The sequence below is a fragment of the Diplotaxodon limnothrissa genome, linkage group LG3 (genome assembly GCF_057381915.1).
Source record: "Diplotaxodon limnothrissa isolate DT_005_m linkage group LG3, D_limnothrissa_male_GT1.1, whole genome shotgun sequence".
NCBI classification, from domain to species: Eukaryota; Metazoa; Chordata; class Actinopteri; order Cichliformes; family Cichlidae; genus Diplotaxodon; species Diplotaxodon limnothrissa.
Window position 1 is genome coordinate 21,406,446 of NC_140598.1, and position 72,089 is coordinate 21,478,534.

The window sequence follows — 72,089 nt, forward strand, 5'->3', positions numbered from 1 at the left end:
AGAGAGAGAGATATTTTTAGGTAACTTACCGGGTTACTGCACATGCTCACACCTTTTCAGCATAACAGGTGCAGTTTAATGTATTACTAACTAAAGAAGAGATGGCGCCAGTGTGCTCGGTAGGCCGTCCTCCTCCTACCTCATCTTACCCTCATCTCTGTTTTCGCACTTTTTATTTTGACATTTGTGTTCTTTTTATTCTTGTCTTGGTTTCGTTCCTCTCTGAGAACATTGCTTTAATCACATATGATCGGCTAACTTTGGTAAATCTCCGGCCACCTCTCTTCCACGAACCGGAGCTACACTTGGACTTGTGTAGCTCTTGTGCCACGTACCTGCCCGTCTACGAGAACTTTCTGCCTACCTCCACCTTCCCTGTTTGAGAGGCGCTCCAGGAAGTGTGGTAAGCAACTCCTCTCTCTTCCTGGACATGCAATTTCTATTCACCTCCCACCGCCGGCCATCCTTCAAACTGCTCAGCCATCGCTGAATCTGCCCTCTTAGACTTCAATTTTATCCGACTTTTCCAGTGGTGTACTCGCCGCTTCGGACCTGGATTGGGACCTCAGGGACTCGTGCTCAACGCAGGCACCTAAGCATGCTGAGACGTGCTTCGGAGTGGGACGAGGTGACTAAGAGCTGGATGGCATTAAACACAAGATCGCTGGTGAATAAAACCTTCATCATAAACAATCTTTTTCTCACCCTGCACCTGGATGTTTTATTCCTGATTGAAACTTGGATTTGTCCTGGTGACACCTAGTGGTGTCCTCTGAACTCCTTCCTGCTGACTGTGTTCTTTTCAGCTCACTGAGACTTTCGGGCAAGGGTGGAGGCATAGCCATGGTTTTAAAAAAAAACTTAAACTTCGGCGACTGCCTTCTCCTACTTTCTCTAGCTTTGAGGCTCAATTATTGGAACTGACTGGTCCCACTATGTTCTCTGCGCTGTGATTTATCGGCCACCCAAGTACAGATAGTCTTTTATTTCTGAATTTGCGGATTTTCTAGGTTATCTGTTTTTAAATTATGACGTGTTCTTATTTCTGGTGATTTTAATATACATATCTCCTCTAAGTGTCACGGTTCGGCATGGCAAACCGTGGCGGATGTGGGGAAGGAGGACCCAGGCGCGGTGCTCTATGTACAAGCAGTGTGTTTATTTACAGTAGGGGAGACCGGGGATAGTTGTACCGTGGGTCAGTTGTAACACTTCCAATTTCTCCAATCAGGGCTAAGTTTCAAATGATGTGACTCATCCTGTGCATGCCCAATTCAGTTCTGCTATCACATGTGAAAAATCAGCACATTTCGTCAAACACAGACAATTTAACATGAAAAAAAGTAATTTGTATGCCAAAAAGTAAGTTTTTCTACTTTATTTCAATTTCTAATAGCATTATCTGCTTTGCAGTTAAACTCATCAAACTTAAATTATGTTATTTGTATGTCTATGGGGATATATTCTGTGTAGGTCTTTAGTGCTAATGTTTTAGCCGTTGGCTGTAATGTTAGCTAGTTCATGGCTATAGGAGTCTGGGTCAGTTGTAACAGCAACAGTCTGGGTTAGTTGTAACAATAATGCAGATGTTACAACTTGCCACACTATTACTTTAACTTATATTAAACAAGTTGGGGCAACGACATCAGCAGAGAGAGGTTCACTGGTCGCTTTTGTATATGCGGTTAATGCTATTGGCAACACAATTCCTCCACTGTTTGTGTTCCCACACATACATTATGCAGACCACTGTGTCAGAGATGGACCAGTAGGAAGTACTGGTAGTGGAAATAAATCAGGATGGGTGCAAGAAACAGATTTCCTCATCTTTCTGAAGCACTTTGCAAACCACACCAAGGTAAGCCATGATAAAAAGTAATGGAATTGCGATGCTGGTGAACAACTACATTTTTCCAGCTTCATTGTTATGTTCAAAATTGGTGCAAGAGTTGTAGGTTATAATGGCCACTGAGCCAATGAGGCCAAACTCAAGGAAGACCAACCAAAATTAATGAAATATTCAGTTGCAGAAAATTCCATAATTTGTCTTTTTTGGGGGGTTGGAATATGTTCAAAAGCTAGATTTCTGCATTCTGTCACACACACACATAGCTGCATAAATGGATGTAAGTGCATTCATGTGTTGAATAAACAAAGATTACATGTTAATATTTTGTTAGTACCCTTATTTCATTGTGTTACATTTCACCCCAGGATATGTTACAACTAACCCAGTCTATGGGGTTAATTGTAACATTTCACTCTTTGTGTTTGAGGCCATACCATGCAATGGGTAATTGTGCTGCAGAGAAAATAGCTGCACTATTTAATAGCCGAGACATGTAAATACTTTGCATTACATTTTGAATCCACTACCTTAAAAGAGCTTCAATTTACAGACAGAAATGTCAAAAATGTTACAACTATCCCCGGTCTCCCCCTACATTGAACAGATGTGACTGGTTTCCAATCTACTCAATATTTTTAAGTGTAAAAGTGTTGCCTCAAAAATTTTAAGTAAATGTCAGTTTTAGTTTTTAGAGTGTAGCCAAAAACGGATACAAAATTAAAACAGTGATTCAATAAATCTAAATTATTTTTAAGTAACATCTTTTAAAATGAATGCTGGTATTGTGGTATGAATAGGTAAAGATTTTCTCTCTGTTCTTGTAGTTGATGTGTTAATACATGCATTGTTTAAAGACTGTAAATGTAATCTGATTACTGAATGACATCAGTCAGTCTCTGTGTGTTTATAGAATATATTTCAAATGTTTAAGACATTAATATTACTGACCTGAGAGCAGCAGGATGAGCAGTAAACAGATTTCTGCCATTCTTTGCTTCTGTATAACAGAAATAATCATCATATTTTTATTGTACCATAATTATTATCAAAGATGTTTGTTTAAGGTTTCTTATCTCCAGTCTAAGTTTCTTAGTATATAGTTTATATCCATCCATTCGCTTCCGCTTATTCTTTTCAGGGTCGCGGGGGGCGCTGGAGCCTATCCCAGCTGTCATAGGGCGAGAGGCGGGGTACACCCTGGACAGGTCGCCAGTCTGTCGCAGGGCTAACACACAGGGACAGACAACCATTTGCACTCACAGTCACTCGCACATTCACACCTAGTGGCAATTTGAATTATCCAATTAACCTATCCCCACAAGTTGTGGGGATATAGTTTATATACATATACAAAATACAATACATTTTGAATATTTAAAATCTATTATGTCTTTTGAAAATGGTTTAAATAACAATAATAATTTACAACCTCTAGAATAATGTTTAGAATATAAACATATACAAGAATATAAGTTTGGAATTGATGATGCATATCCTACCTGACAGCTTATCTTCTCCTCTGTTGACTGAAGCTGACTTTTAAGAAGGTCTTTGTTTCTTCTTTTCATATATTTTACTGTCAAATGAGGAAACCAGAAGGTAGTGACCTCTCTGTAGAAACACACTTTTATCTAAACTATTATTGTATGTTCTGAGCTCTGATCAAAGGCAAAACCAGTTTACTGATTATCACTTTACCTTCTCTAATTGGAGATCTTACAAAAATTGCTGAACATGAAAATGTTTCATTTTGCTTCAGACTCAATATTGTACACTGAAAAAAATAATCAGAGGGATAAACATAAAAAAATCATTGTAATCGGTTGCACGAAATTAAGTTATGTTTGGTTAACCTTAGTTTTTTATGTTATACCTGCACACATTTTTCTGGTAACACGAACATGACTTTGTTATGTTGTTGTTATGTTTTTCATTCCGGTCAAATATTTATAGAAACCACTTGTTTATCAGACATGAACTTTTTGTGTTAATTGTATTGGACTACTATGTGTTATATTGACAAGATTATTTTATGGTAAGCTTATTTTATTTTATAACAAATTTCTAATATATAATATATAATCTAATATATAATTGAGTGTTCAATAAATAAAACTAAATTAAGGCTGATCTTACTGTATGTACTCTACACTTTCTCTTCAATCAAAGAAATAAGCAAAACATTTTTGAACAATGACCTGTATTTTTGAAAATACTACACAGTTGTAACAATGGACTTTCAATTCAGGCTTCCAAAATATACATGAGTCATATTTGTACAATGCATCTCTTGAAAAACATTCCACAACATTCCTCAAAGTTATCTGCTGTAACCTGAATTCAACACTGTGGGGCCTTATGACATCGCGCTTATGTAAAAAATAGTTTTTTTAATGTAAGAGCCATGAGGTAATATGGCAGCAGGGGTGTAATTATTAAAATGACACAAAGAAGAGACTTAAAATAACATTATAACCCACAGGCACACAACCAAGAGACCTAAACTGACTAGTATTGGCTTGCTTCTATCAATAAACATCACAATCACTAATACTAGACGATGCAATCTGTTTGTAGTGGTGCACCTTGGGAAAAAAAATTGTAAACTGGTGAAATTGGTGCAAGGCACCATTTCCATTGAGAAAAATGGACATTCAAAGTTAGAATTTTTTTTAAAAGAGCCATGGCTTGAAAAGTGAAAACTGCAGTAATAAAGGCCCCAAGTTGAAAAGTGCCAGAAAAATAAGTTTCACTATGTCCTGCAACTTTACCAGTGCTGGCTTAAAGGAAAGGATGGTATATATTCGAAGAGGTAAACATGTTGTTCCCACATCATAACTGGAAAACTGTTCAATCGTACAGTCTGGTCCTGAAAACCTGGGCCTTCTTTGAAAGGCTGTTCCTTTTGAGCTCCATAACCAGTTTCTATAATACCTCGAAGGTATACTTTTCCAGTGGGTAGGTGAGGTTCAAAGTGTACATTAGTCCAAACAGCATTGCAGCTGCTAGGGTATAGTTATCCAAATCCTGCCAGACTCTCTGGCCTTCAAGGACTATCCCGATGTCCTCAAGGCTGCCATTGGCATCTCTTGACTTTATGATGTGAATTCCCATGGTTGTTTCCTTATTAGATCGTTGGATAATGGCTTCATCTGTGGCCTAGAAAATGCAGAATTCCAAAATTTAATTAAACAGAACACTGGTCAAAGAACATTATACCAAATCTTATTTTAATCCGTGTCACTATTCCAAAAAATGTTAACATTAACACATTAGGTGAACAAAAATGGATTCATTACAGCATGTGATTTGAGTCCTCAGAATGCTTAAAAAGGTAATGCATGAAGTGAAATCTCCATGCAAAGAAGCAGAATACTGTCAGAGCATAGAAAGGTGTTCAACTATGAACGCCACACATAGTTCTAATGCAGGTAAAAGAAAAAAAAAACGCACCCATGGTAAATTGTGAAAATCCCAGGTGATTTTCAACATACTCCTGGCATAGAGTGACAAGCAGCATTTTGTTAAAATTATTATTTTCCCTAAAGTGTATACACAAATTAATTTTTTTCTTACCTGGGCCGTGGGCTCCAGAATGTTCTGAAGTCTTCTTCCTATTTGGCCTCATCGCCTTTTGAAGACCTTTATTAGTTTGTCAGATAGCACATCTATCTGCGAGAGTAATCTGGACTGCAGTGGCATGGTGGTAATGCGCTTAAACTCTGCATTTATCTAAAAAGAGAAGTGGTCACATAAAAATGCTGTCAAAATCTCAAATCTCACAAGGTTACATCCACACAAAGTTGTTATTTTCTGTCATATTACTATTTATTAGCTATGGGTCCCATGTTGCTGAGCAGTTCCATAGTTGCCCTTACTTCCATACCACCCAAAGCCTGTTTGCAACCACAGCAGTTGCCTCCTTCTGGCCATTTTGCAGTTCTGCCAAATGACCCAGAAACTACATCTATTATTGTCATATACACATCAAGGTCTTTCATTAATACTTAGTTAAATTAGTTAATTTGACCTTTCCAGAAAATTTACCTTACAGAATGTGAGATAACATATGCAAATCTTCACTAGTAAATAAAATAATGTTATTAAAACCTTAACTGTAACACCTCTACGTAACAGCGCTAGAGAATATTTAACTGTTTAACTAAAACATTTTAGGTACAACCAGTTAACTAAATGGACACAAGTTTGTTAGTCTGTATTCACTGAGAAAAAACAAGCGAATGTGACTGGGCACACACTGAAAAAAAGCTAATGCACATAATATTGTCCCGCAGCTTAAGCTAGCATTATCGTTAGTTAACTTAAGGAATGACTTGTTTTTTCCATTATGTTGCTCAACAGCAATTCATGAGAAAAACTTCCCCATATAATGGATGTTCTCTTCGTTTCCTCTCAAACATGTGGTTTTCAGTTTACCTCGACAAAGTAAAGCTCAGCACCAAACGTAAACGAAGCAAAGACAAAAAATGGCGGACCGCCACAGTGAATTTTCCCTCGCAGAACACACCCGGGGGGTGGGTTTCAACAGAAAACATAACTATTTTCTGTTATTTTGATATGACTGGTTTTAAAAGACTGAACATCCTTCTAAAACAAGTGAAAGGCGTGAGACTTAATTATGTTTAGACCAAAAATATAAATGATTCATGTTGGATATATTTACTGTATTTTTACTAATTTAACAACCTCATCATTGCATTAGTCGCTTTATGCTATAGCATTACGCTTACATTAGCTTGAAGCTCAAGGTCGTCATTTTATTTAATTTCTTTTTCTGGGCTTACAAACAGGACACACACCATTTAGATAACCGTTACACTGAATCTTGGGTCTGTGTTGAGTCTTCCAGCTGCTGACTACAGAAGCTAGATTGACCTTTCAGCATGTTTATAGCGGCTGTGGCTATGTGCTGGTAATGTTACCGTGTGTGAGCAGTCACATTGGCAGCAGACATGTTTCAACAAACTAGTCATATCCCGGCCCTACATTAGCTTGTTTAATGGTTAAGACACTGCAGGTACCACCACTTACTACAGACACCTCTGTTAATTTAGACTGAAAGAATATACAAACAATATTAACTCACATTATATATGTTAATTACTAATTTGCTTATCGCATAATTTCGGTTACCATTAGCTAACTGGAGCTAGCTAACATTGGCCTCTCATGGTTTTCGATAAACAGCCCACATACCTGTAAAATAACAACACCCCAGTAAAAGTCCACATATATAAACGGTCTACACTCTTTCTCACTGGTGTGTTAGCTTTAAAATCTTATTTACCTTCAAGTGTAAAACTCCAGATGGTAGTAGATTTTCCAAAGCGAGAGACAAAAATGGCGGACAGAGCAGCCGATTTTTCCTTTCCAGGGGGCGGAGCTTGAGGATAAAACACGACTAACTTGTTTCTTTTCAACATGATTTGTTCTAAAAGAATGAATATTCTTAAAGAATATGTGAAAATTAAAAGACAAAAATATGTTTAGATGTGAAATTTAAATTAGTCATGCTGGATATATGAAGTAATTCTATGCAAATTCAACAACCACCCTATTGCATTTTTTTCAGTGTATATGTAAATGTTTGATATCGTCAAGTTGGCGTTTTTGTAATTTTCAAAAAAGTAACAAGTGGACTTGTTAGATTTGTTCTATAAAACCTTTGGGGTTTTCTCAGGTTACTGAGTTTATACAGTCATTAAAGGGTTGGACAGTGGCACCAAAGTATTAAACTTTTATTTAACATTTAACTGTGATATATTGACCAACAAGCATTTTATAATGCTCATGTTTCAAGAGTTTTTTGGCAATAAAACAAAACATTGTTCTTGAAGTGTTGTCCCTCCTAAAACGAAATATAATGGTATTTTTGGCCATGTGACCATACCAATGCATCTTTAAAACCAGGAATTCAGTAAATGACGTGCCTTGATGCTTAAAGAAACATAAACAAGGTTACACAAAGATTATTCTGCTTCACCAACATGCAAATCATTAGGAAAATCAAGCAGAAGTAGATAAAAACAAAAAAGCAAATAAGCTCAGATGCGGTTCTTGGAACAGACGTAGTTGTTAGTAGAAACAAGTGGAGAAGGATTATGGAGTCTCTGCTTTCCGTTTGCCTTCATTATTCAGGGCGCTGGACAGTTTATTTGAAAACCTCAGGGATGGGAATGCTTTACGACTCTAAAGTCTAACCTCTGAATTTGGTTGAGAGAAGAGAGAGAATCAGTGAGTGTGATGCAGCCCTACAGAAAGCTGACATTTGGGCCGTTTTTTACCTTGTGTTTTGTTTCAAGGTTCAAGGTTCAAGGTTCTTTATTTGTCACATGCATAGTTATACAAGTATAACACACAGTGAAATGTAGCCTGACACGCTCCTCGACATGTGCAAAAATTGGGGGGGGGGGGGGGGGGGGGGGGTGTTGTTTTCTGGGTTTTTTTGCCCTGCTTGGGATTACCGTAATGACCCTAATGATACTGAAGGCTTTCAAAATTAGAGCACAGTCACTTCGAAAGCAAAAACCTCTGCTTTTGTTTTTTCTTTTCGGCTCCAAAATCCAAATATACAAGACAGGACAAGAGAAATGTAAAAGTCTTTTTTTTTCAAAGTTAAAAATCAAATGAATAAAACTAGAATGTTTAATGCTGAGCAAACCGATTTGGATAATGACTTTAATAGATGCGTATACTGTTTTTACCACTGAAAACCAGCAAGAAAGAACCGAGGTAGACTTTGGTCAGACCTACTGTGGATCATCATTAATAATTTTCCTGTAATACATGTAGAGTTACGTGTGTGCCCAAAAAAACACTATAAATACATCAATGCATTTAACAAGAACCACATTCAATATGCAATATAAGGAGTTTATTATAGTTGCCTGTCCAGTACATTCGAGGTGGCTGTAGCTCAGGAAGTTGGCGGTTTAATCGCTGGCTGCTCCGTCACTGACGCATCTTTCATAGCGTGAATGTTAGAAAACTTAATTATCATTGTCCTGTATTTTTATCAAACTTATTTTTTACAATGTGGTTTATAAGTGATTTATGTCATTAGCTTATAACTGAGACTAAGTTGAAGTTAAAAGACAAAAAATACAAAGAATAATAAATAAATATGTTCCATCCATCCGTTTGCTTCCTCTTATCCTCTTCAGGGTAGCAGAGGTCGCTGGAGCCTATCCCAGCTGTCACAGGGCGAAAGGCGTGGTACACCCTGGACAGGTCGCCAGTCTGTTCCTAACACACAGAGACAACCATTCGTACTCACATTCACTCCTACATTCACGCCTATGGGCAATGTAGATTGATCAATTAACGTATAAGTGCAAGTCTTTGGACTGTGGGAGGAAGCCGGAGTACCAGGGGAGACGGGGAGAACATGCAAAGTGTTTTCGTAGACAGTCAGTCATAAAGCGCTGTACACAGTGACACATGATACACAGTAATATGAGATTGAATGCAACCTGTCCTGTACAGATGTGTTCATGTGTTCTGATTAAATGGCGGATTTCTCCACATGCAAGACAAAGACATTCCTGCTTCTGTAACAATAAATTGAACCACATATTTGTTTTGAATTTGAAAATTTAATCTAACCTTTCTGTCGCGTTCAGGTGAAATAATTACAACTTAAATACTGTGTTTTACATCTAATTGTCTCAAGGCCTTATGATATCCTCCACACTATGCACTTAAACATATAAAAGTGATGATCACCTCTTTTTGAGTGTTTTAATCAACTGTCACGGGGTTTGGGCAGGTAAGGGCAGCAGAGTATGGAGCTGATAATCCACAGAAGCACAGAAATCCAGGGAAGAACTGTGAGTCATTTTCCCAGGAGATAACAGGCTTTTTATGGTAAAAAATATTTTGTACTTGTAAATCAAATGCGTTGTTGTGAACTTTTTTATCCTTGCAAACCAAAATATCTGAAAGTTTTATGTTTGTGCATCTATAGATAAAAAGAAGTTACATTTTGTTTCTCAAGGCCTGATTAAATATACAAAGAAAAACCCTACGTGCAAGGGCGTAGATTTGGTTTTGGAATTGGTGGGGACAGATGATTCAATCACCGAACCCTGCCCTGTTTCTTATTTTTTTCCTTTTTGTCTTTGCTTCTTGATTAAAAGAAAGGAGAAATATACTTGCCTACATATGCTATTCTACGTGCTTTTTTAAAATTTCAATTCATAGTTTTATATGTGAATTATATAATGTTAAATTACTATTAAACAAATGACTAAGTATTTTAGACTTTAGTTTACTTCAGCCATATTCCATATAAAAAGTGAGACGTGTCAATTCAGATTCTTTGTCAAATATACAATAATGAATCAATTTACATCAGCAGCCTAACACTTGTCATGATAATAAATACTAGTATAGTATATAGCACCAAATCATCAGTCAGTCACCTGTGACCTCGCCTCTTCACCTCTGTGCTACAACATGGCAGAGCTGCCTCTGTCACCTGATGAATAACAGTGAGACATTCCACATACATGCAGTCACACATGTGCTTCAAATACAGTCATGAACCAACAAGTCATCATCCAATTTCACCTGTGATCTTGTATCACCATTACTCTCTGAGCTTTGTGTTGGTTCTTCTGTCACCTGACAAATAGGACATACATGACCATAAGAATAAAATGAGTAGCTGCTTCAGTGTTTCTGTCAATTTGTGCAGATCGTGACTCATCAGTAATGTTTGTAGGGTGAATGCATTTTTAAAACTATTTGTGCAAACTGCACTACAAGGTGGATATTTGCAAAATCATGATTATACATGACTATGACCTATGAATATGTCAGTGCCATTAGGATGAAATTTCGGTGTCACCAACATTTAACATTAGACATATAATTTTAACAGCTTCTGTAAACTAATATCCTGGCTTACTCGAGGCTGCCGTTTTCTCTGACAGTTTCAATCAAAATTAGAAATGCTGCTCTGAGACTGAGAGAACTAATAGTGCTGCCTGTTGTGCAGTTAGTTTCCAAAACACGTTATTCATGGTTACATATAGTTTTAGACTGATGTGGGCCAAAGCCTAGCATAGCCTGTAACGTTATTGTGACGGACACATTTTATGAGTGAACTTGGCTTTAAGTGACTTACAGGTTTCTTTGAAAAATACTTTCTTATATCCAGGTTCTTCCTTTTTGCTGCCGTCCTCCTCTCCTCCTGGCAGGTCCTCGCAGCGCAGGCTTGCCGCTGCTAAAACTAAACAGAGCTCCCTGAAAGGCACAGCCAATCAGTGTTGCCAACTCCTCAGTAAGGAAAATCGCTATTGGCTGTCCTAAAAGTCGCTATTAGTTGCTAAATGATGTCACCGCCTAATTTGCATAATTGGTCATGCTAATATAATTGTAACCTACGTTGTTGGAGAGAGAATAACATCGTGGAAGAGACATAAAGTGAGTAAAAAACGTCCTAAATGCATTTAGAATTTATTTAGAACTACAAATTAAATTTATTTTAGCAATTATTGTTTTTTGTAATGTCACAATTCCAACCCTGCTACTTTATCCGGGCTTGGAACGGAAAAAGTGACCCGAAATAGGCACTCTGGTGGAGTTACTGTGTGTGTGTGTGTGTGTGTGTGTGTTTATAAGTAGTTTTAAACCTGATCCACAAAACAGCATAACAGTAAAAGAAGAACTGACTGCGTTACAGTCAGTGCGGGAGCAGCGGCTTCGCCCATGCGCGATTCATTTGCAGTTCGGACGCACAGGTGTGAACATCTTCTGCCCTGATAGCAGCGGGGGAGGACTATTCTCCGTCCGTGAGCGCTTTGGAAAGGGCGAGGTGCCCCCGGCAGCACCCGCTGCTTGTTCAGAGTAAAAGCGATACCCGCTTTCACGTCAAAAAGTCGTCATAAATAAGTCTCCAATAACACCAGAAAAAGTTGCCAGATTTGTCGCTAGTCGCTTTTTAGAAAAAAAAAATCGCTAAGGGGGTCTGAAAACTCGCTAAATATAGCGACAAAGTCGCTAAGTTGGCAACACTGCAGCCAATCACATTGGCCATATTTATCACATGACGTGACTCCAGTTGAGAATTTAACTATTTCTGCACCGCTGGGTGAATGAGACGTTGACAGGTCTTTTTTTTTTCTTGTTTTTCTTTACTCGAAGAGATCAAATTATTGGTGGGGACAATTCAATAATTGCTGGATATTGGTGGGGACATGACCCTTCCGTCCATGCCAAATCTACGCCCTTGCCTACGTGTAAAACTCCGCACTCAAGTTGCCTGGCTGTGTGTGAGTTTCAACTTTTTTTTTTACCCAATTTTTTCTTCCTTTCAGCTGATTTGTCATGTCAATCCCAAATGTAAAACTCCAAAAACAAGATGCAGGCACATCTAGTACACGCAGAGCTGCCACACAAAGAAACGACAGAGCATAGAGCGTAGCCAGCACTACAAATTTTGGATCCTCAGCTCTTAGTTAGCGGTGAGCGCAGTGCATGCTACGTCCACTGTGAAAGGGCCTTTATCCTGCGTAGTGTGACTCACAGCAATGGTCCCGGGTCAGTCCTGACTTTGTGCTAATCTAACCCTAAAGTAATAATGGTATTTCTATCCACTGATATACCACAACTTCAACAGCTAGCAAAAGTTAGGGACCTAGCTTGTACTAGCCTTATCTTTATATAAAGATCCTCTAGCTTCAAACTGTATTACCCTTCCAGGACCCGAAGCTCAGTAATGCACCCCTCCAACAGCCACACCCATATGTTCTCTGATTGGATTGTTAAATTTGTGTTGACATGACATTGACCAATCAGCTGAAAGGAAGAAAAAATTGGGTGAAAATTTGTACTTGTATGTTGAAATCCACACACAGCCAGCAAACTTGAGCCCAGAGCTTTACGTGTAGTTTTTTGCTTTGTATCTGTATCCAGACCTTAACAAAAAAAACCGTTTGTAAATATTTTTTACAAACACAAATTTTCATCTATAGATGCACAAACATAAAATTTTCAGATGTTTTGGTTTGCAAGGTTAAAAAACACAGTACACAAATACGCATTTGATTTACAAGTACAAAATACTTATGACCACAATTTGAGCCCATGAGTATGTGATCAGGACGATGCCACCTTGAAATGAAACCGAAAAAAAATATTGAAACCGAAAAAAAAATATTGTAACTGAAATAAATGTACTGAAAAATATGGTATTGAAACTGAAAAAAAATTGATAGTGAAAAAAAATTAATTGAAACTGTAATTTTATTGTTTTTGCTTACAATTGTTTTTCAGTTTCACTCCATTTTTTTTGGTTTCAAACCATTTTTCCTTTTCACTCTGCTGGCACTGTTTTGGCGTCTGGGCCGTGCTGGGGGGGGGGGGGGGATTCTGACCCGCATGTATTTGCATACATTATAGAGGCCACTAGTGCTGACCAGGCTGCCATCTTTCTCTTCTTCTTCAGTAAATTGGACTACCAGACAGGAGGACCTGAGGCCCCACCGCATTATTTTTGGTAAGTTAAATATGTTTGTAAGCTAATCCGTAATTGGCAGGCTGGAGTAGCCAGAGATCAAACCACCAACATTCGGACTTGAAGATGACCCGCTCTACCTTCTGAGCTCCAACCCCTTAACAATTTTATACAAACAAGTTTTTTGTTGTTCATTTAATAAATGTCTTGATTGGATCTTTAAGAAGTTATGAGCTTATTACTTACTACTACTGCTACATTGAAAGTGCTTTATAAAACTGTAATAATAATAATAATAACAATAATTTATTATTATTGTTATTATTATTATTATTATTATAAATTAGGATTTGTTCATACTAAATGAAACTGTGTTTCTTTAATCTGCAAAATTAGTGGCTGGAAGTCTAGATAAATGAAATAAATCGACAAACAGCAGCATTTTGTGGCTCTTCACACATGTTCATTATATTCTGATGATCCTGGATGGAGACAAACTACAGATAAGTGTGTTCAGCCCAACTAGTTTATCTCATTACAGCAGTTTGATGTTTCCCTTTGAATCCCCCTGAAGATCCTGACAGTGAAGCACGTACATAATACTCCAGCCTTTCAACTCTGAGCTTATTTAGTTCTATTAATACACTGAAATCTCATTTGTGTCATGAAGAAAGTCTTTAATCAAACAGAATTCAAAGATCAGAAACATTTCATATATGGAGTTAAACATGAATCATTGTTTCAACAACATATTTATTGTTGTCATAAACAGACAAGAAGACAACAACAAACTGCTCCTCCCATTCAACACATGTCAGTCCATATCCCAGCAAACTAAATCATCTCCATTTACACATCAAATAGAAACATGAATCACTTGTAATGATTAGAAACTTGATAGAATTTCAAATCTAGTTTGGGGAGTCATTCAGTGAGAAACAGTGAAATGATTTTCCATGTGAAAAGGTGGACAGCAGAAACAGAAAGAAACAGTGAAACTAAAAGAGAAACAAAGAGCTTTGGAACAACGAGGCAGCAGGAGGACAGCTGCAGTTTAACAGCTTCAACTCACTGACAGGAAACAACATTAGAAACATCATCATCCTCAACTCATCTGCTGCACTGACACTGACACCTTCAATGGACACACCTTCACTTTATCACCAGTGTTAATGTATGGAAACATCCTGTGAGTGAAAGTGTGTGTGAAGGTGTGTATGTGTGTGTTAGTATCAGGATCAGAGAACGACAGCTTTCCTCTGTTCCAGTCCAGATTCACTCTGATCCTCTGGAGCTTCTTCTCTACTGAGAGATCGGATTCTGCTGATGGTGAGTGTGCTGAGTATTTTCCTTTATTGAACCATATTACCCATAATCCAGGCTCTATGTGTCCCTTCCTCTTCACAGACTCTGCTAACACACCCAGTCCCCACCATGTACTGTCTCCAACATCAACATCCCAGCTGTGAGTCCCTGAGTTAAAGCCCTCAGAGCCCAGGACAGAGATGTAACAATCAATCCTCTCTGGATTATCAGGAAGCTGCTGCCTCTCTCCTCCTCGTCTCACACTGGTCAGATCTTCAGACAGGATGAGGTCTGGGTTTGCAGTGTTTGGGTCCAGAATGAGAGGAGTGTAGGAGACCACGTCCTTCATGTTGTTCCAGATGTTGAAGGTCAGGTTGCCCAGGTGTTTGGCCTGGTCTATCAGAGCTCCTGAGGGCAGCTGTGGATCATCCAGCAGGGGGCAGCGCTGGACTCTTTCCACTGCAGCCTTGTAGTTGTGCAGGAATGAGACGTCTTCAGCTCTCAGCTCCTCCTCTGTGGCTCTGACTGTGTCTGAAAGAGCTGCTATCTCTCTGCTCAGAGCCTCCATCTTCTCCTTCATCATCCCACTCTTCTGCTCCTCTTCCTCCCTCAGTGCAGCCAGCCTGGCCTCCTCTTCCTCTGCTAGAAACTGGTGAAGCTTCTTAAACTGCTCCTTAATCTGCCTCTCTGTGTGTCGGGCCTGGACCTTAATGTGTTCTGCTGTTTGATCAAACTTCACTTGAACTTCTTCACAAACCTTTAACTTCTTCTTTAAGGGCTCCAGAGTTTCCTGAAGTTCCTTCTTGTGTTGTTGTGCAGCTTCATCGATGGGTCTGAATCTGTGATTGGTGTGTTTTTCTGAGTCTCTGCAGACGACACACACTGGCTGCTGATGGTCCAGACAGAAGAGTTTGAGTTTCTCAGAGTGCAGACTGCAGAGAGCCTCTGAAGCTCTCTGATCTCTCTCCTGTAAGAACGACTCACACAGGTTCTTTAAAGCTCGGTTTAAAGGTGGATCATTCACTGATATTTCCTTACAAACTGGACACTCACATATCTGTTTTTTTCTCCACCATCTCTTCAGACAGTCTTTACAGAAGCTGTGGCTACATGACAGAAGAACAGGATCTCTGAAGACCTCCTGACAGACCGGACAGCAGAGATCCTCCTCTGATCTGGAAGCCATTGAGTCTGTGAGTGAAGCTGAAAACAGCAGACAGGAAGTACAGTCAGTCCTGGCTCCCCTCCCTCCTCTACCACCTTCACTGAAACTTCCTTTGAGTCGTGTTTTTGCTCAAACTCACATTCAGTGTGTGGAGCGTCAGCAGCTTGAAGCAGCAGTGTTGGAGTTTTCCACTTTTCTCTCCTGTAGCTGGACTCACTCAGAGGAAGCTGCTAGTTTGGTCTGAGCTCAGTCTGATCGTCTGTGCATCTCTCTTTACGGGGGAAGAAAAACAGCCTGTTTCCTGGTTCGTAGCATTTCAGTGACATAAAAGCCGGAACTTCATTCACTTCATTCACTTCATTCAGAGTGTGGCAGAGTGCAGACGTTTATTGCAGATCAGAAACGAAACCTTTTTTCAAGCGTAGAAAATAAAATGTGACTCCAAGGGCGTAGATTTGGTTTTGGCATTGGTGGGGACGGATGATTCAACCACCGAACCCTGCCCTGTTTTTTCCCCCCCTTTTGTCTTTGCTCTTGATAACAAAAGGAGAAATATACTTGCCTACATATGCTATTCTAAATGCTTTTAAACCATTTAAAATTACAATTCATAGTTTTATTTGTGAAATATATAATGTTAAATGACTGACTAAGTATTTTAGGCTTTAGTTTACTTCAGCCATATTCCATATAAATCAGGTATCATACAAAAATAAAAATAGCTCCAAATACAGTCATCACAATAAAAGAATATGACTTTAAGGACTTAACATCATTACTTCAGTTATACTACACCAACATCTGTTATAGTTTGGCACTAAGGGAACACTGAATGACCTGGTGGGTTTTGTCCATAAAACTACTCGTCTAAGATTACCACAAAGTAAAAGATCTCTCAGCAAAAGTATGCAACAGTTGCCCCGATCAAATCAGTGAGCTGGGACTTTTTATTCTTAACATGAACTACTGTTACAGCAACAGACATCAAACAACTCAATGTCCACTATGTGAAGCAGCCAAACACATGCCTGCTCCTCTCATTAACTGAGATAAACTGCTGGCATATTGGTTTTACATCTATACTGTCCAGTCTCTCCTGGTGGACATACAGCAGCATTGTTTAATCTCATTTGAGTCATTGTTGACCTTAGCCATGTTTTTAGTCTTCTGAGAGCACTGAAGCTTCTTTCAGCCTCAGTACATGCGTTTTATCCTCAGATTACAATTATTATTCTGTGCTTGATGTGCCTCACCTTTGGCCCACTCCACACTTGTTTGTTAGTTTGTTTGCTTGTTTTAATCAATTATAAATCATGCTTTTTATTTGTTTTTGTTTCTAATGTCTCTGTAAAGTATCGTGTTGTTGAATTGTGCTATACAAATAAACTTATCTTGCCTCCTCCATACCTGCTTCATGCCCTGGAGGACGGGGCTGTGGCCCCCCCACACCCTCTAGCAGATCATTACATGAAGGAGCCTTTTAAAAACAAGCGCGTCCATGCTCACAGGTGTACACACGGGTGATCACACCCACAAACTACACCCTTTTTGGCTCCTACCTCAAAGCACACTGTGTTTTGTTGATCTTATGTGCTGCACAATAATGTTTAATATTTAGTATTTACTGTTATAGTCACATAGATCATCGGGATGTTGTTTATTCTATTACTCTCGTTTTCTCTGCTTGTGTCACGGCCAGGCGGATCAGCTGCTCAGCCCTCTGTTTCTCTCTCTCTTCCTCTTCTCTCTCGCCGGGGCGGAACTCACTGTGGGCCCACACCCTCGGGAAATGAGACACCTGGGTCTCATTAAGGGGAGCAGCATTTACGCCAGGAGGTGACTGCTGTTCGTCGCTGGATCGTTGTCTACCACGCGTTAGTGAAGTCAAGCTACAGCAAGTTTAGTTAAGAGTGTTTTCCTCTGTGCGTCGTCCTTAACCCTGTCTCCCTGTCTACAGAGCTTCCTGGATTTTTCCCCGTGTGTTTCCCGTGTGGCAGTGTCGGAGTGTGAGCCTGTGATCGTGTGAGTGGATATTCTGAAGAACGCGTGCTTTCCCCTGGACTTCCTTGGAGACCCCTTCTCCCCCCACTCAGCTGTATATAACACCCCCCCCCCCCACACACACACACATTCTTGTATATACACCTGGTGACTTGTAAATAAACCCTTCTTGTGAGCATCAGAACTGGAGTCCTGCGCTTGTTTTCTTTTTTCTTTCTCAACAGGTGATCCAGGTGATTGATATATGTCTTTCTATGTCTCTTCTCCGCTGTTTTTTCCCCCTCTTCCTTTCTCCCTTTTCTTTTCCTGATTCAAGTCTGTCCCGTATTCAGCAAGTGAAAATAAAAATAAATAAAATAAACAATAAAAGGTGAATCAAATAGACCATTACGGCAAGGCTGGGATGGTCAATTTGGTAAAGTAAATCCGTTGGGCATCTTTCTTCGCCTTTAGACAATAATTCTGATGGCAAAAGAGCCAAACGGGACAGGCAGCAAACAAAAAGTATCCCTGGGTAAGTTGCTCATTGGAGTATGAATGTCTGAATGTAGTTAGGAGGCACTAGGTAGAGCAGAGACGAAAATACGACTCTAACCACCGAAGTGTGTCATAATAAGCAACATGCAGTGACACATGATACACAGGAATATGAGTGTGAATACAGCCTGTCATGTACAGATGTGCTCATGTGGTCTGGTTTAACAGCAGATTTCTCTACAAGTTCCTGCCTCTTTCACACAAGCAGTGGGCAAATATATATTTTTGGAATATTTCATCTTTAAAGTATGATGTGAGCCATGTGCTGATATCACTGCTTCTGTCCAATCATCAGTGCCCTTCGATCTCTGATGAATAGTAGGATGTTCTAGCTTTAAAGAGGGCTTTTTATAGAGCAACATTCTCTTTTTCCAGGCTAAATGAAGATCTTCTGCATTACTGAGACATCTTCAGCTTATGAATTATCTGCTTTAAGGTTCGTGAGTTATACCAGGGAGTGAAATTCCTATGATTTAAGGCGTTCTCCTTCAGAGGAGCCACAGTATCCAGTGCTGTACACAATGAAGATGAAACTGTCATGGTTCAGGGTCAACTGACTCAGTATTTTGAGTATAGTATAGTGTTGGGTCTTCAGTGTGTCAGCCTGTCATTCCCCCTGTGTTAAAGTCTCCCTCTCCTTTGTTTTTCCCAGTTACGTCTTTGTGTCTGTCTCCATTTTCTGTCCTCTTTGCGTTTCATTCCATGTTTTCCCAGCCCGTCACGTGTGATGGGAAATTCGACTTAGCCCTCACATTTAGATTTATGTGGTTAGAATTTCACTGTATGTTTTTTGTGTAACCTTTTCATGCTTAGATAAGGTATGTGTATGTGTCAGTATGACCTCGTGAAATAAAAAACAGCTTAGCTAGGCCTAACAATGTTTCACTTTGTTATCTGCTAACCGCTTTGCTCAGAAGGATGAAGCTCAGAGCCAGCGCCAGGTGCTGCCCTGGGAAAAGATAGTGGGAGTCTGTTCAGCAACAGCGGGGGTTGGACAAAAGACTGTTGTAACTGAAAGATACACAGAGTTTGTGCGATGTTATGAAAGGTGTGCTGCGATGCCCCAGGTCAGAGTGCTAATAACTTAGACCTGTGTTGTTTTGATGTGTGTATCCCTTTTCCTGCGCACAGTAATAAATAGCTTGACCACAGCTCTCTCTGTGTTGCAGACTATTTATAAAAATTCCACAACATATGTCTCTCTCCGTTTCTCTCTCGTGTCCTCACTCCCTCTTGTGTCTGCCTTTTCTCAACCCCTGTGTCAAGCTCCTGTTGTCACAGTCCAGGTTTCACCATGTTCCTGTTTTATTTTGACAGTCTTGTGTTTCTTGTGCAGTGTGTTTAGTTTTACTTCCCCTGTGGCGTTTTGTTCATTTGTCTCAGCTGTGTTTCTACTTCCATCATCACACTCGTATCTGTTTATTGTGTAAACTGTCATTCATTCGTCATCAGGTATTACATACAGAATTTCCCAGAGGAACCCACCCGAGGGATTTATAAAGTCACTATCAGCAATCTGCAAACATACAGACACACAGAAAATATTCAAGAGAAATTTGTGAGGCCTCAGGCATCCAGTTTTACTCTGAGACAATGTTCAAGCCTTCATGTCTGAGCAGGAACATTGGGATTTGACCTTTTACTGTCATTGATAAAAAGTTATATATTAAACACAATTGTAGTACAAAGCATAACTGCAACATGCGTATAAAATACTTCCCAGCACCAGTTTAACTAAACATGTATAAGTTTCTCTGGAGTTTTCAGTCAGCTGTCTTCTCTCAACCTTCCTGTTTCCACTACAGCTGCTCTTTTTTAGATTGTAGAAATCACATTCAGGCCTTTTACATTTGAAAACCTCTGATTTTAACATAAACCTCAACCTTACAGAGCGAGAAAAAAGGAAACAAAAAACCTGAGCATCAAAAATATTTATGGTCATGGATCTGGAACAATGTTACATGATTTATTACTCAGTGTAAAAATCCACAAAGTACTTATTCACTTAATAATAGAAAAATAGTCCCTATTTTCATGAGTTCACTCCAGCCAAGCTAATGAAACAAACCAAATTGTCAGTGTGGGCAAGATGTAAATGTTCCATCCATTCGCTTCCGCTTATCCTTTTCAGGGTCGCGGGGGGCGCTGGAGCCTATCCCAGCTGTCATAGGGCGAGAGGCGGGGTACACCCTGGACAGGTCGCCAGTCTGTCGCAGGGCCAACACACAGGGACAGACAACCATTCGCACTCACATTCACTCGCACATTCAAACCTAGTGGCAATTTGGATTATCCAATTAACCTATCCCCACAAGTAAATGTTCTATAGTGAAATTATTGAATAAGAAAAGGAGCCGCACAAGGCAATAAAACCCTCTGCATATTTCCATAATTTTTTAAATATGTATCTCTTGTTTTATATTACTTTCTGTATACCTGCCTACATCGATGCATCGTTTTCAATCAAATAGCTGTTTTATTACTTGAAATAAAAGAAGCTGAACACGTAAAAACCCTTTAAATTATAACTAGAAGAAAGCTGAAAGCTACAAACACAAAAGTAGACAAACATGTTAACACAGGAGAAAATACAAGTCAAAAACTAAGATCTCACCAGTAACTATGGTAACACCAGCACAAGCTTTACCCATCACCTGCTCTGCTTACTACAGTTAGGTCTCTGTGACTCTGTCTGCTCCTACAAAGTGGCAGTCAAGTTAAAATGACAGATACGAGGACATCCAGCATGCTTTGAAACTGCACTCCATTGAAAGCGATGAACCAAATTTCTATCAGATAAGGTTTGGGACTGTTATGGTCTCATTCATGGCTGTTACAGTTATTAAACAGTAGAAGTAGAAACAGGACATAAACACTACAATGTTTTGCTGTCCCCCCTGACCTCCTCAAGCAGATCTCTGGCTCTCCTCACTTTCTTCTCCATCATTTGTGTAAGTCAGCAGAGGTTGCTGTCAGATGAAACAGAACTATGGATCAATAAACTGCACACAGACAAAGCCTGTGCAGTGACGTCCACAGAAGGACAGTGTCTAAAGTGTTGAAAGAGACGCTGCAAAACAAAACAAGAGACTAGAGCCTATCAGGAAAACTAGTGAGTGGACCTCTGATTAAAGAATTTCTACCAAACTACAACTGCAGCTGAACAAATGAGCTGTTGGTGGAACTTTACACTCTGAAATATTGAAAGATTTAAAGGATGAGACAGCTCAGCACAGCATGTTATTAACTTCACACATGAAGTGGTTCAGTCCAGTCAGACTTCAGTTTTGCAGTCACCGTCCACATCCTGCTTCTTCGACTGGTCGTCACGGTAACTCTGGACTTTCCTCCAACGAATCCTGAAGTCTGTCAGTCCTTCTGACAGCATGAGGCCTGACAGCTGGACAAAATGTGCAGATGATGAAAAACATGAAGCATAGTTTGAACTTGTGTCAAGTTTGTGTTGGTGACTGAACTGCTGACCTGCTGTGAAACCTGCTGCTGGATCTCTGTGCTGTGCATGTCTGCCTCTGACTGAAGCTTCATTTTCACCACTGTTTGCTTTGTCACTGCTAAAAATGATCCACATATAACAACACAAACATTAGTGTTTTACATGATGACAGGATCTTACAGTGTTTGCATTCTGGACCTCACCTGTGAAACAGAAAAAACGGACTCTGTAGTTACAGCCACCATCATACCATTTTCCAGATAATACATACATTGATACACAGTACTCATTGGGATTGAGGTTATTAGGCTCAGAAGACATCCAGTTAGTGAATGTGGAGGTTGTGTTGTCAGACCAGGAGGCCCAGGGATCCCTGTAGAGACCAATCCACACATACTGAACCCCTGATTCCATTCAAAGTGAGCGTGATGTTGGATTTCTCCTCTTTGCTTCTTATACTGGTCAGGTCTGTGTGGTATGTCCTGCAGTACAACTGAGCCGCTGACCAGGAGCGGCTCTCCTTCACTAAGATGTAACTTGAACTGCTGGCTGTGAAATATTGAAAAGAGATTTTTTCTTTTAAATAGGTAAATTATGACTCACATAAAACTGTAACAACTATGGCAACAAATCTTTTTCCTACCATTGTAACACAGGAAAGGGTAAGAATCTCCACAGGGTCTATCATCCATCTGTGTTTGTCCCTGAAGAGCCACACAGTATTCCTTTGCATTTGCACAGGTTGGTTGACCGTTAGCCCAGATCAAAAATTCATGTGTACTGCCAACATAAAAAAGTTTTCCCTCCATGGACCACTTCCAGCTGTAACGTTCATTATAGAGCCCTGTCCAAGCCCAGTCAATATTTTGTGCCATTGTCACAAGCAGTTGGTTGATGTTGCTGTTGTAGATGGTGACCAAGTCAGTGAAGTGTTCTCTGCAGTAACTCTGAGCTTCAGTCCAGGTCTTCAGCTGGTTCACAAAGTGGTATTCTCTGGAGTGGGGAGGAAGAGTGGAAAGTCCTCCTGAGAGAAATGAAAAGATTTTATTGTGGAAACTGGGCTGTTAGACAAACCACTGAAAAAGACTGAAAAGACAATATAAATAGTCATACTTAATGGAGGTTTATCAGAGGCAGAAAGTAAAAAGCAAAAATAATTTGTTATAGTACTTACCTAGATTATTGATATATTTTACTTTCTTATCTTGCATTTTTACATAGATTTCTGTCCTTTTAGTTTATATAATATTTAGTTTATCACGTTTCTCCGTTCAACACATTTGATTGAAGTTTGTTTTTCATATCACTGCATAAAAGAAGGTCCTGCTGGTGAATGAGCTATATTTTTATATTTTTAATTCTATTTCTTTTTCTCTTCTCTGTACTCAAAATTAAGAAACCATTACAACTTTTTTGGAACGTCACCTTATTTTGTTTATTAAAACTATATATATATATAAATAAAAAAAAACACCCAGCACGCGGTTTATCCTTCAAGCTCTGGGAGCTTGAGGGTCCTGTGCAGTATCTTAGCTGTTCCCAGGACTGCACTCTTCTGGACAGAGATCTTCGATGCTGTTCCCGGGATCTGCTGGAGCCACTCGCCTAGCTTGGGAGTCACCGCACCTAGTGCTCCTACATATTATATTATATTATAGCTGTAGATTACAGCTCAGCATTCAATACCATCGTTCCCTCGAAGCTGGACAGGAAACTGCAGGATCTAGGACTGAGCAGCTCCCTCTGCAGCTGGATCCTGTCTGACAGACGCCAGGTGGTCAGACTGAGCAGCATCACCTCATCCCCCATCACACTGAACACTGGTGCTCCACAGGGGTGTGTACTGAGCCCTCTCCTGTACGCACTCTACACCTACGACTGCACAGCCACTAACAACTCCAACATCATTGTGAAGTTTGCGGACGACACTACAGTGGTGGGTCTTATCACCAACGGTGATGAGACGGCTTACAGGGAGGAGGTCAGCGCCCTGACCCACTGGTGTCAAGACAACCATCTCACCCTCAACGTCGCAAAGACAAAGGAGTTGATAGTGGACTTCCGGAGGTGCAGAGAAGCACACACCCCCATCACCATCAACGGCGCTGCTGTGGAGAGAGTGAGCAGCTTCCGGTTCCTTGGAGTACATCTGGCTGAGGATCTTACGTGGTCAGTACACATAAACAAAACAGTGAAGAAGGCACAGCAGCGCCTCTTCTTTCTCAGGAGACTGAAAAGATTCGGCATGAGCCCCCGCATCCTCAGGACCTTCTATCACTGTGCCATTGAGAGCATCCTCACTGGATGCATCACCACCTGGTATGGCAACAGCACCGCCTATCACTGCAAAGCTCTCCAGCGAGTAGTGCGGTGCTCTGAACGGATAATTGGAGGTGAGCTTCCCTCCCTCCAAGACATCTACAGGAAGCGGTGCCTGAGGAAAGCGGGGAGGATCATCAAGGACTCCAGTCACCCCAGCCATAAACTGTTCAGACTACTTCCATCAGGAAGGAGGTTCTGCAGCATCCGGTCCCGTACCAGCAGACTGAGAGACAGCTTCTTCCACCAGGCCATCAGACTGCTGAACACGTCATAGACACCTCAGCTTCACTACTGGAACTTCAACATTATGCACTCCATACTGTACAGTAATGCCACTGTTTTGCACATGACTCAACTCTGTATATTTTATATATTTATTATTGTTTACTCTATTTAATTTGTAAAATATGTGTACACACACACACACACACACACACACACACACACACACACACACACACACACACACACACACACACACACACACACACGTAGGAAAATATTTAGTATACACATCCAGAAATGCATATACTATTATATATTGTACATATATTTATTAGTTTCAGATGTAGCCATTCTTATATTTTGCTTGTTTACATTATTGTATTTTGCACAACTCTGTTGCTTGTGAAGCTCACACACAAGAATTTCACTCGCATGTGCTGCACCAATGTACCTGCACATGTGATGTGACAATAAAAGTGATTTGATTTGATTTGATTTGATATATATATATATATATATATATATAGTTTTAATTGGTGATGTACAGAGATTTTGCAGAAGGAACTTTACAACATTACAACATATATGGGGACAGAGATCAAATAGCCATATACATTGTTGGTCAACATATCCAACAGAATTTCAATTTCTCAAAACTGTAGTAAAATGTAAGTAATAGTTCCCAGTTGTTGTAATCTTTGTTAATTGCACAAAACTCAAAGATCTAGACATTAATGCTCAAAAAACATCTCACACAACATATCAATATTAACGCAAACGATTGCCTCAGTTGCACTGAGTACTACTAAATTTAACAGCTTAATTACATTTAATCAGTCTCGAAACTTCGACTTATTAACTCAAAATTTTGAGAAAATAACTTAAAATTTGAAGTTAGCGCTGCCCAATCAGTAATCTATGTGAATGAAATAATTTCCTTGTTACCCGGAAACTGAAGCCCTCAGCTACAAATGCTACAGCTAAGCTACCAGTATTAGATCCAGTCATGAATGCACAGATTGCCGAGTATTTTCAGCATGGCTTCACAAATGATGAAATCTTTGTGTTATTAGCTGAATCACATGGTGTTACTATCAGCAAACGTACTCGCAAAAGAGCCAATTTGTTGCAATCCGGTTTTGAGTGCCCATTCCTCTGTGCCATATGCTTCTGGGTAACAGGAGAGTGACTTCATTCGTAAATTACTGATTGGCAGAGCTAACTCAAAATTTCAAAATCTCGAGTTATGTTTCTCGAAATTTCGAGAAAATAACTCCAAATTTCGAGTTATGGATACTTGTTTTTAAATTTATTTTTAGTGCCGGAAATGGGCTTCCATAAACAACACTGCACTGTTAATATTAAAAAAATATTAAAATATACCATTTTTTAAATTAATGTCAAATGCCAAAACGATATGTAGTGCTGCATATCTGAATAGTAGATTTGACTAAGAACACTATTAAAACTCTAATATGTACATATACTATACCACTGTTATGGGTTTCTTATTTTAATATTTGCAATACTTGCTTGGTTAACATTCATATTCAAAACAATAACAATGAGAAGTTTCTTGTAGTCCAATTTTTGCAACAACAAAAAAATTAAACTGAGTATTGTGCTCTGATACACTGATCCAGACTCGAGTTTTTAAGTTCGTGAACAGGATCCAGGCTACTTTACTCTGAATGAATACAGTGTCATTCAACCCCTTGGTCATAATTGTAGTAATATATGTAGTGTATAGATCCAAAGACCATTCATATTTATATTATCTCTTTACAAAAAACATCTCCGATTACCTTGCAGCAGTGGTTCTCAAACTGTGGTACACGTAGTACTGGTGGTACTTAGGCTCTCTCTAGTGGTACACGGGGAAATCTTTGATCAGTTTTTTAAGATTTAACAATATACCATTGTGGAGCTATGCAAAGATGACACGAGAGGTTCTTCTGGGAGCTGGAGTTTACCAGAAAATATTTCCCCAAGCTCGGGTGCTCTATGAAGAGTAGCCTTTCCTTACCGCAAGTGGTCACGGCTGCTACAGAGCACTGGTGGGCTCATTTCCCTGGACCTTAAAACTGCAAGGCGGCAGACAACGCTGTGCAACGGTGCCAAAATGCTGATGGTAAATAAAAAGAGCCCTTTACCGCAGTGCTGTGATCCCAGCCACTATCCATAAGTTGGAGGCCCCTGGGATAATCAGTGGGGTCACGGAGGGTTATCACATTGGTGCTCATTGTGAAAAGTTTAGTGGACAGTGGATCCAGCGAGGCCACCACACGATGTAATATGTGTCATCAGCTGAAATGCCACGAAGAGCAAACTGAGCTTTGATGTCCCCAAACCACGAAGGAGGGTCATGAAGCCAACAATCTTGGAGCTTAACCACCACAGCAAAAATTACAACGTACAGCTTTGCTATCACTTCCGACATAAATGAAGACAGAGAACTAAACAGCAGTGGTGTTTGTAGGGTTACTGAAGTTGGGCTAGTTGGTATATAATGTTGTGCTTTTTTTAGGGTCTTGTTCAGATTAAAGAGAACAAGATAAAAGGCATTAAAACATGTTAAAAACACAACAGCCTTAATAAACTTAGTAGTTTGGAACTGGAAGCAGGATTCAGAAGGTTTAATCACGTCATCACTTAAAGATCGGATATCCCACCTGCTGTGAATATTTTAATGCGGTACACTTTTTATGATTATCACTTGTCACATCTTCTTTATGGCAGTTAAAATAGATAACATTCATATAAGATATGAAATTGTCTCATGTAAACTGTATATGGTGTTAAATAGACATATACTACTGTACTTTAATGTCAGTCATAAGGGTGGTACTTCAAGAGCCATATATTTTATGAGGTGGTACTCATTGTGAAAAGTCTGAGAACCGCTGCCTTCAAGTACTGACAATTAAGGAAATAAAAAAGATAATGCAATACCTAAAAGTAACATTTAGCTAACAGTTATCTTGCTATGCTAACACAGTTAGCAGAAGGAACGGAGGGACATTGGCACTGTCCTCATTTACCAACAAGCAGAAGAGTAAAACCCAACTCTGCATCTTCAACCATAACTTTTTAGTCAGGACTAAGGAAAAAACATGCGGTAAGTAGCTCTGACCAACATATGTAGCCTTAATGTTGTTCACCTTCGCTATAGACACTCACAGTTCACAAGGACTACACGGTGAGCTAGTTCAACCTACTGACATAAGAGGTATGTGAAGTTTGGTGTAGCTTTGTATTATTAGTTCTGAACCCTACTTCGTCAATGTCCAGGATAAGCATTGTATCAATTATAGAGGGAAATCAGTCAGCTAACTTAGTGAAGGTGCTTTTTTTGTAATCAATTTAAAAAAAAAAATGCTTATGCAATGTTGAAAAGAGAAAAAAAAAGTACTTGTTAAACTTTTGCATAATGTTAGTGCAAGAACCTGCATGTCCTTATATTTAAAATCCTTACTTTCACACACCATACTGCCTTTACCTCTCTATTAAAATACACCTTCCCCTATCCTCCTCCTTTGTCCAAGCCCGGCAACTTGTAACGGTACGAAGCTTATCAACAGCACTGGTGTTGGCAAGTGTTAACTCAGGGCACTAGCAATCCAGTACGCAAATTTAATTCTTATCCACATATTTGATTTGGCAGTGATTTGATGTCAGGTGCCATCCCTGAAGCAAGTCTTCCCATTTTATCTGGGACCGGAACAAGGAATACACTGGCTTGTTGTTAATAACAGTAATAATAACAATGAGGAGGGAAAGAAGTGAAGGTCATCGTAGTTTAAGGAGCTTGGAAAGAAAAGTGTCTGGACTTCTTTAAGTTACTTGAAGACATTTCACCTCTCATCCGAAAAGCTTCTTACAGTTCTAAAGTCAAATGGGGGAGAGTCCCAGATTTAAGTCCTAAGGGAGTGTCCCCCAAGGGGGTCACAGAAAAGAAGATTAGACACCAACTGTCTGCCATCTATAATCCAGTTTTGAGATCCTTTCCCAGATGCCTTAACGCCCACTCTCATCCTTGGCCTTTTGACCTCAGGAAATTACAGCATAGGGTGGGGCTAGGTTTTGACAGCGGCTTCACCTTGGCTGATTGTGACCTACACCCATTTTCACACCTTGGCTCGTGCGATTAGGTAGAGGATCAATAGGGGGTTCTCGACCCCCTTGGGGGACCCTCCCCTATGACTTTAATTGGGGACTCTCCATCATTTGACCCTAGAACTGAAGAACCTTCTCGGATAAGATGTGAAACGTCTTCAAGCAACTCAAAGAAGTCCAGATGCTTTGCATTCCAAGCTCTTCAGACCATGTATCAGCATTAAACATTAAAAACTAGTAGTTCAATAGCTACCATAGAAATAGCTGCAAACAGTCATTCAAAAAATCTAAATTTAATGATTTTAAAAAACCAACATAATTGAAAATTAATGCAGGTATTGTGGTATTAGGAGGTAAAGAATTTCTCCCGGTGCTTGCGGTTGATGTGTTAATAAATACATTTTTTAAAAATGTGCATGTAATTTGATTACCCAAATGACATCAGTCTGTCTCAATGTGTTTATAGGATATATTTGAAATGTTTAAGATATTAATATTACTGACCTGAGAGCAGCAGGATGACCAGTAAACAGGTTTCTTCCATTCTCTGCTTATGTATAACAGATATAATCATGATTATTATTGTACCATATTTATTACCAAAGATGTTTATTTAAGATTTCTTATCTGCAGTCTAAGTTTCTTAGTATATTTAATTTAATTTCTTTATTTAGGACAGTGCATGTTAATGAACATAAATGTAAAAAATTACATGAATGTAAACATACCAGATTAGAGCCAAGGGCTAATTTCCATCTGTTGTCCATAAACATAAAAAATAGACATAATTCATAAAAAAAATCATAATTCATTCATAATAAAAACTCCATCACCAAACTCACACATACACACCATTCTGTTCCCAAATAAAACATTAAAACTATACTTATACATGATCACATCCTTGATTTGTCCATAACCAGTTTTTAACCTGTGCCTTAAACACAGTTTATATGCATGTCCAAAAACATTATATCCAATACTTTTTAAACATGTAAAATCTGTCGTGTCTTTAAAATGGTTTAAATGATCATTTCTAAGTTTTAGAATAATGTTTAGAATATAAAATACACAATAATATAATTTTATAATTAATGATGCATAACTTACCTGACAGCTTATCTTTGCATCTGTGGACTGAAGTTGGCTCTTAAGAAGGTCTGTATTTGGTCTTTTCATATATTTTACTGTCAAATGAGGAAACCAGAAGGGAGTGACCTCTCTGTAGAAACATACATTTACCTAAACTATTATTGTATGTTCTGAGGTCTGATCAAAGGCAAAACCAGTTTACTGATTATCACCTTACCTCTCTAATTGGAGATGAAAATGTTTCAGTTTAAAGCTTCAAACTGAATACTGTACATGTAAATGTTTGATATCTTCAAGTAGGCGTATCTGTAATTTTCAAAAAGGTAACAAGTGGACTTGCAGATATTTTCTATAAAACCTGTGGGGCAACAGGCTTTGTGAGTCAAAACAGTCATCAAATGTTTTTGCAGTGGCACCTCAGTGATTAAAGAAACACACGCAAGGTTACGCTAAAATGATTCTGCTTCACCAACATGCAAACCATTAGGAAAATCAAGCTGTTAAATATGAAAAAAAGCAAATAAGCTCAGACGTCATTCTCGGAACAGACATAGTTGTTAGGAGGAACAAGTGAGGAAGGATTATGTTAGTCTTCCTTGGTCTCTTGTGTTCTGGGGGCCTCTGGATGTCTGGAGTTTTGATCTCCTCCATACCTGCTTCATGCCCTGGAGGACGGGCCAGTGGCCCCCCCCCCCCCCCCCACACCCTCTAGCAGATCATTACATGAAGGAACCTTTTAAAAAAACAAGCGCGTCCATGCTCACAGGTGTGCACACGGGTGATCACACCCACAAACTACACCCCTTTTGGCTCCTACCTCAAAGCACACTGTGTGCTGTTGATCTTATGTGCTGCACAATAATGTTTAATATTTAGTGTTTACTGTCATATTCCCATATATCATTGTGATGTTGTTTATTCTATTACTCTTGTTCTCTTCTGCTTGTTTTCTTTTTTCTTTCTCAACAGGTGATCCAGGTGATCGATAGATGCATTTTCTTTTTTTTCTTTTCTGCCCATTCTGTTGGTTTTTGTTTTTTGCCCTTCTCCCCCGTCTCTCTTCTCAGCTGTTTCTCTTTCTTTCTCCCCTTCTTTCCCCCAGTCAAGTCTGTCCCGTATTCAGCAAGTGAAAATAAAATAAACAATAAAAGGTGAATCAAATGGACCATTACGGCAAGGCTGGGATGGTCAATTTGGTAAAGTAAATCCGTTGGGCATCTTTCTTTGCCTTTAGACAATAATTCTGATGCAAAAGAGCCAAACGGGACAGGCCAAAAGAAAAAAAAAGGATTATGGAGTCTGTGTCTCCATGATTCAGTTTGTTAGTGAACCTAAGGGATGGGAATGCTTAGGCCTCTAAATCCTAACCAGTCGCTGGCTTTAGACAGGAAACAACATCTGTAAAACCTGAAAAACTGAAAGCAGCAACTCTGTGCTTTTCAGTAAGATTTGGGTTATTTCAGAAATCCAAGGCATAGTGTCACAGGAGAAGATGAAAGTCAGACAGAGAGTCAAAACACAACAACATGTAGCTTTGTAGTTCACTACCAAAACTTATTATAGTGGTATTTTTGGCCATGTGACCATACCCGTTTCTTTAAAACCAGGAATTCTGTAAATGACGTGCCTCAATGCTTAAAGAAACATAAGCAAAGTTACACAAAGATGATTCTGCTTCACCAGCATGCAAACCATTAGGAAAATCAAGCTGTTGAATAGGGAAAAAAGCAAATAAGTTCAGGCATGGTTCTCCATGATTCAGGGCACTGTACAGGTTGTTAATAAATCTCAGGGATGGGAATGCTTAAGCCTCTAAATCCTAACCAGTCGCTGGCTTTAGACAGGAATCATCCAACTGTCTTTAAACGTCTGTAACACCTGAAAAAATTTCAATGGTTTCTGAAAGCAGCGACTCTGTGCTTTTCAATGAGATTAGGGTCATCTCAGAAATCCCAGGCACAGTGTGACAGCAGCTCCACAAAGCTGAAAGTTTAGAGGAAAGATAGTCAATGAGTCTGACGCAGCTTACATAAAGCTGGCATTTTATTGGACACTTGGTTGTTTTAGTAGGGTTTTTTGTTCTTTTGTTTTGTTGTTTTCTGTATTATTTGCCAAGATTTGGATGTGGCCATAATGGCCCTAATAATACTGAAGTCTTTGAAAATGAGAGCACGGTCACTTTCCAAGCAAAAACCTTGGCCTGTGAACACAGTTCCTAAATCCCAGCAGACAAGACAGGATAGGAGAAATTTAAAAGTTTTCTTTTGTTGTTTTCAAAGCTAAAAATAACCCGAATAAAACTACAATGTTTAATGTTGAGCAAACCAATGTGGAAAATGACTTTAATAGATGTGTACACTGTTTCTACCACTGAAAACCAGCAAGAAAGGACAGAGGTAGACTTTGGTCAGATCTACTGTGCATTATCATTAATAATTTTCCTATAATACATGTAGAGTTATGTGTGTGCTGTTAAGTACCAACACTTCACCAAGTTCTTTGGATTCCTCAGAGGCATCCAATGGAAGACAAAACACTGCTCAGTAGATCATTTCACACTTTTATTCTCTTTCACATTACTTCTAGAAGGGAGGTGCGTCCTGCATGACACGCTGTCGCGGATCTCAAAATGGCGATGTGCCCCTGACAGTTTTATTACCAGCTCTCTCATTCCAGTCTAAACAACAGTGTCTCAGTAACTTTCCACTAGAGATGGTCCCTCTTATCTACATTTTCCCAGGCAAACATGAGCGAGAGTCTGCAGCTTTCTACTCCCCAAGGACACATGGTCTCATGCCTTTATTTTTCAGGGCTGTGTCCACTTAATACTACACTATATGACTTTATAACACTTATTAATAAAAAAAAAGCATTATTAAGGCACTGCAAATTATTTAATCCCAACACCAGTCAGATCAGCCCAGATATGCAGCTTCTGGCCTGCAGTCTAGTCACAGCAGCAGATTCCTGTATTCAGAGACAAACTGGGAGTGAACTGGTCTGAGAGTGGACACCAGTATAAAAACTGTCTGATCCACTGCTCACACCGGAAACATGACAGGAAAAGGTCAATGTGTGCCCGAGAGTCTGTGAGATGACACTGATTAATCGAAAACAGTCAGAGAGGCATGAAGCTGCTCAGTCTCTGATGGATCCTTCTCTGTGAATGTTAGAAAGAACTTCAGAAAAACTGATTGTATAGATGTGTGGAATGAGGCATGTTGAGCTCAGGTAGAGCAGAAAAGATGCTGCATACAGACCATCTATTTGGAATTTAGTTTTTACAGTGTAAACAAGTGGAAGTTAAAAGACAAAAAATGCATAAAATAAATATGTTCATGTGCGAATAAAGATAAATGTGTTAGAAACATAAACATATAAATAAATATCCATGCAGTGACACATGATACACAGTAATATGAGTCTGAATGCAGCCTGTCCTGTACAGATATGTGTTCTGGTGTAACAACAGATTTCTCCACATGCAGGTCAATGCAATAGTGAACCATATATTTGTTTTGAATTTGAATATTTCATCTTAAAACTATAAAGGAGGTCCATTTTTGGTGTTTATGAGGACGCCACCCTGAACCTTAGTCGTAAGCAACTGGATATTATTGCTTTCACTTCATTGCTGGCACGGCGTCGAATTTTGCTGTCTTGGAAAGCTCCTCACCCTCCAGCCCGATCACGTTGGCTGGAAGATGTTATGTTCTTTTTAAAAATGGAGAAAATAAAATTTAGACTCAGAGGAAATGTTAATAAGTTCTCACAGATGTGGCAGCCTTTTATCACTTACTTTAACTCGTTGAAAACACTTACAATAGACTAAACTTTTGTACCACAGGGTTCCCTTCTGTTATGGTTTTGGGAGGGAGTTGATTTTTTTTTTTTTTATTATTATTATTATTATTTTTTTTATGTTTTCTGTGCGTGGGTTGTTGTTTTTGTTTTGTTTTTTGTTTTTCTTCCTTTTTTTCTGTTTCATTGTTATCATCCGAATTTCAATGGCCTAATTTGTTTTGATATATGTCTTTATATGGGTTGATACTTGCTGTATTGGGCCTGATATGTTAAATTACATGTGCAAAACTTTATAAATAAAGAGGGGGAAAAAAAACTATAAAGGAGGAAATGTAGTGACATCAGAGCACATCCTTGCACTATATCCTGGGTTATAATGACTTCATGAGTAATTGAGTGATACTTCACATGGACATCTACACTATTCTCCAACCTCTATATCTGTGACATTGTTGAAGGACTGTGGCTGTGATGCACTAGAGCTACGTGGATAATACAGATATAGCATCTCTGAAGCAGTTACAGGTGTATCGTTTATGACTTCTCATGTCCGTATGGAGTTTGTTTTATACTCTTTAATGTTGCTGCTCTCCATCAGCGACCTGTTCTTCCCTCCTACAGCCACTATCAGCACTTTATGTCCATCACTGGTAACTCACTGGTGTGGTCTCATCCTTTCTGTTTGGTCTCCTTTCTCTGTCACTCACAGTCACCTAACATCCCAGAAAGTTCCACGCACCATGAAATATTCCCAAATGCAATGTTAAGATTACTATAGGGACATTGTTGCCTCAGTTCATGTGTTGTTGGCTTCTTGCTCTCCTTCTTTATCGTTTCTTTCCCTGCTGTCCTGCACGTCCCACCGCTCACGCCTCCTTCACGGTCTCTGTCATCGCCATCGACCGTCTCAGTGTCACCATTACCCTGGATGCTGAACCCCTTATGGCTGGCCCTTAGCCTTTCACTGCTGTGGGACGCAGATCATGTTAAGCAGTGGTCCAAATGCTGAGACATGGAGACAAATCTAAATCTAGGTGTTTATTAAGGCTGATCGATAACCATAAAAAACAAACTGTAAATGGACAGTAAGACTTGAATTTTAGATTGAAATGTGTGGTCAAAGGTTTAAATCATGAGCTAAAAAGGTGGATAAGTTCAGAGTTTAAATGTTCAGTGGGTCTGAGGTCTGGTGACCGTGGAGAACAGTAAGCACAGTTAGTCTTCAGGTGGGTCTTCAAAGCTTTGAGGTGTGTGTGATCATCATCTGCAGCTTTGATCCACTGTGCTGTTGCTCTCTCTGCTTACATTCACATATAGGTGCTCAGGACAAACAAGGCAGGCAGTGCAGACATGACGTCAGATCTATCAAAGTGAAGGCCGTCTCTCTGATGATGTCACAGAGCAGAGTCGTTCTGTCCAATAAAGGATCTCAGATCAGCTGCTGCCATCTTGTGGCCACAGTTGGTTACTGTCTCTGAAAGTTGTCTCATGTTTCCTGTTGTCCTGTTAACAAAGGCTGGAGCTCATCATGCTGAGAGGGCAGCAGCATTTTGTGGCTCTTCACACATGTTCATTATATTCTGATGATCCTGGATGGAGACAAACTACAGATAAGTGTGTTCAGCCCAACTAGTTTATCTCATTACAGCAGTTTGATGTTTCCCTTTGAATCCCCCTGAAGATCCTGACAGTGAAGCACGTACATAATACTCCAGCCTTTCAACTCTGAGCTTATTTAGTTCTATTAATACACTGAAATCTCATTTGTGTCATGAAGAAAGTCTTTAAGTCTTGAATTAGGTTTTGGTTTTTTGGTTTAATTTAGCCACAGTCACGATGTCTCTGATAAGTACGGTGGCCCTGAGAGGCCAAACGGACTGCAACTTCAGAAAACACTTGCAAAAAGAAAAATGCTGCAAAAAGGAAAACGCTGCAAAAAGAAAGACGCTGCACTGCAACTTCAAGAAAAACGCTGCACTGCAAAAAGAAAAATGCTACAAAAAGAAAGACGCTGCACTGCAACTTCAAGAAAAACGCTGCACTGCAAAAAGAAAAATGCTACAAAAAGAAAGACGCTGCACTGCAACTTCAAGAAAAACGCTGCACTGCAAAAAGAAAAACGCTACAAAAAGAAAAACGCTGCAAAAAGAAAAGCGCTGCAAAAGCACACAAAGCACAACGGAAATAGGAAAAAAGACAACGGAAATGTTCCTGGGGAGACAATATCCCGACGGACCGGTTGCACGAACCAAAACATGCTAACCAGTGCGCTAGGATTGGGACACACTTCAAAGAAGTGGAGGAGAGGTAAATGTGTTGTAATCTCATGATTCTAATAATACTACAGATAAATAGGTGGTATTCAGAATACAGTTTTTTTGTTGAAATAAATAGATTACACATCATTATTTTCCTATTTCGTATGTTAGGCTATGCCCTCTCTATTTTTTGTTAATTCCACTCTGGTGGAAACCCAAACAAAACAAGCATTAAGAGGCTCTAATGCCTGTGTCTCAGTTTCGCGGCTCATGTCACCTCTACTTGCGGCAGTATAATGACATGACAAAATATTTTCAATAATTATTGTTCAAAAAATTATTTAATATGAAGGCAATAGGCAGAGTATTACAGGCATAGCGATAAAGGATGTGCCCTCGTGTAGTCCGTGCTGCAGGGAGAATGGACTGCCATACACGTGAAGTTTCTGTGAGCCAGGGAGTGAGGAAAAGGAAAGTGGAAAAGTATGAGTTCTCACCTAGCAGAAAAGGGAGATGGAAGCATGTAAATATAATAATAACCACTGCAGCCAAAAACAGTGCCTGACGAGTCCAGATGTAAGTACACTGTTTAGACTCGACTGTACACTGTGTTTGTGTTTTCCTCCGAAACAATAAGTTCGGTTGGAGCAGCCTTTCAATGCCTCTCTCTGTCTCTCGCTAGCAAAGTTGACCAAAACTGTAAAGCTAGTTCCAGGTGCGAGCCAGACACTGAACCCCACGTATTAGCCAAAGGTCCCTTTACAACAGTTCGGAGCTGTGGACTGTATATATATATATATATATATATATATATATATATATACAGGCAAGGCATACATGGAACGCCATAACCAAGTGGCCGGCATAGTGTACAGGAACATCTGTGCCGAGTATAACCTGGAAGTCCCGAGGTCAAAATGGGAGATGCCCCCAAGGGTGGTGGAGAATGACCGAGCTAAGATCCTGTGGGACTTCCAGATACAGACGGACAAAATGGTGGTGGCTAACCAACCGGACATAGTGGTGGTAGACAAACAGAAGAAGACGGCCGTAGTGATCGATGTAGCGGTTCCGAATGACAGCAATATCAGGAAGAAGGAACACGAGAAGCTGGAGAAATACCAAGGGCTCAGAGAAGAGCTCGAGAGGATGTGGAGGGTGAAGGTAACGGTGGTCCCCGTGGTAATCGGAGCACTAGGTGCGGTGACTCCCAAGCTAGGCGAGTGGCTCCAGCAGATCCCGGGAACAACATCGGAGATCTCTGTCCAGAAGAGCGCAGTCCTGGGAACAGCTAAGATACTGCGCAGGACCCTCAAGCTCCCAGGCCTCTGGTAGAGGACCCGAGCTTGAAGGATAAACCGCCCGCAGGGGCGTGCTGGGTGTTTTGTGTTTTTATATATATTTGACTGTTTTGTAAAATTAATTGCTAAAATCATACAACTCATGTTTTTCAGGTTATGATGTATTGTCCATTCTGTGGATTCCAGTTTGAGAACTTGACAAAATTTTGCTGTTCCTGTGGAAAAGACATAAGTTTTGTACCAGCTAAAGATGCTTCCACAGAACAAGAACACTCAAGAGGTATTTTTTTCTGAACTTCCTGCTATTGTAACTCGTTCTATACGGAAAAAAGTTAAAAGGGCAAGATTTGTTCAGGTGTTTGTAATTTACAGATAGTGTCATAAATGAAAAAAAAAGGAAAACTATAGACATCAGGTGTCATGTGACTAATAAATCTGCATTTCTGAAAGCATAGACATTTTTCTGCTGGATGTGACTGTGGGGAAGAGGTAGATTTTTTTGTGCATTATGTTCATATGTTTTGTGAATAATGACTTTTTCATGTTTGCTTTTGAATTATAAACAACGATAGACCAATAAAGAGTCTCTCTGTCTTTCACCCTTTTTTCCTGTTCAGCCAAGACAGTTGTTCAGCAGTTCTTCAAGTACCGTGAAGGTAAAGAGGCAGAAAGGAGGATGTTCTCAAAATCCAAAAAGAAATCAAAGAAAACAGTGAAGGTATAAATACAAAGTTTTTTAAATGTTAATCTGTTGTCTGACAATACTTTTCTAATATGTGACCACTTTTTTTTCCTAAAATGTAATCTAGATTTCTGTTGGGATCATGAACAAAAAGAGGACTGGCATGAGACCCATAAGAGGGAAATCACTACCATTACATGTTGACCCAAGCTGGTCATCTGAGAGGCTGTTGGGTGCTGCCATTAAAAAATTGAAAGCTTTCAACCAAGATATGAAAGATGTAGAATACATCCTGCTCTACCCTGATGGCTCTCAAATAAAAAATATTCCAGGAACTGACACACCCTTTACGATTGAACTCTACAAAGAGGCCGTTGGCAAGCCTTACCAAAGAATTACACTATTTGTCTGCACACTTGAGGACTTTTTGTCAGAATGTGAGTTAAATAGAATTGCCATTAATTCTTTTTTATACTCATATTGTTAAAGAATCTTGTGATTACTGTGTTGAAGATTTTAACCAAAGTATTTCATACGTTCCCACAGATGTTAGTGTTTCAGAAGTTGAGGAGGATGATGAAGTTGTCGTTAGGGTACCACCCGTTACGTCACCCCTCTCTGACACAGTGGTATGTAAATCTCAAGGATTCATTAGTTCGAGATGTTAGTGCTCTCAGTTCGGGCAAAATGCATTCAATGTCTGGATATAAGACTAATATCATTCTATCGTTGTGCATATATAGTGGTAAGGATCTGAGCAGCCATAATCAACGAGTTTGGTGTTTGATGATTTTATCTGACAGCTTTGGTCAAGTCCAGAAAGCAGTACACCAGAGCCTATACGTCGGTAAGTTGGCTACCTTCTAGCACATTGATCTGGCCTCTGTGGCAGGTATATAAACATCTAACGTTCTTAACACTTTAATGTAAGCATTTGATGGCCACAAAAGCATGTTATGTTTTATAACATTTTCTTTTTATCATTTGATCTATATTTTATAGGTCAACTTCAATATCCCAAACATCTGATGTGCAAGTACATAATACTCTTTTGTATAACAATGTTGCATATTTAATTGTTAAGTTTCATTTGCATGCCATTACATCTGCAGTTGTTATGGTATTGTGTTGTGTTTGTGTTTATGCTGAAGGTTCGGTGTGGTACAGAATCTCAAATGGCATCCACATCAGGAGAACATACTACAAGTTACAAGTTAGTCTTAAGTTATAAAATTACATGATTTCCCCTAGGGATCAATGAAGTATTATGATTCAGATTGTGATTCTAAAATTTAAAAAATATGAAATGATATATCTTGTAAATAATTATAAAGTAATAAGCTCAGTGAAACAGTTTTTTGTTGTTGTTGTTGTTGTTTTTTAATTATAGAGGTTCTCTATCTAATCCATAACTTGAGCAAATTCAGTCACGGTGAAGTACTTCAGACCCAACCCAGCCAAATGTAGAGCCAGAATTACTATTACATAAAATATATTTTAATCTTCTGTTTTTACTCTCCTTTGACAGTATCTATACCAATATCTATGCACCTGTCGTTATTGACAGCAGTTCTTCAGATGCTGAGGGAGAGGAGTTGCAAAAGGAAAACTGGTAACTTTCATATCTCGAATAAGTATAATAAACCCATAGATTGTGACTTGCAGTTAACCTATTTATCAAATATTTTTTTACTAAAAATAGTGCTGGGTACTGCTGCTATTTTTGATCCTAACCTTTTACAGGAGCAAACATAGCTTAACTTTTCCTGTGAAGTTATTCTGCTGATGATTGTATTCAGAAAAAAAAGATTCTTAAAATTATTTGGTTGCTGATGATTGTTCTTCAGATTACTATTTTGCTTTTTAAAATTAATTAACAGAAAAAGGCCAATTGATAAAGCAAGAAAAATTACTTAAAAGATATTAAACAAAAAAAAAATACATAAAGTGTAAATAGTGTAAATATTTTGTTGCTTTTCACTGACTCATTCTACAGTGATGAACCTGATGGATTGACGGCTGCAGATGTCATCTCAAATCTGGCTCTGAAGATCAACAAAACCTCCTGTAGCAGATTCAACATTAACCGAGCCAATGTCTGGGATGGTGCCTACCGAGGCTTCAGAAGGTCTTCATATAGTCCCAACTCTGGCATGATGGTGAAATTCTCTGATGATGTGGGGCTGGCTGAAGAGGCAATAGACACAGGTGGGCCTACTCGAGAATTTCTCACACTTTTGATGGAAGCCATAAGGACGAGAAGAATATTCGAAGGAAAAGACTATGCCAAATATCTCACATGAAGGTATTTATTTTTTTCACATTTTTTTCCATGGTCAAAATTACTTTATTATAATGAATTGTCTTTATCTTTAGCTGCAGATGAAAATGAATATTTCTACGTTGGAAGAATGATTGCAGTTTCCATTGTCCATGGTGGTCCAGGGCCATGTTGTATATCTCCAAACTTCTTTATGTACCTTGTTGGAAAAGACAAGACATTCGAGGCACCAATTGATGATATACCAGATGAAGAAATCAAGAAGGCTCTACTAGAGGTAAATTTATGATGTTATGATTATGACAAACACCAATAAATGCAAATTTTTAGTTTTAGTTATCCACTTAACATACGCTTGGTAACTAACTGATGCCTGAAATGATTACGGATTCTGTAATCCAAGACTGTGTTACATCGCACATTAATAGACAGCATGCGAAGGATGTCACTTGTGCATGTGTATGTGTGTGTAATATATATTTTTCTCTTTAGATAAAGAATGCAGCATCTCTAAGTGAGCTCCGAGTAATCTCAGAAAAACACTCAAGCATGCTCCAGACAGCAGGATGCTGTCGATTCATGAGGACACTGGAGGATAAGAAGAAGGTAGTAGCGGATTACATTCAGTGGTACTTCATCTACCGAAACCATCTTTCCATCCAAAGGTATAGAATTCAGACTATTATGTGCCCATTTTACAAAATCTTTTCAGAAGAATAAATTGTTACTTTTTTTTATTCCTGTGAAATTTAAAGGACGGAAAAAACATATTCTAAATGCAAGACCTTTTTCAGGAGGACTTTTTTTTTGTAGCAGGATGAGTGTCTTAGCTAGATAAGAATGTTGGTTACTTTCGTAACACAGTAGTTTCCGATGTGAAGTTTTGCTTTCTTGCACAAATAACATTAAACATTTTATTAAAAATTAGACTGTTTTCTAGTTTCAGAAAGGGTCTAGCAACACTGGATTTTCTAAACGCCCTGGAACAGCATCCTTCACTCTTCTTCTCATTCATGTGCTACACTGAGACCAGGCTGACAGCTGATCTTCTTGAGAACATCTTCCATGTGCAATTTGGTCCACCTGGCAGCTCTAGGCGTCAAGAGGAGACAAGAGTACTGAGCTACTGGCAAGACTATCTGCTTTCTGTAGAAGGTATTAAATTTGGTTGAAAATGTTGAAATGAGTACATTTATGTCAGCAAAGTGTAATGGCCCCTTTTTCCTGTTTATTATCATTAGAAATAACTTTTATTCTCTTTACATTTTCAGAGAGAAATGGAAGTCTGTCTCTTGAAGACATCCTTATGTTTGCAACTGGACTGAGAGAAATTCCTCCTGCAGCAATTCAGCCAAAGCCACAACTTCTTTTCCAGACCACTTCACGCTTCCCTGTAGCAGATGTCTGTGCAAATACTATCAAAATCCCAGTGTTACACAGTTATGAGGACTTCCAAGAAGCCATGGATTATGGCATCCAGAACTCTCCTGGGTTTGGGCTTCCCTAAGGTCCAAGTCCTTTTGCTTTTAAGCCACATTTATGGTTTTAGCAAACATTTGAAGTTTGTGATTTTAAAATCTGAAAATTTTTGTTTCTAATAATTTCTGTAAATCACATAAAGTTTAATGCATCGCAGAAAGTTCAATCAGGTTTTGGAATTTCAAAAGCATAGTATCATAGTGGGACAATTGAACAAGTTTGGCAATTTCTTAACACAGTGAAATATGTCTATGTAACAAAATAAAACATTTCTGAAGTATTCTAATGTACTGAGACACGCTAGTATAATAACACAGGGAAAAAAATCTGATAAATTCAGTTAAAAGGCTTTATTTAATCAAACACTTCTGTGTTTGATTACATTTTTTTGTAAGATATGCAAGTTGTTCTTGGAGTTAGAAAAAGAAAAACCCACATAAATACAGGTCTCGCTGAATGCTTTTGTAAACCTTTGTTTGTAAAACAGATCTCCAAATTAATCAATGTGTTTGTTACAACACCTAAATAAAAGGAACAAGTTATTTTGTACAGTATGGTCTTTTGATTTCTTCAGGTAGAAAGCGTACACACTGAAAAGTTGACGGTAGTGAAACTATTTATATAAAAACTATGGTACTATTTTTTTCAATACTCATTAAAGTTGGTTTGTGACAATTAGTGTCAGTGGTAATTGTACTCACATCTAGCAGATGATTTTACATTGACTTCTAAAGTCCAGTCATATTTTTGAGTGTTATATAATTTTCAACTGCAGTAGTCCAGTTGACTGGTCGAGGGAGCTCACTCTGTCTTTCCAAGTTTGTGAAATGAACCTGGAGATTGTCGTCCCCACATAGACTGTACTGAGCAGGTAGAATGTCATCAAACTGGTGCAGGATTTCTTGAGGCACTTGGAATCCACACTCTCTTCCACCATACCTTAGGTCAGTCAGAAAAATGAACAAATTCAGTCACTTCTCCAGGTACTATCTTTCAAGGTTACAGCAAAAGCGCAAAGTCAATCTTATAATTAAAAGTCAGTTCTGGAAATTGTGATTTTAAAGAATCTTAATTATGCATATTTACATTTGTCATTTTTAGCCAAGATGTGATCCAAAGTTAAAATATGATTGTCTAACATTTTTTTTTTTTTTTTTGGGGGGGGAAAAATATAAAAATAAAACGTAAGTGCATGAAGTCAGAGAACAGAACTAATGGCAAAACACAAGTGGCAGCTTTAATTTCTATTCAGCAAAAAGGTGAAAACAACAAAACACACTATTCAATTGCTAAAGTGTGTGTAATACCTGCTGTGAGTAACAGTTAGGGCAAATTGTTAAACCTAAATGACATACTGCTTACTTAACTCAAGTGGTTAGGTCAAGAAAGAAAAGAGTGCACATAAGGGATGGACTGTTCCTGAACCATTTTATAAATGAACAAAAGGTTTAATAACAGCAAGCTGGACAGGTATCCTGCACATACAATACACTATACTGAGGAAGAAAAATTTTAGTAAAACTATGAAATAAAATCCATGGACTAAATACATACCTATGAGGCAGGTGATACATGGCTTCTGGTTTACCAGATGGACAACAAGATTGGCGCACAGGTTGGATGGTGTGAGTGTTCCAGAGATCTCTGTACTCGTCAAGCTCTTTTTGCAAGACATTGAGGAAGACATATCGTAGAAGGCATTTATGTTCATGACTGCCGTTGAAAAGATGCCTCTCCCTCAGGTCACTGAAGAGTTCAATCCAGAACTGAGTTCTAATGGTGGAATGACAAAGCATATAAAATTTAATAACAAGTGATTCAATGTAATTGTCCTCTTTAAAAAAAAGTCGTAATCTTAAGAATATTGAAATGTGCGCAATTTCGTTCAAAGAAAAGCTTATTCACATGTTTTGAAGTGTTTCATCAATGCACTGCAGGAAAAAAAAAGCAACTTCACACAAATAACAAAATTTAACAAAATGATTAATCCTTCTGTTATTCCTGCATTTGGCGGTTGAACTCAAGAAAAGTTGTAATATACAGATCTGTCCATATAAATGTACTATTTTGTTTCTACATGAACACTGAAGCTGTTATCACTTGTTAGATACCACACAGAAATCCAAAAACTAGTGAAAAAATCAGTATTTTTTTTTTTGGCACACAAAGTCGAAGAAATGTCTGAAACGAATGACCTCCTCTAACAAATTTCTGTCATGTTGGATCAATGTTCTTATATTACTCATATTACAGTTCTCAAATTTGAAGAATCCCTTGTTCTTTTATTTATATGACTCCCTACAGGTAAACTATTTGATCTAGATGTTAGTTTGGTACTATGTAGGCACACAAATTTGAATAAATTTTACTCAATTTTAAATACATCAATCTTTACTGATGCCATTGCCTCTAGGATTTATAAAAATTTATTAAAATGTTGAATGTCAGTTTGTTTGTTGTTTTTTATAGTTCCTTTTTAGGACTTTTGTGGAATGTCTGAGTAGGATTTTCCTTTTGAGTGTGTTGTTTTAATACAAACAAATGTCACTGGTATACCAAACCATTTATTATATTTTTTGAAGCAGTTGTGCATCACATGAGAAAAATGTGTAGGTGACTATGTTTTCTTTGTTTGTTTGTGACTGTAATTTAATATTGTACAGCATTGTACAGCTACAAGCATTTCACCCCCATGTCATACTGTGTATGGTTGTGTGTGTGTGACAAATAAAATTTGAATTTGATTTGAATTTGAATATTTGAGTATAAAGCCCCACCCACAAAAAAAAAAGTATATCCCTGACCACGAAACACCTTCAGAACCATTCAATTTTAGTTTCAGAATATATTTTAAAAGCCATGTACCTTTGCTTTCTGAACGAAGACCACCAACTTTCAATCCGTTGATTTGTAGTTGAGGTACCATACATATGACTGTGGGCTCCTGCAAGTTCATCTCCATGGTCTGATCTTAAAGCACAATGAATGGCTGCCATTGTGCCATTTTCTGTGCCACAGTCTGTACGAAGGCATGCTGGAAGTTGACCAAACCGTGACAAGCACTCCATATAATATTTTGCAATGATACCTGGGTCATTATTTGAGCTGCCACAGCTGAGCCACATAACTTTCCTTGAAAATCCATCGACACATGCACTAATAGCAACACCAAAGGGCTTCAGCTTATCATAACCATCCACATGCCACACTTGATTTGGTCCTTCTGAAAAATATCCTCTTCGAACAAACATGCGTTTACAGCGACGCTTAACACCATATGGATCTAGTCTTGAGAGTATGTGCATTACATCATTTCTTTTAACTTTCAGATTATACTTTTGTCGCAGTGTCTGACACATGGATCTGTAACCCAGAAGCTGACCTGAGCCTCTCAGTTCTTGTGTAACAGTGGAAATGACAATGTCAGTGGCAGTAAAGTCAGTCCTTCTAGTCATTCCAGCATCTTTTAGCCTCCTCTTTAATGTTCTCAGACTCATACAAATATTATGCTTGTTTTCAAGAAAATCCAGGATCACTTCATATGTATGGCCCTCAGAGAAATACTTATTGATGATGTCTGTGACTGAGACTGGGCCTAAGGTTGAAGAGAAAACATGAAAAGATAATTACGACCGCAGGAATCCACAAATGCACTTAATAAGAGTTTTTTTTTAAAAATACCACATCTGAAACAAGTCTCAATAAACATGACTCAAGTATTTAATCTTCTTGATGTGTGCTTAAATAAAGGCCAGCAAAAGCTCAAAGAACATGGACCAGGATTCAGGACTTATCACTCTCATTAAGACCTCTATGCTGACAACTCAAAATGAGCAAAATTAGAGAAGTTAGAAGAATTTCGTCACTGTGTACATATGCCCTATTAAGTCATAAACTAGTTTTTAAAATTATGCTGTAGAACCGGTGGCAGGCTTAAACCAGAATACAGTTCTTAGTACCTAGCAGTTCATGCCTTTGCGTTTTTGGAATTCTGATTTATCTTTGCATACAAAGTCTTTATCAATACAAAAACCTTAGAATAAGCAAATGAATATAGTACTTTGGAATGGCACATGAATAATAATCTCCCCCCCCCCAAAAAAAAAAAGTTTAACACTCACTACTGAAGCTACTGTGGTGTATATAAGTCATTATGAAGCAATTAAAAGGTGAGCAATAAATACTAGAACTTAGGAAAGTGAAGTGCTTACCATTCTCTATAAAAGGTGCTAAAACTTGAATGTTAGTTCCACAGGACCCACAAAAAAATCCAATTTGCCCCACTAGCTGGATTCCACAATATGGACAATACATTGCCTGATAAAGACACAATGCCAAATTAAAACCTGAACACATTAACTGCAATATTCCTTAATGACTTTGACTTATTAGTATTTGTTCTCGAGTTTAAAAAAGCTTCATTTCTAAGGCTACATTAAACATTATCTTTGTTAGAATTATCTTTGAATGTATATTCCAGATATCTCTAGTATTATTAGAATCATGAGATTACAACACATTTACCTCTCCTCCACTTCTTTGAAGTGTGTCCCAGTCCTAGCGCACTGGTTAGCATGTTTTGGTTCGTGCAACTGGTCCGTCGGGTTATTGTCTCCCCAGGAACATTTCCGTTGTCTTTTTTCCTATTTCCGTTGTGCTTTGTGTGCTTTTGCAGCGCTTTTCTTTTTGCAGCGTTTTTCTTTTTGTAGCGTTTTTCTTTTTGCAGTGCAGCGTTTTTCTTGAAGTTGCAGTGCAGCGTCTTTCTTTTTGTAGCATTTTTCTTTTTGCAGTGCAGCGTTTTTCTTGAAGTTGCAGTGCAGCGTCTTTCTTTTTGCAGCGTTTTCCTTTTTGCAGCATTTTTCTTTTTGCAAGTGTTTTCTGAAGTTGCAGTCCGTTTGGCCTCTCAGGGCCACCGTAGGGGTACAAGTTTTATTTTACACTATGTTTAGTGAGAGTGCATCTCCTTTAAAATAAAAGCTGAATCATTTAACTCAGCATTAAATCTGCAAGTTTTTAATGGAGTTTGGTTGTCAGCAGCACATCTGTGAAACAAAAAAACCTCCTACATTTAGTCAAATATTGATTTAAAACATTGTTTACTGACAGAGTGTGAGGCAGGCATTGTGTTGAGCTTCCGAAGCGCAGATGACAAAGCACAACAAAACACCCAGGTCACATGACCACGACTAAAACAGATTTTGGTGTGCTTCACATCAGTTTTGGCAGGTGGTGTACCTGCTGCTTCTACACTCTGCCGCCGGCAGGATTCACATTTTCATGGAGCACAGTCATTTGTATTCACTGAATTAATGTTTTTGATACGACTACTTCAACTTATTACACGTGCATGTGTAAAAGAAAACAATCCCGTCTCTCTCATTATTATTTTTAGGATACAGGATACAGCATCCATTTTGTTTTGTTTTTTTAAATGTGTTGCTGCATTTTGTAGTTCATACTACAGTTTTAATAAACAAAACACTAAAACTATTCTGTTATACTTGTCATGGCCTGGTACTAGGGACCCAGGGCTCACGTATTTTTCTATATGTTTAATTTTTTCTGTGTGTAGTCTTTTGTTGTTTTCTCTCCTTTTTTGCCCCGTCTCTCAGCGTGTGCTCCCAGATGTTTTGGGTCACCTTAGGAATCGCGACCCGGAAGTGTTCCTGTGCTGGAGGCAGCCACAACTGTATGGAGTTATTTTTGTGCCACTATTCTGAGCGCACGTAAAAAAAAAAATTTGAGTGCATGTAAAAAAAATAATTGTCATGGTCCTGAGTCTGAGGACTCAGTGTTTTGTGTTTCTTTATGCTTTTGTTCATTCCGAGTGTGTATTCTGTTGTGATTTTGCCATTTGTTAGGTTTCTGTTCTTTGCCTGCCTGCTCCCACTTCTCTGTGTTCCCTCTGTCTGTCCATGGTGTTATTGTGTCTGCTCATGAGTCTGCCTGTCAAGTTCAGTGTCCTGTCTGGTTCTCTGTGTCTGTTAGTTTCCTGCTTTATTGTGAAGGTCTCTGTCTGATGTGAGTGTGTTCACTTTACATTTCCCCTGTCCCGTCAGCTCCAATTTCTCCCAGCTGTGTTGCCCTCCTGTCTCTCATCCCCTGATTACTGGTGTGTGTATTTAAGCCCCGTGTGTTCTCCTGCCTGTTGCCGGTTTGTCTGTGTTACTTCGTGTCAGTTCCACAGTGTCCTGTTCCTCATCTGCGGCGCTCTGCTTCTCACCCCCTTTGTTGTATGCTCCCAGGTCTGTTATTTTTAGTTCTCCCAGTTTAGGTGTCTTCAGTTATTTGTCATGCCCCACTGCTTGTCTACCACTACACCTTTTTTAATAAACCTCACCAGCATTTCATCCACTGCCTGCATCTTGGGTCCTTCTTCCAACTCCACACGGCTCGCCTCGGCAGCCGTGACAAAAATTGTATTTTGAGCGAAGAAAAGCTACATTTGAGTGAACAAAATTCATTGCTGAGTGCAAAAAATGTATTTCAGTGTTTGCTATAATCTAGTGATGGCCAAATGAAGCTTTCCGAAGCACTGAAGCTTGTATTGAAAAATGGTTCATTACTCGAAGCTTTTCAACACAGTCCTCTCCGGTGACATCTGGTGGTGAAAATTTTGAAGAGCAGCTTGAATCTGCAAAATAAAACGGACTGCTCAATCATCACTGCTCACTCAAGAGTGGAGTTCTCTCCGATATTGGGCCACCGTTCCGTTGCTTTGAACATGTAATTGGTTTTGTTTTCTCGATTGGGGGGCTGAAAAAATGTAATGCGTATCTGCGTAATACATTTTGATCAATAAACTTTCCCTATTTAAACATGCACTATGGTGTGGCCTTTCTTTGCTCATAACTCCTTGATGTTGGTAAATACAATAAGTGAGCAATATATACATTATACATATGAAAACGCACAGCACATTATGGAGTATGCCCCTGCTGTGGAGTCCTGCCTCCATCTACTTGTCATTTAATCACTGGACAGCTGGACAGGTTCATACAAAATATTAGATGAGGCCCATTGTCCTTTACATATTTTTGACCTAGGGGTGGGATTGATTGTGAACTGGAAAGGGAAAATGCTTAGGGGGCTGAGTACGGCTGCATCGTCACTGATTTGTAGAATCATTTTGATTCGATACAGGATCCGATTCAATTTGATTGGAATCTGGAAAGTTTTGCCTCAGTCAGAAATATTACAATTCTGGTCATGTATCAGTATATATCCATAATTTCGTATCTATTAAAAGAAAGCTGACACATGTGAGACTTAATTAGAGATGTAAACAGAGAGTTATGAAACCTGCAGCTGCAGAAGCCAGCGGAAAAAAAAGAGGCAAACACAGCGCGGACCCGACGACACATCAAAATCTGACTCTGACGCGTCGGGTCCGCGCTCTGTGTTCACGTTTGTATGCAGAATCCGTAAACCTGCTCCCAGTTACTGTTTTAGCTGCATGGTGTTTGACGACATGTTGTGAGGTTTAACCTGAGATGCTGGCGTTTCAGGCATTATAACGTTAATTTACAAATCGACACAGGATTGTAATGAATCAATATCACTTTATTCAATTTAGTATGGATTGTAATCAGAAAGGCGATAATCAAAACCCACCCCTAATCAAGAACTTGCAAAGTAAAAACATGATCTATGTCAGGTAGCCCTTTTGTTATTTACATTTAAAAAGAGGATTAGTGTTACTGTGTGCTGGCTGAGTCTGTTTCTTTTCTTAGAAATAGTTTCTCCTGCCCTGGAGAAAATCCACTTGCATGGAACAGAAGAGGCTGTGGAGTGCAGGAACTACACTGCAAGTTGGTAGATATGCAGGTATTCCTGGGTCCTGCAGACTATCACCTAAAAACAATAAACAAAATGATTTTCTAAACTGTGTAGCAATGTAATGTACGTATAGTGTCAAATACATTTTTGTAGTCTTCATCAGCTTTAATTCACATGGAAGTGTTCCTAAAGTCATATGCTGTAATGATATTTACATTATGAAAACATGATTTTGGACATTTCAGGTTTTTCACTTCGGCAGATAAAATGAATTGAGCAAAATCAACTCAAAATATTCCCACACGCCAGAACGTCCTCTCTTCCTTGCTGGCTCCATATCTGTCAGTGGAACGATCACCTCGTCGCTCTCTGTCACCATCAACACACTCCACGAATCCCGTGGATGATTCACTTCCTTATATCCGTTTGAATCAGGTACCGAAGCAGTTACGTGCGTAATGAAGCTTCGGACGTCACTGGTCACGTGACTTTTGCCAAACGAAGCAAGCCTCGACACAGTGCTTCTGAACCAGTGTGTTGTTTTTTTCGACACACGCTCCGGAGCGCCAGCTTCAAGCGGGCCATCACTACTATAATCCAAACACATACACAACAGAAGCCCCTCTCGCTCAGTTTTTGCATTTGCTCTTGCTCACAATGTGTTGCTCGCGCTCTCAACATTTCTGTTTGTGTGCGCTCAACACTTTCTGTTCACCGTTATATTTGTGCCACAAAACCAGTCGATCACAGACTTGGATGCAAAAAAATCTGATTGTTTTGGTCTCCAATCAGCTTGAAATGACAAAATGCAATATCTTATATAAACTTTTAAGATATTTTCATGCGGTGTAAACTTTAAATATCTGCTTGATCTATCAAGACATATTTGCAAAATCTCCAGACATCCTATTTAAGGGAGGTGACGGCCAAGCAGAAAGAAAGGTCATAATTCTCTCTGTGAGGGAGAAGGTTTTAAGGATTGGGCTGAAGGTATAGCCCCCTTGAGATATAAGAGTTGTGGAATGTTCTTTATCTGTCTGTGTCTTTAACATGTGAGGGCAGCGGCCAAATTTCAGAGATTATCCTAGTGTTTAGCTGTGATGTTTCTCTCCACATTGCAATGTGCTTATTAACCCACTTCAAAACGCTCCCTGGGGGTGTTGGAGGTTGTTGTTAAAATTTCAATAGCAGCACAGACGTCCGAGATCCATAAATCAGTTGTTAAGGTTAATTTAGGAATGCTTTACAAATATTAATTGATGAACTTACACACTTGCTTTACTTCTCTGGGATACCTTTCTTCGAGATGAAACACTGGTTATATAGCGAGGCTCCAGAAGACTTCAGTGTAAAGTAACTCTAGACCGCTGACAGGTGTTGCACACAACAGCCACTCTATCACGTGACGCACACTGCTTCGACGTGCTAAGGTCATGAGCCGGGTTACGCCATGTCACAAGTTTTGTGAGGTGCTCTTGTGATACTTAATGGATTGAATTACAGTTTTTATTTCGCCCCGATATCCGATCCAGTAATTTAGTTCAGGATCGGACCGATATGTATTGGTATTGGTCCATCTCTAATATTCAGTATGATATTAATTATTAATATTATTACTACTTTTTATGTGTAACTTTACACATAGTGATTTATACTAAGTTGTCAGCAAATCAGTTGCAAATCACGTTATTACATTAAATATGACTGAAATGTACAAGACTAAAATTAATAAAACCCAGATAACAATACTTTTTGTTTGAGCCTGATTATTGGATCACTTCCATTAACCACACTGATGGTGTAAACAGTAAGCAGTGGACTGATAGCTTCCACAGATAGAGGAAAACTGGTGGATGTGGTCCATACAGGTGTAGAAACACGAGGTCGTTATGGGTCTAAATTACAGTCTAAATCTAATGTTTTCATTCTCTTTTGAGAATGTGAGGACATTAATCACGGACACTGGGAGAAGACACGTCATAGAAGTCGGGGACGCATGAGGATTTTTTGTTGTTGTGTATGACTTACTTCACGTAAACAAATACACTGCTTTCATCGCACGAAGTCCAGCATTTGGGTCCTACTTCCCCACATCTGCACCTTTCGTCCACATGTAAACAGCGTTGTTGGTCAGTGTTAATGTTACCATTTCCAATTATGGTGCCCTTCATCTAATCTGGAAATGTTTGTTTTGGGGCGGTGTTGTTCTTCCTATTGTGTTTCAACAACTGACAGACATGCCCACATTACAAGAAGATGGTGTGAGTCTGATTTGACTTTCCAGTCGACACTGAGAGACCTTGACAATGAAGTCAGAGGTCAGCTGATGCTGCGAGCAGGAAATCAAGCAAGGAAGAAGGATCGCTCTACTTAATCTCAAGCACTTCTTCATTGACACAGAAAGGGAAACGCTGTATTTTCTGCGTCACTTCCTCACAGTAAAGATATTTGTACTCCTGCAAAGAAGATTCTGTAGGTAAATTGTTGATGGTACAATAAACAAATTTCACTTTGCAAAATGTTATGCAGGGAGGCTGTGGTTGCTGCTTGGACAACCATGACCTGGATGACTGAGAACCTACGCAGACACGTTCTGAAGGAAGGGCTCCAAACTTATTGAACTGATTTAACTCTGCTTATTGTCATCGAGCAAAGTTTGGTTTAATGTGTCTCAATGATTCAAGCTGCAGTTGGTCGTCATCTTCATTGAAAAATAAAAATGAATAAATGATAATAATATATAATAAATAATATCATGTGATGTTGACATGTGTTGTTGGTGTTTTGTGTAAATGTCTTTTTGAATGCAAATGCTTTGTTCCAAACAGACAGGGAGTCGCTATCGGGCTGTCCAAGCAAACCCACGTCTGTAACAGAGACTGAAGAAGATTGTAACAGTGCCCAACAGTCTGCAGTGGCCACCACAGTCCACTGTCTTCACATCACAATTTCAACATGTCTGTGACATCTCCTTGCACTTGTACACACTGACCTGCATTCATCAATAGATGACACTCAGGACCCTGGTTCCACAGCTGTTCTTGTTCACAGCAGCATCCAGTTAGAGAGGAAACTGTATAATGCTATGATGATGTTCCAGCATCATGTTGTTGCTCCTCCTCCACATGCTTACCTGCCACAGTTTAACTCCGCCTCTCAGACAGTCATGTCACCTGATCTGCACGTTTTGCTGTACGATGACGTCATCTTGACGTTGACGAGGAGAAAAACTAGTTTAGTCCTGCAGATGGCGATCTTGCACCGTGTTCAGAGAGCCGACACTTTGATGATGCTGCTCTACTCAACTTACTTTAGCCTGGGTTGGACTCTATATGAGCAGCTTCCACTCTGGTTTCACTGTTAAACACACTTGTTTGATTTCAATTGTAAAAGTTGAGAAATAAATATTTTATTGCAAAATAATTTGTTGGTAGGCTACATATTTTTTTGAGGGTCAAATATCTTGTTTGAATTGAGGAATGAACTGTTAAGGTGGAAAAAGTGAATCAGTTGAAATACATCAGACTCCGAGCGCTACGATACTAAAGATCAGAAGATCCAGTGTGACATCATCGTTACCTGGCAACAGAAGCCCTCATCTGACTTTATTGGAGGATATTTTACACCAGCAACACTGTTTAGTTTGATATGACGGACTAACAACATGCTGTGATATCCAGTTCATCTGTAATAGATACTGGATCTAATCAGTGAGCAGATATTTGATCACCTTATTTATAACTATACTAGAAACAAATGATTAATCATTTGCGCTGCTCATGATGTCATCATCACTCCCTCCTCCACCCTCAGCAGTCCCAGCATGCTGCTGTGGTGCACACAGGACCCCACCCTCACTCTACACCTGAGCCATAGACCACACCCTCCACCTCAATATACACCACAGTTTTCTCTGCTATGGAAATGAGATCAGAAGGAAATCATTATTATTATTATTTAATAAATGCTCACATTAATGTGGGCTTATTTGTTTTCATATTAGAAACATTAGTTGAGTGCTTTAGTGTAAAATGGTGAAAGTCCCTCTTTTTGCTCCTCCCCTCACCTGTGGATGTATTTCAGTCCTGCCTGGTTATCACTGCAGGAATCTTTACTTTCACATTTATTACAGGTAATAACTCTGATTTTTCTGTGTATTATGAACTAAATGTATCCTGATACACACAGAGATGGATGAGCAGAGGTCACATGATGAAAGAACAAACCTGGAGTCTTTGATTTATTTAGATATTTATTGATGAATGCAAACAAACCCCGACACTGAACCATCGTCCAGCAGAACAAACCTGATCACATGACCTGCTGACCCAAACAGTGAAAAGCTCCATGGCAACAACAACAAGCAGCCTCACATATGTTAACAGAGGCTGTTAGAAGCACAGAGTCTTTACAGTCTTTCTCCTGTTTGTACACAGATCTCTGCACATCTTCATCACAGTTACTCACAGACGTGCAGAGTGTGTGGATATCAAAGCTAAGTTTCCACCATGTTTGTAGTCTGTACTGGGACTCATGGAGCATCTCTCTATGAGCACTCAGTGCTTTAAACAGTGAGTCCCAGTTTAACCAGCAGCCTTCACACCACACATCACACAGACATGGAAACTTCAAACCCTCAGACTGAAGACACCATCAGAAATAAATAGATTGTGATGAAGATGAAGAACTGGAACAGTTTGCTGTGGTTTCTTCTGTTCCTGTCAGAAATAAGAGTCTGGCACTTTGCTCTCCTTCCACATGTTTAAGGAGGAAGTGAAGAAGAGTGAGTGAGGCGTCTTCCTCTGTGGGCCCAACATCAGGCAGCAGCCACGTATTTTTAAAAACCCAGCACACTGGTTAGAACTGCATTCAAAACTATTGAGCCAATATTTTCAGCTTCTATGGCTGAAACATTTTCACATGATGAGCTTCCAACAGTGAAACAGTGAGAGCATGTGGAGAGTTTGGAAACATCCCATTAAGAAAGAGAAATCAAACATTTGGATTCATTTTAATGAGCTCAGACTTGTTGAAAATGCAGAGGAGCTGGTTGTGAACTGAGCTTCAGAGAAACACAACATACTGAGATTCACTGTGAAGCTTTGAGTGGAAAAAAGACAGAAAACAACATGTGGATCCTGGAATAATGGGAGCTTCCATCTTTAAATGGTTGAAGAGGAAGAATGTGGTGGGGCGTGGTCTGCGGTGCCGTGCAGGGAGGGCGGACGCACCTGCACGGCATCCTTAATCACACCCGCCTAGTTAAAAACACGGGGACTCAGGGGTTAGGGTGTGTTGTGGTGAGATGTAAATAAAGATGGCTCCGAATGATACTCCGTGGTCCTGCCATGCCTTATTCTCGCCACAAAGAAGTTTACAAGGAACCATTTAGAAGAGTTTCAAACATCAACTGATTGAATCCATGAATCTGAAAACGTGTTTGTGAGTGAAAGAGACAGACATGTACAGACTGAACTATCTGTTCAACAGTCAGAGTGTTTCTCTAACAGGACACACTCTTTACACTCCACTCAGCACAGGGACACTGAGGAACCAGGAGTCCAGAACCAAAACCCAGGATAAAGAGTTTGAGTGAATGTGGTGTTGAAGGTGTGGAGGTGGATCAGAGTGTCAGAGGAGACTCTGTAGAAGGACAGAGTGCCAGCAGGACAGTCCACATACACTGCTACTCTGTTAGAGACAGAGGAGGAGGAGGAGATGGATGTTTCTCTATTGTTGTGCCAGACAGACTGAGGACCATCATCAGAGCAGCTCAGACTCCAGGACTGATCATTCCCTCCAAACAAACAGTCATCACTATTTCCTTTCCTTCTGATTCTTCTATAACTTATTGATATGTCAGCTCTTCCTCTCCACTCAACCTCCCAGTAACAGCGACCAGTCAGACCATTTCTACACAGGAGCTGAGGATGTATGTCAAATCTGTCTGGATGATCAGGATATGACTGAACCTCCTTCACACGTGTCACCTTCCTGTTGTTGTCAGACAGTTGGAGGTTTGAGTGTACTGTGTTTGTGTCGATTGTGAGTTGACAGGAATCTGATGGAGAGAACAAACACAATCCAGCTGCAGTTATTGATCCATCATCTGTTCATTGATTGACACTTTGATGATGACTCCTGACATGATGAAGATGGTTGAATGTGTGCTGCTTTGTTTTCATGAACCCCATTAAAAACACACTTACACTTCCTCAGACCTGGTCTCAACCATCAGACTCCAGCAGGCTCCACCCTGAAAGGAGGAGGGGGGTCAGAGCAGCACAGTCAGCATGCACACATGGACATTACATGGCTCTCATACGCACACTGTTAGACACTGTATAAAGGAACAGTCCAACATTTTCACAATGCTGGCCCTACAGCTGTGGCTCCGTCACCCCCGGCTCCCGTGCCGTCGCCTGGTCCAGCCTCAGACTCGGCCTCTGCTTCGCCTGGTCCAGCCTCAGACTCGACCTCTTCTTCGCCTGGTCCAGCCTCAGACTTGGCCTCTGCTTCGCCTGGTCCAGCCTCAGACTCGGCCTCTGCTTCGCCTGGTCCAGCCTCAGCCTCGGCTTCTGCTTCGCCTGGTCCAGCCTCAGCCTCGTCTCCTCCTGCAGCTGCTCCTCAGTCACCGCCGGCTCCCACGCCGCCTCCTGCAGCTGCTCCTCAGCCACCTTCTTCTCGTCGCTGGTGTGGTCGACCACCGGACCGGCTCAGTGGCCGCCGCCGTCTTTCTCACGGCCACCCTCCAGACCGGCTCAGTGGCCGCCGCCGCCTTCCTCGCGGCCGCCCACCGGGACTGCTCAGTGGCTGCCACCACCTTCCTCGCGGTCGCCCTCCAGACCGGCTCAGTGGCCGCCGCCGCTTTCCTCGCGGCCGCCCACCGGAACTGCTCAGTGGCCACCGCCACCTTCCTCGCGGCCGCCCACCGGAACTGCTCAGTGGCCACCGCCGCCTTCCTCGCAGCCGCCCACCGGAACTGTTTTTGTTTTGGACTCCGTCCCTCCGTCCTGGGCCCCTTCCGCCCGCCCTGTTCTGGTCTTTTTCTCTTTCGGCCGTCGGGTGCCGGCCTTTGGCAGGGGGATACTGTCAGTGTTTTCCGTTTTGTCATGTTCAGTTTAGTTCGCCACAGTGCTCTCACTTCCTGTTTTTTCCCCGTGTCAGCTTGTCTCTTGTGTCATTAGTCAGATTATGTTCAGCCCTGTACTCACCTGCTTCCAATCATTGCCATCATTCAACCTGTGTATTTAAGTTCCTCGGTTTCACCAGTTCTTGGTCGTGTCATTGATGTTCGTGTGATGTTATGTTGTCCTTTCCGTGTGTTCCCTCAGTTCAGTCAGCCATTCAGTTGTCCAGCCAGTCAGTGTCCATTCACCCTCTGTTCATCCACTCCTTATAATAAACCTTCACCTACCTGCGAGTCCTGCGTTTGGGTTCCTTCTTCCTCGCCTCCACACAACGCCTGACACAGTCATAGACAAAGTTATATGTGGAAGGTAATGTGGGCTGCAATTCTAGTCTCAACGTAGAATGTTTTTAGTTTCTTGCTAGAGCCAGTTCCTATGACACTGGAATTCAGCCTCAACTTATGATGTTAGTATCTCGTGCCAAAAACCAGACACCGACAAAATTTAATGTGAAAATGCGTGTAACTCAGCGAACAGACTAATTTAGAATTTCCAATATGCACATTTGGTATTTATAATACAATACGCTGTGCTTACCTTTTCATATTTGGACCGGCCCTCTGCTCGCCTCACGATCTCACCACAGGCCAAATCTGCCCTCCTCAGCACGCTAAAGATCCGGGTCACGGCACCAAATTGTTAAATCCTCCCAATTCTTTTAATCCTTGGGCTGAAGGAGGGTTACTCAAACGCGTATAGACTCTGATGGCCCCCATCTAGTCGTAAAAACCTAAACATCCACATACTTTCTAACTCTCAGTGAGCCTGAGCCATAGCGTATTCTATCTGAAGTGGGATCAGTCATAGCAGGAACCTCTGCCCAGTTAAGAACACAATTGCTTTTTATTAAAGCTTGGGAGAAGCCAGCAGTAGCAGTTCCAAACACATCGCCTGGCCTGTTGGCAACGGCACACGATTGGGAACTAAGAGCTGATCTGGCAAAACAGTTAAAGTTCCCCCAAAGCAGTAGTCAAGACAACACTGAGGCCAGACATCGTTCTTACTTCAGTTGTCTCCAAGCAGGTAACTCTTTTGGAGCTTACTATGCATTGGGAAGACCGTATGGAGGAAGTTATTGAGAGAAAGAGGGCAAAGTATTCTGAGCTAGAGAAGAATAGATCCCAACCCATCAAAATGGGATCTTGAGGATTCACAGGCCAGTGTGCCAAAAATGTTGTAATACATGTATTATTAGATTTACTATATTAGTTGTACATGGTTGCACTACACATCCTTGTTGCAGTTTGACTACAGAGAAGAGAAAAATAAATTTTAAAATATAACTCATTCACCAGCAGGACTTTCTTTTATGTGTTATCATTCCCTCCATTTAGACTCAAAGAACTTTGATGTTTGAAGCCACATAGTGATGTCAAACTTCCCCCAAATGTGTTGAACCAAATGTTATACAAACTAAAAGGAGAGAAATCTTTGTAAAAATATAACATGTAGAATTAAATTACCAGAAAATTCTACTTCAGTATATATATATATATATATATGTGTGTATATATATATATATATATATATATATATATATATATATATATATATATATATTTAGACTTTGTTACTTCTAACCTCTGGATAGACTCCATATAGTGTGACTATTTCAATAGTTAAAAATTTTTCAGTATTTTCAGTTATTCATCTAACGGCCCACCTTCAACAATAAAGACATTTTATTTTTCTCAAGAGGACTTTCCACTCTTCCTCCCCACTCCAGAGAATACCACTTTGTGAACCAGCTGAAGACCTGGACTGAAGCTCAGAGTTACTGCAGAGAACACTTCACTGACTTGGTCACCATCTACAACCATCAACCGACTTCTATTCTCAATATCACCAAGGATTAGTAACGGGGCTTGGATAGGGCTCTATAGTGATCGTTACAGCTGGAAGTGGTCCATGGAGGGAAAACTTTTTTATGTTGGCAGTACACATGAATTTTTGATCTGGGCTAATGGCCAACCAGACTGTGTAAATGCGAAGGAATACTGTGTGGCTCTTCAGGGACAAACACAGATGGATGATAGACCCTGTGGAGATTCTTACCCTTTCCTGTGCTACAATGGTGGGAAAAATATTTGTTACCATAGTTATCCCTACAATTTAATGAGAATTATGTGTGCCTCAAAATGAATCCTTTTTTTAACCTTTCACAGCCAGCAGTACAAATTACATCTTAGTAATGGAGAGCCGCTCCTGGTCAGCGGCTCAGTCGTACTGCAGGACATACCACACAGACCTGACCAGTATAAGAAGCAAAGAGGAGAAATCCAACATCACGCTCACTTTGAATGGATCAGGGGTTCAGTATGTGAGGATTGGTCTCTACAGGGATCCCTGGACCTTCTGGTCTGACAACACAACCTCCACATTCACTAACTGGATGTCTGGTCAGCCTGATAACCCAAATTCAGTTGAATACTGTGGAGCAATGAATTTAATGTCAGGGAAATGGGATGATGGCAACTGTGGCAGCAAAATCTATTTTTTCTGTTTCACAGGTGAGGTCCAGAATGCAAACACTGTAAGATCCTGTCATCATGTAAAACACTAATGTTTGTGTTGTTATATGTGATTCATTTTTAGCAGTGACAAAGCAAACAGTGGTGAAAATGAAGCTTCAGTCAGAGGCAGACATGCACAGCACAGAGATCCAGCAGCAGGTTTCACAGCAGGTCAGCAGTTCACTCACCAACACAAACTTGACACAAGTTCAAACTATGCTTCATGTTTTTCATCATCTGCACATTTTGTCCAGCTGTCAGGCCTCATGCTGTCAGAAGGACTGACAGACTTCAGGATTCGTTGGAGGAAAGTCCAGAGTTACCATGACAACCAGTCAAAGAAGCAGGATGTGGACGGTGGCTGCAAAACTGAAAACTGACTGGACTGAACCACTTCATGTGTGAAGTTAATAACATGCTGTGCTGAGCTGTCTCATCCTTTGAATCTTTCAATATTTCAGAGTGTAAAGTTCCACCAACAGCTCATTTGTTCAGCTGCAGTTGTAGTTTGGTAGAAATTCTTTTATCAGAGGTCCACTCACTAGTTTTCCTGATAGGCTCTAGTCCCTTGCTTTGTTTTGCAGCGTCTCTTTCAACACTTTAGACACTGTCCTTCTGTGGACGTCTCTGCACAGGCTTTGTCTGTGTGCAGTTTATTAGGATCCATAGTTCTGTTTCATTTGACAGCAACCTCTGCTGACTTACACAAATGATGGAGAAGAAAGTGAAGAGAGCCAGAGATCTGCTTGAGGAGGTCAGGAGGACAGCAAAACATTTTACTGTTTATGTCCTGTTTCTATTTCTACTGTTTGAAAACTATAACAGCCATGAATTCAGTTCAATTCAATTCAATTCAATTCAACTTTACTTATATAGCACCAAAATAAGTCACCTGAAGGTGCTTTATGTTGTAAGGTAGACCCTACAATAATAAATTCAGAGAAAAAAACCCAACAATCATATGACCCCTTATGAGCAAGCACTTTGGCGACAGTGGGAAGGAAAAACTCCCTTTTAACAGGAAGAAACCTCCGGTAGTACCAGGCTCGGGGAGGGGCGGGGCCATAGTAAGAACTGCAGGTGGTGGGTAAAGTTTGTGCTGGTGTTGCCATAGTTACTGTTGTGATCTTAGTTTTGACTTGTATTTTCGCCTGTGTTAACATTTTTGTCTACTTTTTGTTTTTGTAGCTTTCAGCTTTCTTCATGATATATTTGAAAGGGTTTTAATGTGTTCTGTGGTTTCATTCATGTTTTTGTGTTACAAATAATACACAGCTTTTTGGGTTGAAAACGATAAATCCATGTAGGCAGGTATAGAAAAAGTAATATAAAATGAGAGAGAAATATTAAAATAGTAAGTGAACAGAACGGTTTAACCATTATTTATTTCCTTTTCTAAATTAATTTCTTATTTAATAATATAATTTGACTTCAACAAATTTATATTTTGCCAATATTTACATCTTTGTTTGTTTCATTAGCTTAGCTGGAGTGAACACATGAAAATAATTTCATTTTATTTATTTGAACTTAATTTGTGGTGTAGGTAATTTGATTGTGCTTTTCTGTTAATAAATGAATGAGTCATTTGTGTGTTTTGACACTGAGTGATAAATCAGGCGAAATTGCTACAGATCCATGAAAGTAAAGCTAGTTTGACACTGAAGCTTTTTTGTTTCTTTAGTTTTGTATGCGTCTTTGTAAGTTTGATGTCCATGTCAAAATCACAGGCATTCAAATGTAAAGGGCCTTAAGTTATATGTTAGTTATGAGAATATTCATGAGTGTTGCGCTTATGCTTTATTATAGAGTTTTGTTAATAGATCACTTTTCACCAATGGTAGTAAAAGTTCCAATCTCAGCGTCCCTGCTCAGACATGATTTACTTATTTACACCCAGGAGAAAAACCTGGGTGTAATTAGCTAACTTGTACTACTTGTTAAGTTACTTTGATGTTACTCTGTAAAATGATCTAAAACACGCTGTCTCATAATAGAAACCTGAGGCTACAGCCCTACACACCAACAAATCCCTCTCCTAGTGAGGACGCATGTGATCTTTCTCTGTTAGGTATGAACACAAAGCAAAGAAGGTGTGGCTGGAGTGTATCCCAGCTACCATGGGGTGAGATGCATGGTACACACTGGAAAGGGCGCCATCCTGTCATTGATTTAACACAGGGGTGTCAAACTCCAGGCCTCAGGGGCCAGTGTCCGGCACGTTTTAGATAACACCCTGGGTGAACACACCTGAATCAAATGATTAGTTCATTACCAGGCTTCTGGAGAACGTCAAGACATGTTGAGGCGGTTATTTACCTTTAAATCAGCTGTGTTGTATCCAGTGTTGGGACTAACGCGTTATTAAGTAACGCGTTACAGTAACTACGTTATTATTGTGGTAACGAGCACGGTAACTAGTTATTATGCCAAAATCAGGAACACGTTACTCGTTACTGGGATTTAGATAGGGTCGTTACTCGTTACTTCGTGTGGTGGCTATCGTGGAGCTTCCACAGATTCAGTAACATTAGCAAGTGGTGGAAGCCAGCAGGTGGATGAAGGAAAGGGGAGGCAGGAGGAAAAGAGACCCGAGGCGGCCGCCGGTCCAAGTGTGAACTGAACTTCAGGTAAGAAGTTATGACCTGCAGTCTCTCTGGGTCAGATATAAACCAAGTTTAGGTGGAGTTTATTTTCGTTATGCTGACTTTTTCCGTACTGCGTGCTAGCTAGCATGACGGAGTTTCTATACAGCTGGGTGGTGCTATGAAGTTAATGATGTTGAACTTTATTTTGTTCATAAGTTATTAGAGTTGCCAACCGTCCCGTCTGGTATTCAGAGAAAATATTACGCGTTTCTTATTGAGGTGAAAAGGAACAGTTTGTCCCGTAATTCAGCTACAATGAAAAAGACACAAAGCTGGAGTTCCTCTGTGTCTTTGCTGCACAGCTGCCTCTTCTTCTTTCATTCTCCCCCCTCCCTCTCCCGTTTCTACTTCAATCATGAAACTGATCAATGATCAGCTGATCGGCTTTTCTCTCTTGTTTATTTATCGCCCACTTTGCGCCAGAAAGAGGAAACCAGCGGATGTTGCGCTAAACAACAGCAGCACGTTTAATCTTGATCAGCTGCTGTTAGAATTTATTAAATATTAATTTCTAGTATCAGCTGATGTTTGCTGGAGCCACAGCTGTAAACCTGCTGGTCATGATATGGTTTGGTTATCTGGTGAGAGGGAAACATGAAGATGAAACCAGGAGATGTCCTTACTGAATCATCAGAGCTGAACAGGTGATGGAGAAACAGGTTTACCTTTTAGGTGACATGAATGAGTTGAACTGTTTCTGAGAGACAAATAACACCAGGATCCTTTTTTAGGTAGCTGACAGCTGGTAACTGTGCAGGGGCGGGTCTAGCAAAGTGTTGCCAGGGGGGCCAGGTAGGGCATTAACAGGGAGAGGGGGGCACAAAGAAATACTTTTCTTTCTTATTCTCATTTAAAATGTCTCGCTTTTATTAAATAATTATCTGAATCTTACAACAAACGATTGATAGATTGATGCATATATACCATCAGAACAGTGTACATCACTGTCACAACAGCGTTTGTTTTCATTCAAAGGCTTTATGATTTTTCCTATAATGGTGGGCCGGTCTCTAGTCAAAATGCCCGGGCCAATTTTCTGTCCCAGTCCAGCTCTGTATGCAGCTCATCTGCGGTCTGGTGTTACCTACATCTTCCTATTCAGAAGGCAGAATTTCCGAGTTCTGAGTACAATCGAAAGCACCACGACTGCAGTTTTTGTGTTGGATGTAAAAGGCGCACATGACGCTGTGACGTAGGCTAGAATCATGGCGGCGGTCAACGACGGTCCAGGCGTGGGATTTCTCTCGTGGAAATGTGCACATTATCTTTTCTTTTCTATTGGTCGGTGGCACAGTGCACTTGTGGCAACTAAGCAAGCTAGAAGACTGGCAAAGTTATGGAAGAAACACATTAACAAGAGAATTCTGAGTAAAACCAAAGTTACTTTCCCTAGTAACTAGTTACTTTGAAAGTAACGAGTAACTTGAAGTAACTGAGTTACTTTTGAGAGAAGTAACTAGTAATGTAACTGAGTTACTATTTTAAAGTAACTTACCCAACACTGGTTGTATCAAGGACACATCTAAAACCTGCAGGACACCGGCCCTCGAGGCCTAGAGTTCGACACCGGTGGTTTAAAACATAAAGACGAACGACTATCCAGGTTTTAGGTTTAGAAAAGAACCGGTTCTGTTCCCTGTGAAATAACATAACTTAACTGGAATAAATTTAAAACGTTTGCGGAATCCCACAAAACACGCCTTTATTTCTTTTGCTTTAATGTCCCATACGGAGATCCGTAGGACATGAGCGCCCCACATGACCGCTTACAGCAAACCTCAGCAGAGTAGCGACAGCGGGAGAAGAGTTGCGCGTGCGCAGACATGGCTGCCGTCCTATGAAGCAAACCGAGCTCACACACAAAGTAAGTATCGCTCCTGTTCCTGTCGATCAAACACCAATAAAACAGCGTCGCCTCAGCAGCCATGTGTTCAGCTGAGTCTCTGAGAGAGTTCATACAGGAGAGGCTGGCTGCTGTCTGTCAACAAATCTTCTGCGAGGTTCAGAAAACCATCGTCCAGTATGAGGAGGAGATCCAGCGTCAGCGCAGACTGCTGGATATCAGCCGGAGACCCAACACACACTCACACGGCTCAGGTACGGACACGTGTGCTGAGCTCAGGTTCCTCTCTGTTGATGAAGACATGAAAGCTCGTCAGCGTCTCCGGGATTTCTCTGATGTTAGCTGGGAGCAGAAAGCTGTTACCTTGGTGATTAATTTTATTTCAGAGTCTAATTTGTGTAAAATATCAGACACTGGGCATCAGCTAAAGACTGCAGTCAGGTGTGTTTGGCTGTCTTTCACAGTCGTACTGAAACATTCAGTGCAGTTTGAGTTCATCTGTGAGATTATTGTGTAGCAGGAGTAAAACCCTGAAAAGAAATAAACGCCTTGATGCTGATAAAGCAGCGAGTTTAAGGCCAGCGTGTAGTTCAGGTTTTTAAGTCTTGAGCTGCCCCTGATTTCCTCATATTTTGGTAAACATAAATAAAATATGTGACCCGAGGGAGGTACCTATTTCAATAGGATGGAGCTGTAAGTATATAGTCAGTTCCCCCAACTGGGCAAAACACTATAAAAAGGAAAATCTTCATTGCTGTCTCCACCCAAGCTCACCACCACGGTGCATGCAAAAGTGGCAAGAAAAAGACGAGTTTCCGTGCAGCGCCTTCGCTGTCTGCAACGATATATTAAAAAAATAAAAGTAAACCACTCTCAGCTACAATCAGTACACACATTGGTGCCTACTGATACAATGAAGAAAAACAACAAACAAATAAACAAAACAACATCGACAGCCACAGCTGTCACAATAATCTTCAGCTCTTTGCTGTCGAGTTAAACCAGTCTAAAACAAATTAAAAGACCTCGGCCTGCAGCCAAAAATCCATCCAGGCAAAGCAAAGCTGCAGCATCTTGGCAATCTGTAAATGAAAACAGGACATCACTTACACTGAACAGTTTACCACAGCAGGAATACCCCTGTTCACAAGTTAGGGTCACACCCTAATAAGTATCGGCAAGTGGTGGCGGAGTCCACTACACATTTCTCTGTAGGAATAAAACAGTGTTTCCTTCTACAAGAGTAAAAATGACTTTAAGCCTCTGCCAAACTACAGAAACTCAAGTGGGACATGTTCTGTTGCCTAAAAGGGGAAAATTACCGACAAAGGTCAGGTCTCACCTGTCACATATAAAAAGAAGAATTTGAAGCAGCTGTTCCAGAGAGTTTAGACTTTCAGTCAATTTTTTTTCTTTATGCTTTTGTGGAGTCAGATTAAGAATAATTAAAGAGACTAAAACACCAAATAATTTTTAATGATTTCATTATTACCATATTGTAATTTATATTTTTGATGGCACAACAGGGTAAAATGCCTGTGAAACAAAATTGATAAATTCAGTCTACAGTGTTGTTAAAGTCTTTACCCCCCTTCCTGATTTCAGAGACTGCGTCTTCTTCTTTTGGCGTTTACTGGGCAGCTGGCATCCTCGTTGATGCATTGCTGCATCTTCTATTTCAGTCCATTATTACACTCTTAAATCTTACTTCTCATTCCTTCATCTTTCAAGATCTTGCAAAGCTTGAAACGAACTATTAAATTAGTCATAGACGATTTTGATAGTTGACGTAATCGTGACTAGTCTACTGGTGACAGCCCTATTAGAAAGCAAAAATGAGTGAATGTGGCATGTTATTTGTTTTTATTTTATTTTAAGGAGTTTTTTCATCATCTTTTTCTCTATTTTTCTCTTCAGAATTCCAACAGCTTCATGTTTGTGGGAAAGAGGAGCCTCTGACAGAACAGCAGGTCTTTAACCAGGAGATGATCTCCAGTGTGGACCAGGAGGATCCAGAGCCTCCACAGATGAAAGAGAGACAGGAGGAGGAACCCTGCAGCAGTCAGGATAGAGAGCAGCTGGGAGTGAAGCAGGAGGCTGACGGTGTCAGAACTGATGATGAGTGGCTCAAACTGCTGGCGACCATCTGGAAACCCGAGATAAAGCTGCACAGAATAGGTCTGTAAAACTGGGATGATTCACAGGAAGAAATAAAGGTCAGAACTTTAATAAGCAGCATGAATGAAAATTTGACACTGAACCTACATTGTCTAAGTCTAAGAAGACGATTAAGTCTGAAAACCAATCACGCTGCTTCAGTAACAGAGTTGATTGAGATATTAACTGTTCTTAAAAATCATTGAAAGCACAGAGATAAGATATTTCTTTGGAACAGAGATGGGAACAGGTGATTGTTGTGTAAGTCTCAAATCTTTATCCTCAACTCTGAAGTGAAGTCTGAAAGTCTGAAACTGTTGCAAATATATCCATCCATCCATCCATCCATCCATCCATCCATTCGCTTCCACTTATCCTTTTCAGGGTCGCGAGCCTATCCCAGCTGTCATAGGGCGAGAGGCAGGGTACACCCTGGACAGGTCGCCAGTCTGTCGCAGGGCTAACACACAGGGACAGACAACCATTCACACTCACATTCATTCACACATTCACACCTTAGTGGCAATTTGGATTATCCAATTAACCTATTGCAAATATATGTTAGATTTAAATAACAGACCATGTGTTCTTTTAAAGATCTGTATTATTATTAGAGATTAGAGACGTTCAAGCCAAACAGCACTTCGATTCTGCTGCAGGACAATGATCCAAAACACACCAGCAAGTCCACCTTAAGAAAAATAAGATGCTGTGGCGTGACCATAAAAAGCTGGTTTGCTGAAAACCCTCTAATGTGGCTGAGTTATAACAATTCTGCAAAGAAGGGTGTGCCACAGTTCCTTCACAGCTGTAACTGACTCATTGCCATTTAAATGCTTGACTGCAGTTGTTGCTGTTAAGTGTGGCCCAACCAGTTATTATGTTTAGGGGGCAATCACTTTTTCACACACTGTGAAGGTTTTTATTTTTCACCTTAAAAAGACAGTTCATACTAAAAACCCAGCACGTCTGGTTGAATTGCAAGAATTCTGCAAAGATCAGTGGGTCAGATTCTCACTATGTAGAGACCTGTTAATCAGTCAGATCAGAATATATTTTCTCAGGTGTTTTTTTGTTTTTATATAAAACAACAAAAAATGTTTTCATTTTTCTCTTCAGACCTTCAACGACTAAATGTCTGTGAGGAAGAGGTGGAGAAGGAGGAACCACTCACAAACCAGGAAAACTATAATGAGGAGAGGAGCTCCAGTGTGGACCAGGAGGACCCAGACCCTCCACAGATTAATGAGGAACAGGAGGATCTCTTTTTTTTTTTTTGCCTGTCCCATTTGGTTCTTTAGCCATCAGAATTGTTGTCTGAAGACCAACAAGGATACCCAATGGATTTACTTTGCCAAATGGATCATCGTGGCATTGCCATATTGGTCCATTTGATCGATCTTTGTTTTTATTATTTATTATATTTTATTTTCAGATGTAACAGACGGGACAGACATGAGTGAGGGATAGGAAAGGGAGAAAGAAAGAGGAAGGAAAGGAAAAACAGAAGGGGAGAGGGACAGTGAGAAAGGGGGGGAGAAAAAAAAAATCTCCTGGATCACCTGTTGAGAGAAGAATAGAAAACAAGCAAAAAAACAAAAAAACAAAGCAACATACTAAACACAACACCATCGCATTAATCTAGTTAAGTGTAAACAGCAGTAAATACTAAATATTCAATGTTGTTGTGCAGCACGCAGGACAGACAGCGCACAATGTGCTTCGAAGTAGCAGCCAAGAAAGGTGTAATTTAAGTCAGTGACAGGGGATTTCTACGAATCTCCCAAACAGTTCATTTTTTTTTCTCCGTCTTTTTTTTTTACTAAAAAAAAATTTCCAAGCGCACCATGTGCTTTGAGGCAGCAGCCAAGAAAGCTGTAGTCCGCGTCTGTGAATACCCATGTGTACACCTGTGTGCATACCTGTGTGGATCAGCATGCTTGCATTCCAAAGGTTTCTCCATGTAATGATCTGCTAGGGAGTGTGGGGAGCCACAGCCCTGTCCTCTATGGTATGAAGCAGGTATGGAGGAGATCAAAACTCCAGACATCCAGAGGCCCCCAGAACACAAGAGACCAAGGAAGACCCACAGAGGGGCAGCCGCGCCACTGTTCCAGTAAGAGCTGAGGAGAGTCCCAGATGAGGGCTCACTCAGCAGCCGCGGAGCAGAAGCCAGGGGGAGTTGCAGTGACATGCCCGTGAGCTCCGCCGGCAGCCAGCTGTGCCTGAGTGACCGAGCCCCAGGCCGAGAGGCCGGGGGCACCCCACCTCCGAAGTGGCCCGAGCGAGCCCCAATAAGCAGCCGCCAAGGAGTGAGCCGGTGTGTACCCGGACGCCCACCCCCAGACACAAAGAACCACCAACGCACAGACACCTGAGGAAGTCCGCCACCGGCAGGGGAAGTGGTGGTGGGTGGAGATAGGCCCTCCAAGGAACAGGAGGATCTCTGCAGCAGTCAGAAGGGAGAGCAGCTGGGAGTGAGGTGCTTTGCCTTTCTCAGCAGACAGTGCATGCGGATTTAACGTTGTGCTGTGTGGAATAGAGATGGGTTATGCTCCCAGACCCATTCACCAGGTCTATATCAAATCAGAGCTCGTTACGGGATTTTTCCCCGCCGCAGTATGTCCGACCTTACCCATAGAGGGGGTGGCCATGTTGCTAGGAAATGATGTTCCGGGCGGATTAGTGCGTCGTAGTCTGGAGGTGCTGGATGAATCATTGCAGCAATGTTTTAAGCATGTGGTAAGTGCTGAGGAAGCTAAGAATGACCAACAAGCCTATTTCATAGAACAAGGTGTGCTAATGCGTCAATGGTTTCCATTGGGTGCTAGGAGTGTGGACTGGAGTAAGGTTAAGCAGATTGTCATACCCACGCTGTATCAGTCAAAGATCCTGGCGCTTGCTCATGAAAGCCAGTGGTCGGGACATTTAGGCATCACAAAAACGTATCAGTTACTATTAAAACACTTCTTCTGGCCTGGCATGAAATGTGATGTGGCAGCTTTCTGCCGTAGTTGCCATGTGTGTCAACTTGCGGGTAAACCAAATCAGGTTATACCCCCTGCACCATTATGTCCCATCCCAGTAGTCGATCAACCATTTGATCACGTCATAGTAGACTGCGTAGGTCCACTACCAAGAACAAAGTCGGGAAACCAATATTTACTCACCATTATGTGTGCAGCTACACGTTTCCCTGAGGCTATTCCACTGCACAAAATTACGGCAAGGTCAGTTGTGAGAGCCCTTACTAAGTTTTTTTTCTACATTCGGCCTGCCTAAAGTCATCCAAACAGATCAAGGTTCTAACTTTCAGTCTAAATTATTCAAGCAAGTAGCTAAAAGCCTACAAATCAAACAGGTTGTGTCCTCTGCCTATCACCCAGAATACCAAGGAGCTTTAGAGCAGTGGCATCAAACCTTAAAAGCCATGCTCCGCAAGTATTGCTTAGAGGCCAAAGTGGATTGGGATGAAGGGATTCCCTTTGTGTTGTTTGCTGCTCGCAAAGCCGTCCAAGAGTCACTCGGGTTCAGTCCCTTTGAACTAGTGTTTGGCCACACGCCTCGCAGCCCACTTAAAGCAATAAAAGAGGAACTTTTGATCCAGGAAGGGAGCCCTAGAGTGGGAGTGACCAAGTATGTGCAAGATTTCCGTGAGCGTTTGAGTCAGGCTAATGCTCTGGCTAAGCAGCACCTCACTGTTTCACAAGGAAAAATGAAACGCACTTATGATAAGGCTGCTGTCAAACGACAATTCCAGACAGGAGATGAAGTACTTGTTCTCTTGCCTGTCCCCGGATCATCTCTTTCTGCTAAGTATGAGGGGCCTTATGAGGTATGTGAAAGAGTAGGAGAAACTGATTACATAATCGGCACGCCAAATTGAAGACGCAAAACCTGTATTTGCCATATAAACATGTTAAAGTTATACCACTCCCGACCCCAACCAAAACCCACTGTGCTCCTGTGGCCATCTTCAGTCACTCAGAGGGCGAAAGCACAGACGAGGCTGATGGTTTAAAAAGAAACTACTCCAGTTGTTCTAAGCCCCGCTTGCCTAACTCTGAAGTGTTAAAATCATTCCGGAGTCAGCTTGATCACCTGTCTTCCGAGCAACAAGAAGACGTAGCTAGTTTGGTCCATGAGTACCCCTGTTTATTTGGCGATGTGCCAACACGGACTACAGTGCTAAAACATGACATTGATGTTCGCAAAGCCCATCAAACAACACCATTATCGCGTAAATCCAACCAAACGTTTGTTGATGAAACAAGAAACTGAGTACCTGCTACAACATGGTTTGGCAGAGCCCAGTCAGAGCCCCTGGAGCTCACCATGCTTGCTAGAAGCGAAGCCAGATGGTTCACCTCGTTTTATCACTGACTTCCGCAAAGTAAACGCCGTTACTGTCCCTGACTCTTACCCACTCCCTAGAATTGAGGATTGCGTGGACAGTATTGGAATCGCCCAATACGTGACTAAATTAGACCTTCTCAAAGGCTATTGGCAAGTCCCCTTAACCAAGCGTGCTTCTACCATTTCAGCTTTTGTAACGCCTGACACCTTTTTGCAGTACACTGTCATGGCATTTGGGATGTGTAATGCACCCGCGACATTCCAGAGATTGGTGAATAATGTCCTCTATGGCCTTTCCAACTGTAGTGCTTACCTAGATGATCTGGTAATATACACTAAAACATGGTGTATATTAACCACTGAACCACTGAACATCCAAGGTATGGACATTGAGGCTGTGGACAGCTACAGGTACCTTGGTGTTCATCTGAACAATAGACTGGACTGGACTCATAACTCAGACGCCCTCTACAGGAAAGGGCAGAGCAGGCTGTACCTGCTGCGGAGACTCAGGTCGTTTGGAGTGGAGGGCCCACTCCTGAAGAAATTCTATGACTCTGTTGTGGCTTCTGCTATCTTTTATGGTGTGGTCTGCTGGGGCGGCAGCATCTCTGCTGGGGACAGGAAGAGACTGAACAGGGTGATCCGAAGGGCCAGCTCTGTTCTAGGATGCCCTCTGGACCCAGTGGAGGTGGTGAGTGACAGGAGAACGGCGGCTAAGCTGTCATCCCTGATGGACAACATCTCCCACCCCATGCAGCAGACTGTGACAGCACTGAGCAGCTCCTTCAGTGGGAGACTGCGGCACCCACGGTGTGGGACGGAGAGATTTCGCAGGTCTTTCCTCCCCACTGCTGTCAGACTCCATAATAAAGACTTTAACTGATCAAGCACACACATCCATACATATGCAATAATACTAAGTGCAATAATCCTTTCTGTCATCGTTGTATTTTTACTCAGTTGTATATAGTATTTGTATTTGTATTCTATTTTTATCTTATTGTATATTTATTTTATTTTATTCTACTGTATATAGTATTTTATTTTATTCTATTCTGTACAGTTGTGTACTGTATTTATTCTTATTGTATTCTAATTTTTGCCTCATAACTTTTGCACTGTCCACTTCCTGCTGTGACAAAACAAATTTCCCACGTGTGGGACTAATAAAGGTTATCTTATCTTATCTTATCTTATGGTCGGACCATTTGTACACTCTGCGCCAAGTATTCTACCGTTTAGCTCAGGCTTCTTTAACCCTCAATCTAGCTAAATATGAATTTGCTAAGGCCACAGTGACTTATTTGGGCAGAGAGGTGGGACGCGGGCAGGTGCGACCTCTTAACGGCAAGGTTGCAGTGATTATGGAGTATCCCACGCCTACCACCCGGCGGGAGTTGCGCAGATTCCTGGGAATGGTGGGTTATTACAGGAACTTCTCTAAAAACTTCTCCTCCATAGTCCAGCCGTTGACCAACCTGCTAAGCCCTAAGGTTGATTTCCTATGGTCTGATGAGTGTCAGGATGCCTTTGAAAGTGCAAAAGCCCTCCTATGCCACACTCCCATGTTAAATGCCCCCGACTTGACGCGTCCATTCAAATTAGAGGTTGATGCCAGTGCTGTTGGGGCTGGGGCAGTACTGTTGCAAGAAGACTTGCAGGGATTGGACCACCCCATTTGTTACTTCTCCCGCAAGTTTAACAAGCATCAGGTAAACTACTCCGTCATTGAAAAGGAGACATTGGCCCTGTTGCTAGCTCTTCAGCACTTCCATGTGTACTTGGGGTCTGGCACATTACCCGTTGTAGTGTACACTGATCATAATCCACTTGTATTTCTTGGCCGAATGTTTAACCACAATTGACGACTCATGCGATGGGCCTTGCTGCTACAAGAGTACAATTTGGAGATTCGGCATATAAAAGGATCAGAAAATGTGCTAGCTGATAGCCTCTCCCAGTTGTGAGTATGACTTGTTCTGTTGTCTGCTGGGAGTCCTGTGCCAGCCTTCTTTTATGCAGATCACAGTGTGCCAGACCTCACGGACGATTGGCTGCCTGGAGATCCCATGACCACTCCAAGACCAATTGACTGGCTGATTGTCTGCACCTGGGAGTATAAAAGGCTGAAGAGCCTTCACACTATGGGGAACTGCTGCTCTGAAGTGAACATGCAGTGGCCTCCTCGTCTGCTTTGCATGTGAACGTTGTTTGTTAAACCTGTTTGCTGTGTTAAACCTGATATAC

General features: G+C 40.4%; 2 protein-coding genes and 2 pseudogenes across 2 annotated transcripts; 2 read left to right on the forward strand and 2 right to left on the reverse strand.

Annotated features, from left to right (window-relative positions):
- Window positions 1-14,436: 14,436 nt before the first annotated feature.
- LOC146634896 (nuclear factor 7, brain-like) lies at window positions 14,437-15,834 on the reverse strand. Its single transcript, XM_085343287.1, has one exon. It carries the CDS (start codon window positions 15,820-15,822, stop codon window positions 14,437-14,439), a length of 1,386 nt encoding a protein of 461 aa, XP_085199413.1. The 5' UTR covers window positions 15,823-15,834.
- Window positions 15,835-37,070: 21,236 nt separating this feature from the next.
- On the forward strand, window positions 37,071-41,414 carry LOC146634897 (G2/M phase-specific E3 ubiquitin-protein ligase-like; annotated as a pseudogene).
- Window positions 41,415-54,663: 13,249 nt separating this feature from the next.
- Window positions 54,664-56,246, reverse strand: LOC146634898 (stonustoxin subunit beta-like; annotated as a pseudogene).
- Window positions 56,247-58,347: 2,101 nt separating this feature from the next.
- On the forward strand, window positions 58,348-59,215 carry LOC146634899 (C-type lectin lectoxin-Lio3-like). Its single transcript, XM_085349991.1, has 4 exons — window positions 58,348-58,396; window positions 58,488-58,832; window positions 58,918-59,006; window positions 59,090-59,215. The coding sequence occupies exons 1-4, from the start codon at window positions 58,348-58,350 to the stop codon at window positions 59,213-59,215; spliced, it is 609 nt and encodes a 202-aa protein (XP_085206117.1).
- The last annotated feature ends 12,874 nt before the right edge of the window (window positions 59,216-72,089 follow it).

Coding starts and splice junctions, on each gene's coding strand:
- LOC146634896 (XM_085343287.1), bottom strand. CDS start 15,822: ATGGCTTCCAGATCAGAGGAGGATCTCTGCTGTCCGGTCTGTCAGGAG.
- LOC146634899 (XM_085349991.1), top strand. CDS start 58,348: ATGGATGATAGACCCTGTGGAGATTCTTACCCTTTCCTGTGCTACAAT. Junction 58,397..58,487: donor CCCTTTCCTGTGCTACAATG/GTGGGAAAAATA, acceptor AACCTTTCACAG/CCAGCAGTACAAATTACATC. Junction 58,833..58,917: donor CTATTTTTTCTGTTTCACAG/GTGAGGTCCAGA, acceptor ATTCATTTTTAG/CAGTGACAAAGCAAACAGTG.